This window comes from Pteronotus mesoamericanus, unplaced genomic scaffold, assembly GCF_021234165.1.
Source record: "Pteronotus mesoamericanus isolate MK-2021 breed Mesoamerican mustached bat unplaced genomic scaffold, CSHL_Meso_final contig_263, whole genome shotgun sequence".
In the NCBI taxonomy this organism is placed as follows: Eukaryota; Metazoa; Chordata; class Mammalia; order Chiroptera; family Mormoopidae; genus Pteronotus; species Pteronotus mesoamericanus.
In genome coordinates, this window is record NW_026555112.1 from 12,084,627 (window position 1) to 12,146,548 (window position 61,922).

The 61,922-nt window shown below is 42.3% G+C and overlaps 2 protein-coding genes, 1 long non-coding RNA gene and 2 other non-coding genes across 6 annotated transcripts; 3 read left to right on the top strand and 2 right to left on the bottom strand.

Moving 5' to 3' along the window:
• Positions 1–6,183: 6,183 nt before the first annotated feature.
• Positions 6,184–6,255, bottom strand: TRNAD-GUC (transfer RNA aspartic acid (anticodon GUC)). The gene has a single exon. It is a non-coding gene; the product is annotated as a tRNA-Asp (tRNA).
• A 387-nt stretch (positions 6,256–6,642) lies between these two features.
• LTA4H (leukotriene A4 hydrolase) lies at positions 6,643–32,222 on the top strand. 2 transcript variants are annotated; one of them, XM_054574678.1, is made up of 19 exons: positions 6,643–6,910; positions 11,505–11,635; positions 12,963–13,083; positions 15,393–15,461; positions 17,155–17,259; positions 18,450–18,502; positions 20,851–20,923; positions 21,195–21,335; positions 22,223–22,246; positions 22,660–22,730; positions 23,192–23,303; positions 23,836–23,980; positions 24,893–24,996; positions 25,447–25,517; positions 26,937–26,991; positions 27,881–27,976; positions 30,321–30,403; positions 31,062–31,166; positions 31,836–32,222. In XM_054574678.1, the coding sequence occupies exons 1-19, from the start codon at positions 6,752–6,754 to the stop codon at positions 31,951–31,953; spliced, it is 1,836 nt and encodes a 611-aa protein (XP_054430653.1). In that variant the 5' UTR covers positions 6,643–6,751; the 3' UTR covers positions 31,954–32,222. The 2 variants fall into 2 exon arrangements, with proteins under 2 accessions (XP_054430653.1, XP_054430654.1); XM_054574679.1 differs by lacking the exon at positions 30,321–30,403.
• On the bottom strand, positions 24,171–36,408 carry LOC129071405 (uncharacterized). The gene is made up of 3 exons (XR_008529239.1): positions 36,322–36,408; positions 27,329–27,594; positions 24,171–24,815 (listed from the first exon to the last, which is right to left on the bottom strand). It is a non-coding gene; the product is annotated as an uncharacterized LOC129071405 (long non-coding RNA).
• Positions 35,869–57,583, top strand: HAL (histidine ammonia-lyase). Its single transcript, XM_054574677.1, has 20 exons — positions 35,869–36,500; positions 37,414–37,474; positions 37,578–37,605; positions 37,928–38,002; positions 38,090–38,162; positions 38,267–38,333; positions 38,639–38,676; positions 39,503–39,628; positions 41,610–41,749; positions 43,558–43,605; positions 44,263–44,410; positions 45,156–45,251; positions 45,350–45,408; positions 46,409–46,489; positions 49,114–49,179; positions 49,257–49,422; positions 50,438–50,572; positions 54,122–54,230; positions 54,324–54,393; positions 56,557–57,583. Exons 1-20 carry the CDS (start codon positions 36,254–36,256, stop codon positions 56,695–56,697), a joined length of 1,974 nt encoding a protein of 657 aa, XP_054430652.1. The 5' UTR covers positions 35,869–36,253; the 3' UTR covers positions 56,698–57,583.
• LOC129071460 (small nucleolar RNA SNORA32) lies at positions 39,173–39,293 on the top strand. Its single transcript, XR_008529246.1, has one exon. It is a non-coding gene; the product is annotated as a small nucleolar RNA SNORA32 (small nucleolar RNA).
• Positions 57,584–61,922: the final 4,339 nt, after the last annotated feature.

The following is a 61,922-nucleotide window of genomic DNA, read 5'->3' on the forward strand; positions in this document are numbered from 1 at the left end:
ATACAAATAGCAAAACGGGTAGAAGTCCAATGAATGCTCTGTATCTAATCTCAGTGCTCATTGAGTTACTGGTCCAAAGTCTGTGTTCCTGAAGTGTCAAAAGGTCAAAATGCAAAGTGTCCAAGTTTGGAGTCAGGAAAGATTTATTGATTGAAAAGGTGCCAACCAAGAAGATGGGAGCCTTCATCGTTCCTCAAATCCGTCTTTCAAAAATACAGAGGTTAGGCTTCTTTTATGGCCTGGGAAGGGAAGCTGGGGAGGAGCTGTTTTTGGAAAACCCAAGCTCCAGCAGACTTCCTCTAAGGATTAGCCTGTCGGTGTGCAAGACAAGGCAGGAGTTAGTCTTCCCCGAAAGCCATGGAAGCAGCGCAGGCTTGAACAGGGTGGAGTCAGAGGCTGAGCGTTTCACTGTTAGAATTGCGCTGCATGTTCACCTTATGAAGTTCGGTGAGCTATACACATATGATATGTACATGTTTACGAATGGATAGCATGCATCAAATAAAAATGTTTTTGAAGTATTTACCATTAGCAACAAGGTAGTAGAGCATTCTCTGTCACAAGCAAACATATTGTCTGGTGACACTGGAGGACAAGGAAGGACTCACTCAGGAGGTGGCTTACTCTGTGCCCCAAAGTCAACACAGAGTAAAGCACTGAGTAAAAGGATGCCTGGAACCTCATACGAAATCTCATTCATTCATTTACACATTTGTTCATGCATACAACACGCTCAGAGAGGGAAAATATGCCATCTGGGAATTAAGAACGCTCCTACTGGTGGGGGAGACTGAACGGGAAACTGACAATTACGCAGTGTGGTAGGTGCTGTGTTGGGAAGGCACCAGGGTATGTATTAAGACAGAATTGATTTGGGGCTCTCAAGCTGTGGGCTCTGGGAGAAGTTGCCCTGACATGCTCGATTAACTCCTGCACTGAATTTCCTCCAACCCCCAAGGTACCCTTTGAGCACACAGATCACCTGGGGATATCGTTAAAATGCAGATTCCAAACCAGTTGCAGGGTGGGGCGTCAGATCTATCTGTGTTTCTGATGGGGCTTTTTGGAGACACTGAAACTGCTGGTCCTGTAGCCACTCTCTGTGGGTAAGACAGAAGGTCATGTGACCAGCAGTGATTTCTTGGGCTGAATCCAACCCTGCACAGCTTGACAATCTCTCTTGTTCAGGCTAGTCCCTCCCAAAGGTACAAGCAGAGAAACAAAAGACAGACCCATGTGGAAGGAGCCACAGAGCCTGGCAACGCTCTCCACCAGCCGCTGCCTGCTGTTAACCATGGTGGGGACGGAGAGAGAGAGAAAGGAAGTGGAAGGAGAGGGGCGGCGGGGTGGGGGTGTCCCATACACTGTTCTACAAAATTGGAAGAACTTTGATTTGTACTCCTTTCATTTCTGGCCTGCCCAACTGTCCAAACATTTTCTTGACTTGAATAATAGACTAAGATGTAAATACAAACATGGAAGTCTCACACAAGCAAAAACAGATTTAATGGAAAAATAAAGAAGTGGGTCAGGATTGCCTCCACCATTTTGTGAGCCAAATGGAAGAAAAAGGTGGCTGAAATCATTTCTGACTCATTGGAAGAAGACATGAAGGATGTCATATACACCTCGTTCTGTCAGGGACAGAACTTCTACTAGACTCCAGCCCAGACTGCAGGGAAGGAAGGCAGAGGCTTGAGAGGGAAGAGAAGAAACCTACCAAGGAGCACAGGGAGCTTGCAGCTGAAGGAGGAGCAGCAGGAAGCAGATAAGTTGAGGTCTGTTGGACAAGTTTCGCTTAGCAGGGCCAGGGGAGCCAGCAGGAGAGAACTTAATGTCAATGGGGAGTTTTTGTTTTGAAACTGAAGCTGTTTTTGTTTTCAGATTTTGGTTCTGGTAACCTTTATTTTTAAAACTATCAATCAATACTTTTTTTTTTTTTTGAATAGGTAATATATTCACATGCATCAAAATTCCAAAGGCTGTATGGGTCACTCAGTTGAAATACCACTTCTCACCTGTTTCTAGGCCACCCTGCTTATCTTCCCCATAGATAAACCATGCCATGAGTTTCTTGAGAATTTTTCCAGAGAGATTTTACATAGATATGAGCAACTTGTATGTATATTCTCCTCTGCCTTTTACACAAAAATAGTCACCCATAATCTTACTCTGTCAAACTCTGTGCCTACGTTGCTCCTTACCTTTTCAGACATGCACCCTGACTTCCAACATCCTTTGGCCCCGCTGGGGTTCCCATCCATTGACTCCAGCCCTTCACAGTTTCTAACGCCCTGGGTGTCTTCTCCTTATCCATCTTGTCCCTGTTCTTGGCTAAACCACCCCCAGGCAGCACATCTTCTCATAAAAGTAGAGAATATCCACTGCAGATAGACGTTGAAGGATTTAAACTGGATAGTGATGTGATTAAATGAGAAAGAGTGCTCTAGCTGAAAATACAAGATACAGGGAAGAAAGGCCTACCTAATAAATAACATTTTTAAAACTTATGTAATAGTCCATAGTAAAGTGGTGCCAAATTGAGAGACAAGGGTCAGCACCTGGGTCCACATTGATAAAACCATCAACTGAGACCGGGTGTCTAAGTGAAGACTGAGTTTCCTGTGAATGACAGGATGCCCAAAACAACACTGTCTTAAACAAAGCAGAAGTTTATTTCTCTCTCAAGAAAAAGAAATCCAGGAGTAGGACGTCTCTGGGGGAGTTCCGGGGTCACAAGAGATCCGGCTACTTCCAGCTCATAGCTCCTCACATGTTGCTGCTACACTACCCTCAGCACATGGTTCCAACCTCAAGATACAGCGTGGCAGTTAGAGTGCTAGCCATCAACTCTGCACTCCAGGTAGCAGAACAGAGAAAGGGTTAAAAAGAAGTTCCTGTTAAGGACACTTCTGGAAGTCATAACTGACAACTCTTCTTACCTTGGCCAGAACTTAGTTATACAGTCATGACTGCAAAAAGGCTGGGAAAGGCAGTTTTCAGGGAGGCCATGTGTCCAGCTAAACATCAGGAGTTTTACTACTAAGAATAAAAAGAAAGAGATTTTGGGGAGACAACTAATGGTCGCGGCCACAGCGGATGTATGACCTGCAGCACACAGAAGAAAGGCAGATTGCTATGGAGTATGTGAAGCACTGGATTAATTTGTGGGGTTCTATACCCCCAGAATTGCTCTTTCCCACACACATCTCTGCTTCTGGCCCCTTTCCTGCATTCCCGCTACTATGTCTACCTGGAAAGCTGCCCACCTCACATTCCCATGTTCAATTCTGCAGCCCCTATCATTTTTCCTATTAAAATCTGCTTATTCTTCAAGCCCTATCTCAAATGCTGTATCATTATTTCCAATGTCCTGTTGAGGGTTAGAACGTGTCTCCCTAAAACTTCACTTATGGTTCTCTTTGGGCCTTTGCCTTCATCTTAACATTTTGCTGTCTTAGGTCGTTGGTGCAGCTGTGTGCTGGAGTGTAAATTATCCAGCTGGTAGGACAGAGCCTGCGCCAACTCTACTCTAGGTAACAGCAGTGAGGTAGAACACACTTAGTAAGTATCTGCAAATTGCATTGACTTCTTAAAGAAAGGATAGGTCCATGTGAGCTAAGGGGAAAAAACAATTAGAGGTCTGTATACCTCTTTAAAGAAAGTGTTAATATACCAACTGCAGCTTCCTGAATTTCCTAAATGTAAATGTATTTCAAAAACAGGATCATTGCCAAAGTGTAAACTCTTTAGAGGCCCACTTCAGTGTGACCTGTATCTCATTTCCCACGTTTGGTTGCTGCTCACTTTCTAGGTCTTCCTGAAAACTCTTGCTAACAAACAAGAAAAAATAAGTATTAAAATTATTCCAAATAAACAAAAGAAAAGCCAATCAAAATAATAACACTAGCTAACACATGACAAATGCTGACTCTTTCCCAAGCTTATTGCTAAGCATTTTGCCTACATTATCCCATTTCATCCTTTCAACAACCTCATGAGGCAGAGGCATCTCATTTGTCTTGAGGAGACTGAAGTCTAGAGGGATTAAGTAACTTTTCCAGGTGAGCTGTAGAGCTGGAATACTTCCTGTTCACATAGTCCTGTAACTATATCTACTAGTGCCTTTCATAAAACTTAACATAAATCATTTTTTCATCCTTGATAAAGTCTCTTTTCACACATACACTCTGATATCATGCTCATTTTATAGGAGCAATGGGAGCTTCATTTTTTAAAAACTGTTCTCAAGCATCCATTGCATATGAATAACACTCCTATTGTTTGTGAATTGCTCATTTTGTACACTATATTTGGGAATCAGTGGTATCAATTCTATTGCATCATATCTGTTACTCTATATTTATTTGGTAGTGCCCAGAATACTTTTAGGCCTCAAAAAATGTTTACAAATATCAATCATGTTATGACTTAGGCTCTATGAAATAAAGATGTAAACAGATGTAAGGTATTGGGTTTCATAGTTGGAAATGTTTTTGTTTTATTTTCTTTTGTCTCAACATTTGGGTATAAGGATATCCTCCTTACACCCAAAAATTATATTCTCCTTATACCCAAATGTACAGCATCTTTCTCTGTTGCTGGAACCAAAGTTAATTGTTAGGCCGTTTTGAGACAGAATGGAGCAATGTGACACTCCAAAGCTCAATTTCTCAATTATCCCCTATGCTTTTAAAAAATCTTCTAGTTCCTCTTCTCTAGAAATCCTTTCACTTTTGCATCCCAATGTGTTAAAGTTTTCTTTCCTTAAAAACAAAACAAAACAACAGTCTCAGTGTCACATTCCCTTCTATCCCCCTTCTATCTTCCCTTCCCACATTGGCAGAGCACCCCGACAGAGTGGCCTGTGCTCTATTTTCCCTCTTCTCTTTCATTGCTCAACCCACTGCTTGCTGGCGCATACCTTCAACTAAGCCACAAAAGTCAACAAAACCACCATCCTCCCCACTTCCAATCCTTTGCCAAATCCAAATGAGATTTTCTACTCTTTATTTTAATGGCCCTCTAGGCTGCACTTGATGTTGCTGGTTGACTCTTTCTAGTTTATTTCATAAGTTCCTCTTACTCTAATCCCCTCCCCTCAACCTTAAAAAATTCCACTTTATTGAAGTATAATTGACAAATAAAATCGAAGGTGATTTTGATTGTGAAAGGACTCCGCCAACCCTCCCGCCCCTTTTTATTAAAGGTTGGTGTTCTCCCAATTTCCAATCTCTTTTCACTGCTCTTTACACACTCTCCTTACTCACTGTCATAGTTGCAGCCTCCAATTATGTGATGCTTTCATGTCAACTCCAAACCTCCCCAGAGCTATGGACTCATGGGCACACCAAGTGACTCATAGACATCTCCACTTTGATCCCCATGTATTATCAAACTCCATATGTCCAAAATTAAACTTAGATCTTTCCTACCTAAATTTGTCCTCTTCCTTTGCCCAGCCACTGACACCAAAAATCTGTGAATCCCTTGAGTTTCCTTCTCAAGCTGAGAGTCCATTTACTTAAATATACCTTCCAATCCTTCCTTTCTCTCTATCCTTACTACCAGTACAAATTTCCTTTGTCAGGCCCCCAGCATCTTCTTCCTGGACTATTTTAATAGTTTCTTAACTGTTCTGCCTTTGACTTTCACATCCATTCTCTGAATATTACCAGTGTTCTCCTGATAACATAAATCTGACCACGTCACTCCTCTGCTTGAATTTCTTCAATGGGCACCCCATTTAGGCTCTCAGGATTAAAGGCCCAGCTGCTTAAAGTCCTTAGAGACCTGTACTCTTCCAGTTTTTCCACTCTCAACTCTGAGGCTCCATGGTAAAGGCAACGCCATCCATCAATCCTTCCACACCTTTTCCTGGAGCTGAGCTAGATGTCCCGGCTCTGCACTCTCCCTGTGGCCAGTGCACACGCATATCACAGAAGTCTCTTATTACAGCATATTGAAATAATCTTTCCAAATTTCTAAGATGGCAATATTGATTTATTCTGCTTTAGATCTCCAGAGCCTGGAAATGTACATAATAAACACTTAAAAACAAAACAAAACAAATCTTACAGCTACCTTAATGTGGATTATGTCTTTTTATATTAGCTTTTGCAACGTATGTGAACATTTTCACTTGCAACTGTATTAAAAAATCTTTTTAAAAAGTACTCTTGTCTCCCCGTCGGGGAATCGAACCCCGGTCTCCCGCGTGACAGGCGGGGATACTCACCACTATACTAACGAGGAAATACACGAAAGCCGGCTTTTCTGACACACTACTTAATCTGTTTTATCCTCCGGCTCTTACTGTCTACGCCCACAAGTGGGTTTTATGCTTTTTTGTTGCCATTACGCCTTCTACTCAGGTCAAATAGAACTAAAATAAGGCGTTCGGCTTCATACTATTCCCGTTCCATTTATCATTTCCGTCAGCTCCCACTCCCCTCCTTTCCTGCCTCCCCCCATTCAGGAGCAACCTGGAGCGCTCCAGCACAGCCGATACACACACTCCCAAGGTGCAAAGAGAACGCCTCGCCGCGCTGCATCACGGAACTTGTAGTTCCATCCACGCCATCCCCTACTCTTCCCTGACTTCAGGAAACGTCCTTTCCCGGCAGGCGCAGCGAGTTCTTCCTCCTCCTCCTGTTCTTAACCTCCCCGCTTTTGCCTCTTGCCCTCAGTTGAGGTGTCTGGCGGCTAAGTGTTGGGGCGCCGATCGATTGCTGCCGAACACCCCAGAGCCATGCCAGAGGTAGTGGATTCGTGCTCCTTGGCCTCTCCGGCGTTCGTCTGCCGGACCAAGCATCTGCACCTGCGCTGCAGCGTTGACTTTACTCGACGGGCACTGATTGGGACCGCCGCGCTCACGGTCCAGTCTCAGAAAGACAATCTGCACAGCCTGGTACGGTGGGTCGCGCGCCCAGTGCCCGCCTCTCCTCGGCCACCCCGCCTCTCCTCACTCACCCGTCTGCGGCCTCTTCCCAGCCCCGCGCCCGCGCCCTCGCGCATTCCGCGCATCCCTGGTGCTCCTCCGCAGCCCTCACTCCTTATTCTGCACCTCCTCCCTAGCCCCCTCTCATTCCTCAGCGTCCTCTTCTTCAGCCCCCCTCCTCCATTGCGTCTCCTCCCACCCCTATGTCCGTGCCTGCATCCCTTCCGTCACCCCCTTCGTGTACTCTAGGGTCTTCTCCCTCCAGCCCCTGGGCACATCCTGGTGTCGCATCCCCGCCGCGCTCCTCACCCAGCGCTCGGGTTTCATTTTAGCACGAATCCCCTCACCCCCGTAATACTAGTTCCCAGCCCTGATTTCCCCTGTGGCCTCCCCATTTCCTCGGCCTGGAGCCCAGAACTCCCTCCTCAGGCCCCAGAGTTCTTCCAGTCCCCAGGGCACCTTTCTCAGTCCACACTCTCATCTGAGTGTCGGACTCACATCCTGCCTTTGCCTGATCCCACTCCTCCTTCCCAGGCACCTTTATTTCACCCCTTAGGTCTGCAGGATACTTCCCTAGGTCTCACTGCCAGGCGTTCCCAAACTCCTTAGGATTCCCAGCACCAGACAGACCCCACTCTCTGCCCTCCTTTGATACTTTCAGTCTCTGCTAACTCTAAAATTATCTCTTTTTCTCCAGGGTCATGGTCCTTACTACCTTTGATTCTTGCCACTGTTCTCTTCTAAGAATTTAAGAACGTCTGGGCCATTCAAGATTTTTAAGGATGTCTTAATTTAATATATTAGTTGTAGGTTCCAAAGAGCAAGTAATGACTGTACTTCTTAGAAAAGATGTGCTTCTACAAGCTCTCCAGCTACTTGAATGATGAAAAACTTGTTTAGATTTATGGAATTTTATTAAATTATTTTATCTGTACATAACCTGTTTTCAGTGTTCTCACTCAAATTGTCTAATAGTATTTGCATTGCACCTGTCACCTGGAGAATTTCATAGGTGAGAATTTTAGAAATACAAGGGACAAGAAAAACAGTGTATTTTGCATAAGGTAGCGTGGTGATATCTGGCAGGGGTGTCTAACCCACCGCCCAGTCACCTGTGGCCCTGGATGGCTGTGAATGTGGTCCAACACAAAATTATAAATTTACTTAAAACCTTTTTTTTTCTGCTCATCAGTTTTCATTAGTGTTGTGTATGTAATGTGTGGCCCAAGACAACTCTTCTTCTTTCAGTGTGGCTCAGACACTCCAAAAGTTTGGACATCCTTGTAAGTTTAGGTAAGAATGTGGTTTTCATGCCTCTTTCCTGCTTGTGTAATAGACCTGTATTTTGAGTTCATTAATATGAACTAATATAGCACATAACTTCTTTACCCTTTGTCTGTTAACATTTTGCTACACTAATTCTGATTTGAAAAATAGGTCAACCTCTCTATGTATAGATATGTAGTCACCAAAAGTACAATATGAAGAAAATAAAAGTATTCTAAGCAGGAAGGTGGCTACTGTCTTACAGGTTGTACTTTGGTCTTCTTGAAGTACCGTATTATCTTTTAATTGCAAGCAGCTTATCCCAGAAAGGATTGGCAGGACTAAAGTCCTGTTTCAATGCAATCTCTCCTTTTATTAAAAAAAGTGAATTTAGATATCTTATCACTGCTTACTATGACCTTGCATCTACCTGTTACGTAAAAAATAAAACTTTACCTCTCTTCCATGAATAAGCAATAGCCAGGAAGACTCAACTTTGAAAAGAATACCAATCTAAAAATCTTCCCATTGTTTTTACATACCTCAAATCCAGAAAAAAGATTTTTAAATTATGATTTCTGGTTGGCATGTCTGTTTAGTAAATCAGAGCCTGGAATTATAATTTAGATTTTATACAAGGAAGGCTAGTTGTAAGGTGACATCTGTTTATAATTGTTTGCTTATTTATAACAATAACCTAGACCAAGAGTTTGGTTTTACCAATTTGCAGTTAGGTTGTTTCTTCCACTGGATTATGGACTCTCTTAAAGGTGGGAATGGTGTTTCTTGTCTCTGTGTATATAAAGAACACTCAAAAGTGTGATGAATTGATGGATGAATTCAATTAGAAAATGGTACCTAAGCTTAATATGGCTGCACTGATCATAATGCTGACTGTATCTTGGAGGTGAGGTGGCCTCATGCCTCACCGTCAGTCACCATTGCCCTAGAGTGGACCGAGGGCCAGTGCTGGGTGAGGACCGCATGTGTTCTTTTCGTTCCCCCTTCTCGGGTCTGCGATGCGGAGGAGTGCTGGCGAAGCTCTAACAGGACCCATTCCCGGCTTTCCTAAAACTCTTTTTCAAATGTTTTGTTATTTGCACTGAAGTTTAGTGCTTATTTGTGATCATTGGAATTTCTGATTTTTAGGTATTCTTTCAGTTGGTGGCTCAAAAGAGGTTTTAACGTCTCAGCCAAGATCATATACTAGTTAAAAGGCAGAAGACAGGAAAGGAACACAGGTCTTTCTGACTGAAAACCCTCTAGTCTTCACTAAGTGAATGGCTGAGCTGGGAGTCAAATCAAGGTGGCTTTGGTTTTGCTTTGAACACATAACCCCTTGGGTTTTTTGTTTGTTTGTGTTTGTTTTTTAATTACAACACCCTGCAAACAACAAGTAGAAATGAAAATAAAGGCATAATAAGGCATAACACTTTTTTATTTAAGCCCTGCTTTGTTGCAGAAAGAATTTGAGACTGCTTAAGACAGCATATATAGTATAATAAGATTAGAGATAAAGGATTTAGGCCCTGGCTGGTTAGCTTTGTTGGTTGGTTAGAGCATCGTCCCTATATGCCAAGGTTGCAGGTTCGAAAGCATGAGGACACTATGAAAGAAAAACTTGTGAATTGGCTACGTGGGATTGGGAAGTGGGATCAACTATGGGTTATTTGAATGTTTCGTGTTAGGTACCTTGAGGAGTTCCATTAACAGAACAGAGAAGTCAGGGAAGAGAGCTGACTTAGGGGATATAATCATGGCTTCGTTTTTAGGAGCTTCTTGAATATGAGGCGGTATTTCCCATGGAGATGTTAAGCAAACAATTAGAGACATCCAGCTGAGGTCCTGGGGGAGGGTACAGCTGTGGAAACAGATTGGTGGTCATCAATCGGCACAGTGATATTAGTCGATGATATGTGCATAACTGAGGTGGGGAGTGAAGAATATGGTAAAAAAAATCTAAGGACTGAGACTGGAACGTTGGGACATTCATATTTAGGGGTTAGGAATGAGGGGGAGGAAAAAGCATTCGACAAGTAGGAGAACCGTTTATGGGTAAAATCAGTGAAGCCAAGGAAAGGACTTACAACAGCTTCTGTGGTCCATAAGGACCAAGTGGACAGAGGTCAAGGTTATTGAACAGAAAAGACCTACCAGTCAGGACTGCCCTTTCACCAGTGAGCAGAGGAGCCAGAAGCCAGGTGAGGAAGGGGAAGGGAGAAGAGACTGATGAGCAAGTGGACATGGCAGCCATAGATTGCCCTTGGAGTTTAAGAAAGGAATGAGAGAAATGAATAGGTACCAAAGTGAGCAGAAGGATCAAGGGAAGTTTTAAAAATAACATGGGTGGCTTGCTTGGGTTATTTGGAAACAGTCTTGTGACATAGAAAGATTAAAGATTCTAGGACAAGAAATGATTTGAGAGACAGTGAAAGAGTATGGAGTCCAGGGCTCCGAAAAGGGATTATTGGGATGGAAAATACTTAATATGTGCTGCCATTTCCTTCCTGCCCAAAGCAGTTGTCCTTAGTCAGCCATGGAAAGTAGCTGTGCTCTCCCAGTCGTCAAGGTCATTGGTCAGAGTTGCAGTACCCAGTTGGGCTTTTTCTAGATAGACAACAGCAGCAATTATAGTTTGTTTATTTGCATAACAAGTGCCAAGATTTGTTTTAATTTTTGGGTATATGAAAGTGCATAGGAGCTGGACTATATACTAGGAAGAAACGTAAGATATATTGAGTCATGATGAAAGAAACAAGTTATTCAGGGGTTTCCAACCTTTTGACGTCTCTGGGCCACACTGGAAGAAGAAGAGTTGCCTTGGACCACACATTAAATACGAAAATGCTAATGAAAACTGATGAGCAAAAAAAAAAGGTGTTAAGTAAACTTACAGTTTTGTGTTGGGCCTCATTCATAGCCATCCTGGGCTACATGTGGTCCGCGGGCTGTGGGTTAATTTTTTCATAGCAGAGAAGTTTTAGGACATAGGAGCAAAGGCATTTTAATTTAAGTTTAACTTCTACTAAAATCCCAAAAGTTGTGTGGCTATCCCAAACTTCCTTATCATTATATATGCAATTCATGGAACCCAGAAACTTTCAGGAAGTTTGGGTCCCGAACGATGAGGGCCTGTACTAACATTTTGACTCTTCATTCCTGAAATTTCACTCTGGGCCTTACTTTCCTTAAGTAGCTAGTTCTACTCTGTAATCACTGCATTGAACCTTTGGCTAACAGTTTTCTCTGATGTATAAAGCTATTTTCTTATCATTTAAAAATATTGATTTAATTCTAGATTTTGGATACAAAGGACCTCGCAATAGAAAAAGTGGTCATCAATGGACAGGAAGTGAAATACACTCTTGGAGAAAGACAGAGTTACAAAGGCTCACCGCTGGAAATCTCTCTTCCTATCGCTCTGAGCAAGTACGAGTGTTGTCCTCTTTAATAGCTAAATATTGGGGGGAATATATTTTTAGTTAGACATTTTTTGTTTTCTCTTTTTAGTTTGTGTGTATGTAGTAATTGGCACACTACGTCTACTGATCTGCTATTCAGATTGAAGCTTATAGTGAAAATTATGTCCTTAAGACACTAAAGAAATTCATTGTATGAAATAGTCAAGGCTAGGACTTTTCATATCTGTTACTTTTTTACTTACCATTGTACTAATATCTAGTGAAATGTGGTAGTGGGAGCATGCTATCTTAAGGAGGCATTTCAGGATCACCTGGGAAGCTTTTGCAAGCTGCACATTTTTTTAAGAATGCAACTGTCAGAATTGTCATGTTGAGAATATATTCCACTTCTTGGTATATCGGAGAAGGGAAAAAGGTAGGAAACCATTGGAGGAGGAGAAGGATGATCTACCTCACCTTTCAGTGGTCAATGTTTTCATGCCTTCTCCTTCCATTTAAGAAAAAGAAAGGAAATCCCCACACATAATGCTTGAGGGGGATATAATTAACCCCGTCCTACAGATGCAGAGACTATGGCCGAGGGAGGTCAAATAATTTGCCCAAGTTCACAGCACCAGTAGGTGGCAGAGTCAGGACGCAGACACGAGCTCAGCTGTGGTCGCCAGCAGAACCTTGCTGTTTCCGCATCGCTCGCGAACGATCGCGGGGCGGGGCGGGGCAGGGCAGGGCAGGGCAGGGCCTGCGGCCAGTGTTTGTTATTTCCAATCCATCACAGACTGATACGTTTGCAAAAGGCAGTAAAAATGAAATACAAGGAAGAAAAGATTAAATACAAGCACATATTTTTTATTAGTAGATTCAACAAACAAAAATCACTCTTAAAAGTTTCTAAAAGCGTATTCTCAGTGTCTTGACTTACCTTGTCCAGTGAGAGTTTGCACACCAGCACTGTTCCACGGCATACCCTGGCACCCACTGCTATATGGCAGTTGAAGTTCCAAAATTATTTCTTCCGCTTTCCCACTATCATAAAAGATGACATGGTATCACACACACGAAAAAGCATACGACACACGGTGGGGTATTTAACTAGTATTAGTTTCTGTTATATGTTTATGAGCAGTTAGCATGACAGAATGTAAAGGACCACCGTCGGGCGTCAGATAGGAATGTGAGAGGCAAACTTACCCATTTAGGGTGTGACATTTCTAGAGCTTGATCTCAATCAATACCAAGACCTTGTGAAATATTATGTCTTATTATTCAATGTTTGTCTTATGAATTCAAATTTTAGATTGTTATACTGTACTAATATACTTGTTTGCTTCATTTAGAGATCAAGAAGTTGTTGTAGAAATTTCTTTTGAGACATCTCCAAAATCCTCTGCTCTTCAGTGGCTCACTCCTGAACAAACTTCTGGGAAAACACACCCGTACCTCTTCAGTCAGTGTCAGGTAAAAGGGATTCAGAATTATTTGTTACTCCCAGCTCATGAAGTTGAAGGAAGCAAAGTGGACAGTGGTCTCATAGATAGATACATGGACCTTACCTAAGATAGCATTTTAATTTCTCTTATATTGTAAAAATAACATTTTTATTTATATCTCTCACTGTTAATACATTTACATATTACTTTTAAAAAGAAACTTCCTTTAACTTGAAAACATATTTACTTAGATTAGACTGTATAGGTCATATTTATAGTTATATCCCCAGCACCTAGCATAGAACTTGTCATAGAGTGTGCACCTAATAAATGGTCATAAAATGAAAGGAAAACAGTAATAAAACAAAATATGTATTGATTACAAACATTGCTGACAATAAAGAAGTACAAAGTGAAAGATCAGATTTCCTAATTCTGCCTAGACATCATTACCCAGATGTAGCCACCATGGAGTTTCATGTATAGCCTTCCCTGGGTTTTCTTACACATTTACAAATGTATGTATTAAATGTACCTTTAAAATAATATGGCTTAAACTACTTCTGATTAAAATCTAAGAATAAAGAACCATTCAATAGAGACAATCTATTACAAAGATAATAAGTATCAAACTCTCTTCTGAAAGAAAAGAAACTAATTCCATTAGTAGTTAAATAGTTGACAATTAAAGGAACTCAGTTAATTAACCATTTACTATATTTCTAAGCATTGTTAGATATTTTACATAATTAAATCCTCTCAATATACCTTTGTGACAGGTATAATGACAGGCTCAAATTTGAATGCAGGTCTATAAAAAAGGAAGCAATGTTGGCACATGAATTAGACATGTTTATTTTCTATTGACAACTGAAATATATTTTTAATCTAAGAAATCCTTAGTTCAATAATCTGGCAGAGACAGAATGCTCTAGGCAAGAATGTACAAGTTGTGTACTCTCTCTTAGTGATATCAGATTCTCCGTAATTCTTTCTCATAGAATGTCCATAAACTAAGGTTGGCAAGAAATGCAAGATTTGTGAGCCACAAGAATGTGAATTTTGAGTACCGGCAAGAGTTTTTGAAATAGAGGAAAGAAATTTTAGTTAAATTCAGAAATTATGGCGGTTGATAAACATGTAGACCTGATTTTGTCTGATAAATTTGCTTACAGTTGGTCTCTGTGCATATTTGCCTAGGTTTGGCCTAATCTAGTGAAATACAGATAAAAACCCCTTGGCATTGCCCAGTCACCTAGCCAGAGACCATGAAGGAGCTCTAAAGGCACAGTCTTGGAACCTCATTTTGGGAGAGAGAAAGGTGGCCATTCTAGTTCTAGTTAATCCACCCAGAGGTCAGTTGGGATCTCGTATCTCTGGAGGATCAACTGTATCTGAAGTGAACAGGGCTGAAGTGTAGGGGTTTTAAGGGAGTTTGAGGTACCATGCAGTCTGCCTAAGAATTATAATAACTTCAGAGACAGATGTTAGTATCAGTATTCCTTTAGGCTCAGTAGACACTAGATGAGGCTGGAGTTCCTTTGCTCACCAGCAGTAGATACAGACTTACTTGTAAACAGGCCAAGATATAAAATTGTAGCTGCTCTGGCCATCTCCTCAGTGGAACCAGTGTGCTTATGACAGATCGATGTGGAAGCCGAGAAACACTTTACGTGTTGCGTGAATGAATTTGTCTGCATGGTCTGGAGAGTATTCGTTCTCCCTCCTTTTCTTCCTAGGTTTTGCTTTCAAAGTCTGTTGCGAGATGGAAACATCAAGACGCTAGCAACATTTCCCAAGCCGTGTTTCTAAGAACACTGGCTTCCCATTAGATATTAATAACTAACCAGAGAAAAATGGGTTTCATGTTACAATAAGTATGAGAACCTGAACAGGTTTCTTTATTGTAGGTCTTTCCAGAGACTTCAGGAGGCTAATGTTTCTAGGGACTCTCCAAGGCAAGGACGTTGTATGCCAGCCACAGTTTCCAAATTTATTTCACCAAATAGCCCGTTTTCCCTTGGGTTTTTCCTTGGGGACCCTACCAGCTTCTCACTGGGCACCACTGTTACTCAGAGCTCAGTGTAAGAAACACGGGTTAACAAGGCTTCATCTTTCAGCTGAAAAGTGAGCACTGACCGTGCGTTAAAGTGGAAAGTCAGATATTTTAAATCTACAAATTGATTTTTGCTACTTTAAAAGATCCCAAGAAATGTGAAATGTATTCTTTTTTTTTTTAAAGTGTCTAAGAACAATGCTGCAATTTTCATGATTTTTTAGTGACTTGGTTTATAAGAAAGGGAAAAAGCTGTTTCTTTTTCTTCCTCCGCGTCCCAGGCCATCCACTGCCGAGCCGTTCTCCCCTGCCAGGACACCCCATCTGTGAAACTGACCTACAGTGCGGAGGCAAGTACCCCGAACACGTGCTGCACTCAGTGGTCCAGAGAAGGGAATGGGGATAAATGATAAGCAGCGATCATAATTGAATTTTTACAGCTGGAGATATTTCACTAATTAAATTCTACCTAAAATATGTAAAAAAGAAGCTGTGGACCTCATTTTGAATCTCTCCTTTGAAGGCAATTTTGAACACAAGTGTAAAGAAAAAAAAAAAAAGAAAGAAATGAGTGGCATTCTGAATTTAAAAGAAATTCAGAATCCTGGACCTAAAAATAAGATTTTGGGAACAATTTTTTTAACTTTAAGAAGTTGACATTTGCAGGATTAAAAGTTCTACAAGGACAAGGATATGGGGATTGACTTAGGGAGGGGAGAGAGTGCGGCTGCGTGGCGCGGGGAAGGGGAGAGAAGGCCAGAACAACTGTAATTGCACAAGCAATAAAAAAGATAAACAAAAAGTTCTGTAAATCTACTCTATACCCATGTAAGCATCTAACAGGCATATATTACAAATTTGTCTGTATACATTTCAAACATATTCTTGTCATAGGTACTGCTAATCCTTTTAGGAAAAGGTGGATTATAATTAATAAATACCATTTTTAGAGGCCAGACCTACTTAGACCAAGCAGATAGAATTGAGGACCAAGCTACCGTTACTGAGCCTTCTAGAACAGTGCTATAGAAAACTACACTTGGAAGCAAAGAATCTCACATTCTGGACTCTTCTCTACTACTTAACAACTGTATGACCTTGGACACATCTTACGACCTCACCACCTCAGTTGTCTCATCACTGTAACATGTCAGTGTGTAAATGAAGGGAAGAAGTAAACCAGATTATTTCCTGAATGCTTTTAGTTCTAGGATCCATGGTTGTAGCCGCATTTGGTTTTAGGACTCCAGACTCCGTGTCTGCCACAGGAAAAGCTTTACATGCTAGGCCAGGCAAGAACAACAGGAGAATCCGCTCTTACTAGAACGGGTGCTTGCTAGATCATTAATATTCAGAGGATAGTCCTGATTCTGGCATTCACTAGAAATAAAACTTTCAGAATCATGGAGCTGAGGTGCACATTTAAGTGACCACATGATTTGCACCAGAAGGATTTTTTCCATACAAATTTCCAGACAAAAATATTTCACAGTTCTTGGCAATAACTTTTAGTTTCTTATATCATGGCCCTTAAAGCGTTCTTCTGCTTGTAACTCCAAGTTTATCTTTTAAATATAAAATTGTTCAAAACTGTATTCTCTGTCCTAAAGGTGAACGTAGGATCCTTTTGAACCTGTTTTAAGGGTGTAGGGGGGTGGCTTTCGTTGCCAGGCATAGCGCTGGGCTCTTCATGTATATTTTTTATTCCTTGCAGCAATCCTATAAAGCATTATCCTCATTTGATGGAGAGACTGAGGCTCAGGGACGTTATATGCCCAGGTCCAGTCAGTGGAAGAGCTGGGATTTTAATTTAGTTTCTACCAAATGTTCTAAATATGGATAGATGAATGGTTAGATAGTTCTTATTTACTTTTAAAGATGCCAGTTTTACATTTTACTAATTCTATTTACAAAACTGATAACATATGAACTTACTGGATTCACAATCAGTTAGTCACGAAGGGGAAGAAAGGGTTATTTTATATAAGTAGTTCAAGAAACATAGAACCTTTTACTTATAACTTGAAATGACCTCTCCATTAGGTGTCTGTCCCTAAAGAACTGGTAGCACTTATGAGTGCCATTCGTGATGGGGAGGCACCTGACCCAGAAGACCCAAGCAGGAAAATATACAGATTCAGCCAAAAAGTAAGTTCTTAGGGTCCAGATTTTCATATTAGTTGGTAGTTTAACTACAAATAGCTTTTACCCATCCAGAGAGCAAATTTGCTTTTGAAATATTTTCACTTGTTTTTTTTCTTCTTTTTTCTTTGTGCTTTTAAAATATTTCATTCTATGTACAGTGTTATATTGAAGAAGGAGGTTGCTGGATAGGCACAGTAGAAAGCATGCTGCATCCTGTTTTCCCTCATCCTAGACAATAGGAGGTCTCCTGTTCCTTTTTTGTTCCTTTAATTTTAAAAAATATTTTATTTATTTATTTTTAGAAAGAGAGGGAGAGAAACATCAATGTGTGGTTGCCTCTTGGGTGCCCCCTCCTGGGGATCTGGCCCACAACCCAGGCCTGTGCCCTGACTGGGAATTGATCCAGCGACTCTTTGGTTCACAGGCCGGCACTCAATCCACTGAGCCCCACCAGCCAGGGCTGCTCCTTTAAGTTACACTTTCTTCTGCCCATGTGCTGCAGTGTGACATGTGGTTGTTTAGTGTTTCCAAGTAGAAGAGCTGTTGTAGGCCAAAAAGCACTCTGTTATAGTTATTTAAGTTAAAATTTTATGTAGCTGGTAATTTTACTTATATCTTTCATCTCTAATGAATTGTGTATGTGTGTGTGAATCCCCTTAACATAATATGTATTTGAGCCACAGTAGACAATTTGGTTCCCACGCCAGCTTCTGAGAGTCCGAGCTCCCAAACCTTCAGCATCCTCTAATTGCTGGACTATTTTGTATGTTTTTTAAATACACTAGGGGTAGTTGAGAAAAAGAAATTTAAAAAAAATTTTTTTCAGTCAAGATAAGAAATCCCAAAAGACTTATGAGAAAGGTATGGTTGCCTTCTTAGAGGTTGATTTTTGAGAAATGCTTAAAATGTACCTTGTAATACTATGTGCAGTCATGTTTTTCGCATTTCAGAAGCTTTCCTTCCTAATGGAAAAAGGGAAATAGATGTTTTGAAATGTTTCACATCACTGTTTTGAACTACTTTTTCCCTTAAAAATGAGAACTATTCGAGAAGTACAAAAGGATAGATAGTAACCCATATTACTATTTGGATCTTTGAAAGAGAATTCACCTACTTTTAAATATGAATTGCCTTACTCTAACATTTTCGAACACTAATTTGAGCATGTGGTATGTTTTGCTTGCCCCCTTTAGGTTCCGATCCCCTGCTACTTGATTGCTTTGGTTGTTGGAGCTTTAGAAAGCAGGTGAGCTTTTGGACACATCTGGAGGTTTATGGAAAGATCAGACCTTAGGCATGTTGAACATTTGGGATTAATGGGTAGATCATTTGTGTGTCTTTCAAGATATCAAGCTGACAGTTCTAGAAAAATTCAAATCTAATTATAACATATAACAAATTAATTTTAAATTAAAAAATCTTTACCAGTTACTGACTGCCTAAGTTTTCCACACAGTGTAGAATCAGCATGCTCTTACCTTTCATTAGAAATCTGGATTCTAATGCGGGCTTGAACCAGTCACTTCTCACAGCCTCCTTGTCATGACCGAGAAACTCTCTCTCTCCTTCCTGCCCCATAAGGTAGACATGTGAAACAAATGAGATAAAATATACGAAAGCACTTGGAAACCTATAAATATTAGAGAAATATAAGATATTTTACCAATATACAGAGTGCCCTTCTAAATTTTTTTTGTTCTTGTTTCTAAACAACTAAAATAAGCATATCTGTAGTAATCACATTCTCTAAATTGCCAGAAACATAGATGTGATAGAGAAGTCAGGCCAACACAGGCTCTGATCCCAGCTCTGCAGTTACTACCTACAGCCTTTGGTCACTCACCTCCTTGAATTTCGTTTTTTTTTCCACCTAAAAGTTAAAAATAATAATATGGATTTCAAAGGATGTTTGTGAGGATTAACAGACCTAACATATATAAAGCTCCTGGCCTATAGGAGGCACTGACTAAATGCTAATTATAATAATTGTCACAGCAGCTAGCAGTTAAAAAGATCTTACTATGTACCAACTCCAAAGCATTATCCCATTGAATTCTCACATCTCTATACAGTAGATATGATTATGTTTTTCCCCTTTTACTAATGAAGAAAGCAGTGGTTGGTGAGTTGTCGTAACTAGAGTCCTGTAGCCAGGAAATATCAGAGCCAAGACCCAAACAAACCCAGGTCCTGTGAGCTCACACAGCGCAGGCCTGCGCTCTCTAGTACAGCTGCCGTGTGGCAGCTGCTATCCACGTGAGGCTGGAGAGGTACTGTAAACGTGAAGTACACACGGACTTTCTAAAGGCCTAGGATGAAAGAAATGTAAAATACTTAATCATTTTTTTATGTTGACTACAGGTTGCAATAACATTTTGGATATTTTGGCTTAAAATATATTAAAATTAATTTTATGTTTTATTTTGCTTTTTGAAAAAAAATGTGGCCACTAGACAATTTGAAATTACACATGTAGCTCTCATTTGTGGCTTTCATTACATTTATGTTGGACAGCGCTGGTTAATGTTGCTACTCCGTATGGTCTGCAGACCAACAGCTTTGGCCTCACCTGAGTGTTGGTTAGAAAAGCAAATTCTTGGGCCCTATCCCAGACCTACAAAATCAAAATTTGTATTTTAATGAGCTCCCCAGGTTATTTGTTAGCACATTAAAGTTTGAGAAGCACTGCTATGGAGTTTACTGCCTCTCTGGGGCAGGACACCGAGGCAAGTCTTGTTGCTTGGGGTTTTGTGGTGTATATATATTTTAGTTTAAGATCTGTATAAGTGATATAGTTGTATTTGTTACTTCCTTTTTTATTGTGGTTTTAAAAAATGATATGTTCCATCTTAACCATTTTTAAGCGTATGGTTTGGTAGTATTAACTATATTCACATTGTTGTGAATCAAATCTCCAGATCATCTTCATCTTGCAAAACTGAAGCTCTCTACTCTTTAAATAATTCCCCACTTCTGGCTCCCCCCGGTCCCTAGTAATCACCATTCTACTTTGTGTTTCTATGAATTTGACAACTTAAAGTATCTCATAAGTGGAATCATAGAATGCCTGTCCTTTGGAACTGGCTTATTTCACTTAGCATAATGTCCTCAAAGTTCATCCATGTTGTAGCACATGACAGGGCTTTCTTCCTTTTCTATTTGTTTATTTTATATAAGAGCATTTAGCCTTTAAGCACATAACCAAGTTTATATCCACCCTGTTGTGGAGTAACCTCTGAGCTATGACTGGGCTTCTACAGCTGTGAGACTGAGGGAGGAAACTAGGTCCCACATGTCTGACCAGAGCCTGTAAACTAACCTTTGAGGGTGCTGTGTCTCAGCTTTCATTTGGCCCAGACTGTATCTCAGAAAGCTGCGTGTCAGTTGCAGCACACACTGTATCTTGTATCTTGTATCTTATAAAAGCAGGCTTGTATCTCAGAGAGGACATTGAACCTCAGCCCTGCTCCTAGGCGCGTGGTAAATCACACTCCTCCTGTAAGGATTTGTGTGCAGTACTTTAAATATCTTTCTTAGAACCAGGTGCGTAATTTGCCTGGAATTTCTGTTTTACTAGGCTGTTTAATTTTGCAGGCAAATTGGCCCAAGAACATTGGTATGGTCTGAGAAAGAGCAGGTGGAAAAGTCAGCTTCCGAATTTTCTGAGGTTGGTCACATAGTCGCCCTTCTTAATAATTGTGGTAGACAACCATTTTAAACATTTAAAATGTGATGGGGTTAAGTGATGTGGTAAAAGAATCAAATACGTCTTATTTTATGTGACTTTATGTGACTGTGCATCTACTGCATTTTTTGCATTGTTTTCACTTAAAATAAGCATCGTTAACTCATAACTTTCATAGGAAGCTGTGTGTACTTTTAAGAATCTGTTATGGTAATGATGACGACATACAAATGTGTATGCATTAATTTTCCAGACTGAGTCTATGCTTAAAATTGCAGAAGATCTGGGAGGCCCATATGTTTGGGGGCAGTATGACCTGCTGGTCCTGCCGCCATCCTTCCCTTACGGCGGCATGGAAAATCCTTGCCTCACTTTTGTAACTCCTACTCTGCTGGTAAGTATAAATATTTTTTCTTGTGAAATTGCGTTCTCAAATATAAACCTAGGTATGAAGAACCTTAGACTCCTAATAGTTTTTTTAAATCTTTTATTTATATAATCCTTGTTTCTAATTTTATTGTTTATTGTGGTTACTATCATCTCATTATTAATTTGGCCATTTGGAAGGAAAGAATATTTTGTGTAAGCTGTTTGGGGAAATTAGGGGTTGGGAGGCTGTGTAACAATGATCCATTGGTGAATTATATGTATCCAGACAAAGAAACGACACCGTTTACACTTGGCATCATATCGGCACTGGTTAAAAAAAAAAACAAAAACAAACCTTACTTTGCCATGGTTAGGAAAAGATTAGGCCACAGTATATGCCTATATTTTAAAAGGATTAGGCCACAGAATATGGGATATTTTATATGCCTGCAAGGTGCCTCAAATCCTTCCTAGAGCCAAGTGAGTAAGATCAGCAATTAAATAAGTAAAATAAAATATATCATAGGAGACACTATAAACTTAAAATATATATATTGTGGGTAATAGAGAGAATAAAGTTAAGTAAAAGTAAATAAGAGCAGATACAAAAAAGGGAAGCAGAAGTGTTTTCTAGGAGTTAGAGACAAGTATACCTGCCCTGCAGGGGTTGGGAAAATTCTCTATGATTATTAGGAGAGAAAGAATTACGCTGCTCTTTAGTTGTGCATTGTTTGTTTTATTTCTTAATACATGTTTCCTTTGAACTCTTTGGAGTGCCATGCAGAGGTACAGTGAACAATTAATATTGGAATACATCTTGATATAGGTGGTCTTTTAGATATACTTTGATTTGTCCATAATTTGTCCATAATTTGATTACTGAAATACTAAGGTAATTTTCTTCTTTTTCAGGCAGGTGACAAGTCACTCTCCAATGTAAGTTGAACATTTATTACTGTGGTCTTACCTCATGAAGTAGTAAGTCAACCAAATTTAAAATACCGATTGCATTGTTATATTGAAGATAGGGTTATAAAAGAAAACTTCAGATTTCTTGTTGTAAGACATTATTACATTAACCATTAGAGTTTAACAGATTTAAGAACATTTTATGGTTTTATTTCTTCAGATGTTTATTAAATATTTCTAATGAACTGATGTACCCATTTAATATTTTTTAAATGAGCTAAATTATTTTTTGCTGAACTGAGTAACCATGTGAACCTCTCAGCTAAATGTTAAAAAAAAATGAACAACTGGAATGGAAAGAACTAGAATGCTTATATAATGAGTTCCTTTAGAATAAGGTAATCAGTTTTACTACTGATTTCGTTCACTATTTCCTTTAGGTTATTGCACACGAAATATCTCACAGTTGGACAGGAAATCTAGTGACCAACAAAACTTGGGATCACTTTTGGTAAAATTTATTATTCTTATTTATTGGTTCTTGTTTTTATTTACTTATCTCCCTGCTTCCCACCACTCCTAACTGTTTTGTGTGTATATCTTGCTTTTCCTTGATATCGTCTCTGGTAGATTTTCTTTGTTTTAATTCTGTAACACTGTCAAAGTGTTAGGTTGAATGGAGGCATTCAGTTTATGCTTGTTATTTAGATTCTGGGATAGTCACATTTCAGTTCGTGGACACCTAAATCCAGAACCATCGCTTAATTTTCCCTGCTGCCCTCTGCTTGGCTGGGCTTCCCATTGTTCTGAATTGAATGCAGGGAAGCCACCGAGGCAGCCTGCCTGGGCCGGAGTGGTCATGCTTTGCGATTGCTTTACACTGAAGAAAAGCCAAAAAGAAAATGCCTCATTGATTAGGATTCCTTTTCCTCTCAGCTATGACACTGTTTTTATTTTAATTTTTTTTTTCAGGTTAAATGAAGGACATACTGTATACTTGGAACGCCACATTTGTGGACGGTTGTTTGGTGAAAAGTTCAGACATTTTCATGCCCTGGGAGGATGGGGAGAACTGCAGAATTCGGTAAATGAGTCATACTTTTAAAAGCAATCATCCAAAGTTGTGTAGGTGTTCAAAAATTGAGGTTGGAAAAGCATCTGTCCTAAGTAACAACAAGAGAATCCTTTTTATAGGTGTGGAAAATCAAGAAGGTGCTGGTGAAGTATTCTGTTGAACCCTACCATAAATGTATTCATGACTAGTACAACCTCATTGGTCTTCACAATTAAAAGAGTTAGTTACTCTGTTTCAGTTTCATTTGGTATATTTGTCATTTTTAAGTGTGATTTCTGAAAGCTGAATTTGTTGACCAGGCATTGAAACATTTTTCTGGTCTTTTACAAGAATAAAGCTTATTATTGGGCAAGAAATACCATTAATAGACTCCCAGAAATTTATGCTAACGTATCCTGCAGTGTCCAGTCTCTAAGCTGTGTATGTTCTAGACTTCCCTAAAGTTATGCCCCTGAGGGAAGCTAGCCCTCCCCCTTAGCGCGTTTGCATGGTGGTAACTAGTCTTCCTGTTTGAACATTCATCTCATTTTGTGTTGTGCAGATAAAGACTTTTGGGGATACACATCCTTTCACCAAACTTGTGGTTGATCTGACGAACGTAGACCCGGATGTAGCATATTCTTCAGTTCCCTATGAGAAGGGCTTTGCTTTGCTCTTCTACCTTGAGCAGCTTCTTGGAGGACCAGGTAAGTCATTGGCATTTTCAGATTTTTTTTTTTTTTTTTTAAGAATAATGTGAAGAATAAGGAAGAATGTTTAACTGTTGTTTTTGCTCCATTTTATTCTTCCAGTTCCTTCTGTATGTAGCTACTGAAGAAATCTATATCATTACCTCCCTACTTAAAACCTTGACTAACCACTGAGTTCAGAACTGTGCTGCTTGAATGAAAAAACACTCATCAGTTTTTTAAAAATTAGGAAAGTAGTATACATTCACTGAAAAAAATGTGCGTGGTATAGTCTATGAATAACAAGGAAGAGCCCCTCAGCCCCTTCCCACTCGGCAGAGGCAACCGCTGTTTGCAGTGTGGCGTGCGTGGCTCCAGATCTTTTTCGAAGGGTGCATGAACACAGAGACAAATACATGTGTGTGATTATTTTAATTACAAAAAAGGAAGCATACTATATAGTCTACATTTCTTCAATTCAATATTTCACATATATCCTTCCATGTCAGAACATGCAAACCTGTCTTATACTTTCTGATGCCACCATAGTATTCCATCGTATGGAGGTGCTGAGTCTGTGTAACCTTCCCCCTTGCTGGACGCTTAAGTGCTCTCTGTTCATCGTTTCTGGCCATACTAGGGTCATTGCTTTTAGAACTTGTGATGTGTATTCTTTTTTCTGTGTCTTCATTGTGTGATTCCTTACCTGTAATTTCTCTTCTCCCTTCCACCAAAGTACATATATTCTTCAAGTCCCAACGTAAGTCCCACCTCCTTTTTTGAACATTCTTTCACTCTAAACAGTCCTCATTGACTTCCCTCTTCTCTGAAAGTTATGGTTAACAGTACAATGCTAAACACCAGAAAAAAAAAAAAAAAAGTTAAATAATTACCTTTCCATTAATAGACTTTTTTTTTTTTACTTCTTAGAGGTTTTCCTAGGATTCTTAAAGGCCTATGTTGAGAAATTTTCCTACAAGAGCATAACCACTGATGACTGGAAGGATTTCCTGTATTTTCACTTTAAAGATAAGGTTGGCTTTTAAGAGTTCTTTTATTTTTCATGCCCAATATATCTTTAATAGCTATTTGTTAGGCTGATCTGAATTACTTAATACTAGTACTGGTCTAGAATTTAAGACTCAATCTTGCATTCTATTTTTTCCCTATTTAAAATATCTCAACAACATGAGCTAGTGTGTGGAGTTACACTGTTTCAGAGAGATCTGCAATAGTGTTTTACAAATTTATTTTTGTATGCACTTTACATATTTTAATTATTTAACAGAACACTATTAATATAAATTTATTTTAGAAATGAGACTTAGAGATTATCTGGAGATGCCACTATTGACAAAGACATTATCTGGACATGCCAGTATAGACAAGATTATAGATTTAAGGACCTAAAAGTCAGTTTTAGATTTTTTTTTCTAAGAGAAAAGATTGTTCTGTAGAAAACCGGATGTTCTCACTGCTGACAGGTTGACATCCTCAATCAAGTTGATTGGAATACCTGGCTCTACTCTCCGGGACCACCTCCTGTGAAACCCAAGTCAGTACCCCCGCCCACTCCCTGGCTAATGGCCTCCTTCTCATCCTCCCAAGCCCCGGCGCTCCTCAGAATGTCTGAAAGGGTGGCCTGCCTTCCTGAAGCTGTTACTACTAGTTAGTGATGAGAGTGGAGTTCTTAGGTGTTAGAACCTCATACCTGAGGTCCAAAGAACAGGGTATTTAAATACAAGTCAGCTTAATTCATTGCAAGTAATTATTTAGAGCCTCCTTTTTGTACAAGGATGGTGAGAGATAGAAGAGTAAGATACTGCCCTTTCCTTGAAAACATTTGCAGTAAGAAAAATAACCTGCGTACTCTGTTAATCAGCATAACAGTGTTAGAAGTTACCATTCTTGTTTCCAGAGGAGGCAGCTGAGGCTTATCTACAAAAAGCGTCTTGCCCAAGGTTACACAGCAAGTAAGAAATAGGAGTTGAGATTCAAACGTTTGCTGTCTTAACCCCTCCAATATAGAGCCTTTTAAACTAAGCACCTTCCTCAGTCAGGCACCCGAACCCCGGTTTTCTGCAAGTCACTTGAGGATGCAAACTCCTGCGTGTCCTGACCAGGAATGCCACCCCTTTCATGTGGAGTATTCTTTACCCAGGCCACTCCAATCTCAGCACAAGAAGTACTCCATCATGGAAGCATTGCTTGACCTCTCTGCCCAGGCCAAGTCTCCCATTTTGGGGTTTCTTGGTGCCCTATATTGCCTCTTCACAGCGGTTGCCACAGTAGCAATTTTATATTTATTGGTGTGATTATTAGCCTCTTTCTCCTTCACTACATTGAAGCACCGTGAGAGTATCTGGGTTTGCTCATTACCTTTCTTCGGACCTTGCCACAAAAAGGGTTGCTTCCCTCCTTGGGCTAAGCCCTACCTAGTTCTTTTCATCACAACAGAAGGAAATTTCAGGCCACCAAGAAACAGACCAGCCAAAGGCTTTTTACTCTCCTATCTAGCGTTCCTTTTGAAATAAGTAAAGTTTAGTTGAAGGGGATTTATTTGCTGCCTGAGTAATCCAGGATCTGTGGTCCTTTTCGGTCTGGAGGACCCTGTTGTCCCGAGTGCCCAGAGCTGCCCCTGCTGTACAGGGGACCCTTGCCGTGCTCAGTGGAGGCCCAGCTCCTTCGGCAGCTACTACTGAAGCCCGTGACCTCCTTGGCTGAGCTGTTTGGCATTCTCTCCAGAGACTATTCAGGAGTTTCATTCATTGGGTATACAGTTAGATTTCCAAGTTCTTGGATGATGCCGGTAATATTTAAGTCAGGCAGAAGATTTCCTATTCCGAGCACCCTGGAGTTCTTGACCTTTATTTAAAAATAACTTTGACGTTTAAGTATGTTCTGTAACTTCAAAATCGCATTTATACAAAAGCATTTTTATCAATTTAATCTAATATTTTTTTCATCTTTGCAGTTATGACATGACTCTGACAAATGCTTGCATTGCCTTAAGTCAAAGATGGATTACTGTGAGTAATAATTGGTGACTTTTGACTCCTATTTGAATTGTACAAATATGTCTCTGTGCGTGAAGGTGGTGGGGCCAGGGGTGATGGGTACTTTACTCATGGGCTCACGTATTTGGAAAGGCTCTTTGTAAGTCATTTGTCCAAAGAGATGGGATACTATATCAGCCCCCAATGTGTGAAGTTGAAGGGGGAAAACAAGTAGATGTTGACAACATTGGTTCTGACTTTTCTTGCTTTTTTTCAACTCTTAAAAAAAGTATGCAAAAATATTTGCATCTTCTCCTTTCCTCACAAATCATTTGTAAGCTACTATTTCAAATACAGCTGCTGCACATACCATATAAATCTCAAATGATCTTGAGTGGCTGCTAATGCTAACTGCTAGGGAAGGGCTGAGGCACTTTTGCTGTGTCGGGATTATTGTCCATCTCTTGGAGACTTCATAAAGAGCAGCATCTTCGTGCACACACTGAAACGTAACCCTTAGGGAAGCCAGAGTGAGTATAAACCTTGGATAATTCTTTAATGGAAAAATTTAGGACTAATTCTTGTAGAGGAGGAAAAATAGTTTTTCTGTACCCTCTGAGTTGTTAGCTGAGATCCCTGTAATAAAAAAACAGATGAGCGTGAATGATATAAAGGATGTCAAAAGTTTCCTCCACTCTTACGATTAACAGTTTAATTTTTTTTAAGTAATATAGATACTAGGAATTATAGATACAGTGACAATCTCAGAAATATTAAAGTAGCTAAAGCTTAAATTTATTTTTTATAATTTCATATATTCTTGTATTTCTGCCTTTTTTCTTAATTTTTACTTTTATGTCAAATAAACCAATAAATACTGAATTGTACATGAACAGAAATAACCAGGTAACATTTATTTTAGGCCAAAGAAGAGGATTTAAATTCATTCAGCTCAGCAGACCTGAAAGATCTCTCCTCTCACCAGTTGATTGAATTTTTAGCACAGTTGCTTCAGAAAGTAAGTACTAGCTCAAAACCCTGGAAGTTAGAATGGGCATAAGGCACAGCATTTATGTTGAACCCAGCTTGGTTCCACATTAAATGTGGAAACCAAATGTGGAACCCAAATGTGGGTTCCAATATTAATGTGGAAACTAATAGAAAAAAAGTTATAACATTCATTCATTTACTTAAAAACATTTGTTGAATGCCTGCCATGCTTAGTATTGTGCTGAATATAAAAATATACATAAGAAATATATAGTCTAGAAAGAAAGGTCACACATGCAAAATTTAGCAATAAAAGGAGGTATATTTTAGTTGTCACTTGAGAAAAACTTAATTCGGAAGAAGGACCCCCAACTGGCATAATCAAGGAGGGATTTCGGAGGAGCAGGGCTTGCCTTGAGCAGAGCGGTTTCAGCAGGGAGGGAGAAATGCAAGTCAGAGGGAGCAGCAAGGGACAGAGCGGGCCCAGTGTTGCAGGCTAAGTCGTATCTCTGGTGAAGAAGTTAATGAAGATGACACTGGTAGGGTCAGATGGGGTAAGTCTTAAATGCTAAGCATTTTAGATTTTATTCTAGTCTCTAGGAAAGGATTTAACATTTTTTTTTTCATTTTTTTTGAAAGAGCTTTATTTATTTTTTATTATTATTTTTAATTCTTACTGGAGGACCTGCTTTTTAGAGAGCAGGGAAGGGAGGGATAGAAACAGTGATGTGAGAAGGAAACATCGATTGGCTGCCTCTTGCACACACCCTGACTGGGGACCGAACCCACAACCCAGGCATGTATGTGCCTTGACCAGGAATTGAACCCATGACCTCTCAGTTTACAACACTCCAGCCAACTGAGCCACACTTGCCAGGGCAAGGATTTAACATTTTTCACAAGCGAGTCATTTGATGAAATGGCAGTTATGAAAACTGCTGTGCTGGTGACGTGAAGGCTGGATTGACACGGGGAACGCTGGTGGTGACGTCAGGTCGGAGGGGGGGCTTGTGGGAGGCTAGGACATGAGGGCGGAGCTGGTGGGAAGGGAAAGAACAGGACAGATGAGAGGGACATCGCGCAGGATGAAAGCACAGGGTTTTGTGACTGACTGGATTTGGAGGTTAACAGGAAAGAGCTCAAGCAGATTTTAAGGTTTCAGGCCCAGGTAATTAAAAGAAGATGTGACACCAAAAGGAGATGCTGCATTTTGAGAGGAAGATGGTGACTGGGTCTCTGCTGTTACCTGACAGGGAGCTCTCAGGTCTAAGGACCTTGAGAGGGGAGACTTTGAACAGAACTTCCGGGGGAATCGATGCAAAATGAGGAATAGGATTGTAAGGCAAGAGGGACCTTAGAGAATCAATTATAGCACCTCAAGTCACCACGGCCTCACAGATGTCTGTAGCACCACTGAGTGGCCTGGGACCAGAAAGAAGGAATGTGACCGGAGGACTTGGAAATGGGGATGGCAAACCTGGGAGGAGCAAGGGGGCCTAGAAGGGACCTAACCAGCTGACCTCGCAGGTTGGGCTTGCAGTTTAGTTAAAACAAAGTCATTTGGGAAGGGTGTAGCTATCAGTAAGAGCAGAGATGCTTCGTGAGTTTTCTCAGGTGAGGTGGAGGCTGGAGAACACAGTTACCATTGACCTGGTGGCACTTCAGCCTGCACTTCACGGGTGCCTCGGACTCTTGTCCAAAGTGAACTCGCCTTGCTTTTCTTCACCCAAAGGTGTTCTCCTTGTTAGCGTGGGTTAAGATGGGCACAGGAGGTTTATGAACCTCCTGAAATTGTATTTATACAATTCAAGTTTGTGTTTATATGGTAAATGTTTTTTTTTCCCCTTAAAAAAGGGTCCATATTATTCAGATTCTGACAGGGGTCTGTAATGTAAAAGTTTAAACACTACTGTCTTGTAGAACTATAGTTAATAGTAAAGGGATTTCAGAGGAAGTATGCAGAGATAATGCTGGGAGGGAATTAGTGAGGACAAAATTAAGAAACTATGATTTAATCTGGAAAATGGAATAAATTTAAAATATATAAGGTATAAAGAGGAACTTGAAAGACTGTGGAAAGAATCTCAACGTTGATATTCATACATACTAAAAAGCCCAAAGAGCATAATTCTCTTTAAATTCTCTATGTACCTCACAAATTAAATTATCCTTCTGCTCCCAGTAGAACATCTTTATCCAGAATAAGTTTGCACAAAACTTATTTTAGGGTGCATTTGTTTCTTTTATTTTTATCTAACTTTTATATTATAAAATATTTAGGATTTTAATCTGGCTAAGAATTTCTCTCTAGCTCCTTTCTTCCAAGGAATCCTGTTGAAATGATACGTTACACTTTTTTATTTTGCTCTTAGGCACCTCTTCCATTGGGGCACATAAAGCGAATGCAAGAGGTGTACAACTTCAATGCCATTAACAATTCTGAAATACGATTCAGGTACATCATTTTAACTTGTCTCTGTGGAAGAAAGTAGAAAACTAGTTTCAAGGGTGGATTAAGGGAAAGCAGAGTATAAGTCTTGAGAAATCCTCGTCAAATTTATTGCTTCTATATAAATAATTAGTGTTTTTTAAGGAATAGTTGCAATACCTATAAGATGATAGTATTAATCTTTTTATTAGCATCTGTTTTAAGCTCTCACCTTTAAAAAAGTTTAGGCTTAAGGATTCAATGGTAAATAGGCATTCTTCCACAACTAGCCAAATTGACTCTGAAATAGGAATAGTTAAAAAAAAATCTCTGATTCTGTTATGTGGTTAATCTTTCTTAATTCAAATTGGTAGTGTGAGACTTAAACCAAACTCTTAATTCCTTCAGATTGCATATATAAGGTACATGAGCACCTCCTTACTCCAACCTTTTAAAATGTATGATCTTTTTAAGGAACAAATTCCTCTTCCTTCTCTTCTCTAATTATTAAATTGTATGTGTCAGTATTTGAGATTCTCAGAATAAAGACATAACATAGAGTGGTGTGCAGTGTCCCCATAAGGGGGTGACTCCTCATTACAGGAATTGTGTTCATGTGTACCTGTCACATCCTGCTCTTCCTTCTCCTTTCCTACCTCATATCCGCTAAAAATCCTCCTTTCAGATGGTTGCGGCTCTGCATTCAATCGAAATGGGAGGAAGCAATTCCTTTGGCTCTAAAAATGGTGACTGAACAAGGAAGAATGAAGTTTACACGACCCTTATACAAGTAAGAACCAAATCAAACTATGTTTTGAATTTATGTAAGGATGGGGAAGAAAAAAATTCTTAAGCAAATGTTTTTGTTGTTGCTAAAATGCTTTGTAAAATGCAATCTAAAAATAATACATATTTTTTAAGTTTTTTAAAGATTATAGATGGGATTTTTGCATAGGAATTAAGACTTACAAATATTTAAAATTTGAGATAATTTCATTTGCTTTTTTATGGTGTACCTCTTTGGGACCAAATAGGGTTGGACACTAATGAAAAGTAAATAAATCAAAGGCAACCTTATAGACACAGGAAGATCTTTAAAAGCAGTACAGGACAATTGGTGAGTAGGCAAGGACAAGAAAAATGTCTGAAGAAGAACTGAGCAGGTAAAACCAATGTTTTTTCTGATTCAGGTGTTGCAGTGAGGTGAAAGAGTAGGTTGCTGAACATAAAGGAATGCTTGGTAAAGGAAAAAAGTTGCATTTTGCCTTCAGGAGACATTAAAAACTCATCTCAGTGAAGTTATTTTGACTATGGATTTGGCAGGAATTCTGAAAAAAAAAATAGTCATGACATACATATCCATGATTAATCTGTTTGCTTTTCGTTTACTTTGCAAGTATAATAAAATTTTCCAAAGCAACGAAACAAATCGATATCCCTCCTTCTTCTTTTTCTGCAGGGACCTGGCTGCCTTTGGCAAGTCCCGTGACCGAGCCCTCCGCACCTACCAGGAGCACAAAGCCAGGATGCACCCGGTGACTGCCATGCTGGTGGGGAAAGATTTAAAGGTGGAATAAGGACCTGCTCGCTGCTCCTTTCAGACATTTCTCTTTTTTAAATTGAATTCATAAAGACATATAAAACTGCAGCTCCTGTTACAACTAGAAATGTCTTTTTACTTTTGGCTTTGTATTGTTTTGTCGGGGATTTTCATAAATAAAGCTGAGCTGCCTTACCCCCCACCAACCACCCGCTCCTCGGGCATGTTCTTTATAAAGTCAATTTTATAAAAGTTTAGTCTTTTGATTTATAAATGTAAAATTTTCGGTTTCATATTTTATTTTGTCCCAGTATGGTCACAGAATATGTCAGCATATTTACCTGTTATTTTAAGTTCTGTAATTTGAATCTGCTGCACACCAAGAATTCAGCACAATTAGGGTTTTGCCTTTTAGGTAGCAATAAACAGGAACACTCAGTTGGAGTTGCTCATCAGACCAGCTGGTGGATATAGGATGAACTTCCTTTATCAAAACATGGAAACTCTGGTGGGGACACTGTCCCTCATGCCTGGATCCACCTGCCAATCCACTGGGCGTGTCCTCTCCTGGCCATTAGGGCCTGGTGACGCCCCTAAACACCAGTGCTTCCCATCAGCCTGCTGAGGGTCTGTTCCACCCGCTTCATCTCTTTAGTGGTCGGCAAACATTCTTCCCCCACACAGCCTACAGCACGTAGGAAGGTTGGAAACAATACAACCACCTGATTCAAGTAAGAGAGCAGCAAAGTACGCCTGCGAATGCCAGGCGGTGCCTCGGCACACAGTTTGGGAACCACTGTTCAATTAGGCTTTGTCACTGACAGCGACCCAAATGACTAGAAGTCAGAAAGGGAATAGGGTTATTTTAAGGATACAGGGCAGAGGGAGGTTATTAGAACCTGTGACAGACGGAAGGGGATTGCCTGCAGAGCCATCGACACCCTGGTCCATTTCTGTTTCTCTGGCTGCCCAGCCTTGACTGTTGCAAATAATTCTTTCCATGTGGAGAAACTCTTAATTCCAAATTTGCAGAGGTGAGACTGACCCAGGTTGAGTCCACGCCTGGCCAAATAAACTCTAGCAAAGAGGAATGGTGTTTTGAGTATAAATGTGTGTGGGGGTGGGGAGGGGGTTATATCATTATTAAATACCCCCCAAAAGTGCCGATGCAGTGACAGAAGCCTCAAAACAGGAGCAAACACCCAAAAGGGGAGGCAGATGTCAAAGAGGCAGCTCCCTGTCCATCCCTCTTAATCCTGAGACCGCTGCTCTCGCTCTCCCGTGGGCGCGTGTCCACTGCACTGTGACTCTCTTCCTCAAGGTTCTGTTCTCACCTATCTTCCGTGCCAGAAACACCAGAGGCGAGAGTTCAGTTCAAATCCCTGGCCTATAATCACATTCTAAGTGGTCGGGTGTCAGCACATCCCTGAGCGCATGTGATACTTCTGAAGGTGACTCTGGCGCTCTAGGCTTACCCCACATTCTAAGCTAAAGCCATTTTTCAGTATCACCGATCAGTGCTACTGAAGGTGAATTGAAGGAAGGGACTCTGGAAGGGTGGTGTGGAAGGTGCTATGAGGGAGGTAGAGGGCGCTAAAGACAAACACCCAAGCAGGTTTACCTGGGGCTGGCTTACCGGAGTCTCCATTTATTCCCTTCAGCTAATAATCTGTTGAGCATCTTCGTGCCAGACTGGATGTACACATAATTTATAGGTGAACAAAGATAAGTAATTTCTATAAAATGCTAAAGAAGAGGTATGCTGAAACAGCCCCGAGAAAGGGGTTTAGGGAATGCTTTCTGAAGAGAAGGCATAAACTTGAGTCTTAAGGAATAAAAAAGATCTAACCAAGCAAAGAAAGCTGGAAGTGTGTTCCAGGTGGGAAAAGAATAACACAAGTAAAGGAATAGATTTATGGGGTTTTGGGTCGTGAATTTGGGCAGAGCCAATGGAAATAGTTTATCTCTGTTCTGCCTTATCTAGAGCCTGTGCCTGAGATCCTCAAGTGTCGGGGCATGTTTCAAATTGCTGGCGCTGGTATTGCCCCTCAGATATCCTGTGTCTGGCCTGGGATTCCTCAAAAGCGGGGCTCAGTTTGGGTTTTCTCACAGTGCAGGGGATAGTTGGACTGATAGTCGTCCTTATATGTCTGCATCCATCACCAGAGAGAAAGCACCATGAAGGCAGAGAATGTGTGTGATTTATTTCATCCCCAGCACCTAACATAATGCTGGTGACCCTGCGACAGAACAGGCGTTCAAAAAATATTCCTGGAATGAGTGAATGGAAGAGAGCAGAGAGTTAAGGTGCTCTGTGTCAAAAGGCCTCCGTTTTCTCCGAGATGTAGGAGGTAAGGTCTTCCTCTGAGAAGTGGGGGAGGTGGATATTGACCAGTCCTTGAGGAGTGGGTGAATGTTTTGGAAAATGGCGGGGCGGGGGGCGAGACTCAGAGAGGCAAGAAGAAGGCCAATACCACGGTCCACACTGTCACGGGGCTTTCGGGAGCAGAGCCTTGCACCTGGGTGAACACAGATGGCAGTTCGTGTGGTGACCCAGGAGCCGGGTTTTACTCCGAGCGGAGGCATAGGTTTAGTGTTATATAAAGGAATCGCAAAGTGCTCAAGAAAGTGGTCCGGGCGGCAGGGTGGGGGGCGGGGGAGGCAGCTACAGGACCAGTCTCCTAGGAAAGCAGTGAGGAAGCAGGTGGAGGTGGAGGGAAGAGAGAACTAACCAGCGGTGAGGTCCTAAGGGCAGAGATGACTGAAGCAATGGGGCGAGCTGAAGGCTATAAGGTCACGGTTAGAAGGTGCATACTGGAATTTAAGATTTACGCGTATCAAATTCAGGTGATGACAAATTCCAGGGTGTGGTCAGGATTCAGGGGGGCTCAAGTGCAAGTTTCCATAAGGCTCAAAGTGTGGTAGCTCTTTATTTGTACCCATCCTGGGACCCTATCAGAGAAAGCAAGGCTGGAAATGGGTGTTTTCTGTGAACCACTGTGTCTCTAGTCCCAGCAGAAATCTGTTTTAATAGGAACAGACCTTTTAGGATCTTTCTGTTGTGTTAATCAAATCTCTGGATACTCGCTTTCTACTAAAATGCTGCTAAACCATGTGCCTGCTACTAGACTAGTGCCCACATCCCAATGTTCTTCACACTCTTCAGACTTTCTTAATACTAGTGGTAATGAATTTGATGTAGGGAGCAGTTATCTGTGTTGAAGAAGCTTAACTGGATTAGGGATATTCACGCACAAAGATGAAAGAACATATATAAAGCAATACAGGTATATAGAGTATTAAAGTCCAAATAATAATCACAAACATTTCTGTAGCATTTCCAGTGTACCAGCTGCTGCTTCACAGGCTTTACATCTCTGAACTCAATCTTTTCAACAGCCCTTTGCAATAGGTACTATCATTATCTCCATTTTATAGGTGAAGAAACTGAGGCCCAGAGAGGTCAAATAACTCGCCAGAGGTCACTCAGCTAGAAAAGGCAGAGCCAGGGTTTGACCCCGGGCAGATACGGAAAGTACTGCAGCGAGGCATTTGTTACTTTTCCCTTCTGAGGAGGAAACAGGAGCTATTTAAGAATTTACTGGCTGGAGGCTAGTAAGCAGTAGAATCCCACCCACAGCTGTCTGAGCTGTTAACCTTTAAGCCCGTGTGGCTCTTCTGTCCAGACAATGACCTTTGGTCGTGAAAATGATCTCTGGCCTTTGCAGCCTCCTTCCGTGGAGGGGCAGCCTCAGAAAACCTTGGCAGTGGCAGAGTAGTTGCTCAACACACGTTTGTGGAATAAACAGGTAAGTGAGGATTGCCACACTCCCTGGTGTCACAGTTGGCCAGAAGGGTATATTTCAGTTGAGTAATTCCAGATAAAGACAGGAACATGGTGTTTGTAAGGTGCCTGTAATAGCAGACACTGCAGACAGGAGTGGGGAAGGGAAAAACCAGGAGCCCTGAGAAAAAGGGCCAGCAGCTGGTACCCGCGGCCGCCAGGACCCCCAGGCCGTTCTGCCAACAGGGCTGCATGGCAGGTGCACCAATGGCTGGCCTGCCTGCGGCCCCCTCTCCGGCCTCTAGCTCAGCTGCAAAAACCCAAAGGGACACCATGGGCCCTTAATAAATATTTGTCCAACGCCTGAATGAGTGAAGGCAAGGGCGGTGGCATATTTTGAAAGCCCATCCTCGCCTTCCCCACCCACCACACCTCGGTAGTCACTGCTAGATAAAACTCTCCACCCCTGCTGTCACCTGTAACTGTCGCCTGCAGAGGAGCAGGTGCAGACTGGTTGCGGCGGCCTCGCTGGGCCGCAGGAGCGACCAGAGCCATGCCCAGGTACACGGTGCATGTGCGCGGGGAATGGCTGGCTGTGCCCTGCCGGGACGCGCAACTCACCGTGGGCTGGCTGGGACGCGAGGCCGTGCGACGGTACATGAAGAACAAGCCGGACAACGGTGGCTTCACCTCGGTGGACGATGTGCGCTTTCTCGTGCGCCGCTGCAAGGGCCTGGGCCTGCTGGACAATGAGGACCCACTGGAGGTGGCCCTGGAGGACAATGAGTTCGTGGAAGTGGGTGAGTGGCTGGAGGGGAGAGACGCAAACTGATGCCGCATGACGTGGCTTAGTGCTCGTGTCCCTGGGAGGGAGGTCCCATTGTCATCCCCAGTGCTGGGGAAAGGCACGCTGCGGGGTGGGGGTGGGGGGATGGGCGAGGTGCTGCAGCTAGGCCTCCTTGTGCCTCAGATTCTCACACACCACTGCGAGAAAGGTGGCATTCGAATCCCCCTTTTAAAACAGGGCAACAGATTCCCGAAGGAGATCAGTCAGGCCGTTGGTTAGAAGTAAAGATCAGATTTGAACTCAGGACTGCGGGTTTTTGCAGTTATTGAATTACTTTGTCTTATATAATTTTTTTTTTTTAAAGATTTAGTTATTTATTTCTTTTTAGAGAGGGAAAGGGAAGGACTAAGAGAGGAAGAGAAACATCAATGTGTGGTTGACTCTTGCTCGCCCCCTACTGGGAACCTGGCCCTCAACCCAGACATTTGCCCTGACTGGGAATGGAATCAGCAACCCTTTAGTTCGCAAGCAAGAGCTCAGTCCACTGAGTCACACCAGCCAGGGCTTATGCAAGTATTTTTATACACTTAAAGAAGATTCTTTTGCCCTTCAAAACACCCTCACCAGGTGAAGAGGCCAGTGGCAGAGAGGAGTTCAGATTTGTAAAACAAAATAGAGCTGGGATGGGGATAGAGGTGGGGGTTAGATCTTGACCTTTCATTTAAACCTGGGTCCACCTACATCCCTGCTGTTTGTCCTTCCTTGTAAAGATGCTAAGAGGACTTAAGTGTCTGAAGTCATTTTTAAAGCAGCCATTTCGATAGACTTTGAAGGCAATTGAAGAGACATTCCTTGGTTTACCAGCAAGACCCAAAGTGGCTCTCCATTGTGATCACTAAGGGGTCGTTCTCACATTCTTGTTTCAGTCATTGAAGGAGATGCCATGTCTCCTGACTTCATTCCATCACAGCCAGAAGGAGTTTACCTGTATCCTTTTGTGCAGGCTCCCTGGCCTGCTTGGCAGGCTCCCGCCAGTGGTGGGGCTGGGCCTCTTCCACACTCCCCAGTATTTTCCTTTACCTGGCTTCAGATACAGCAAATACCGGGAGCCTGAAAAGGTAAGCTGCAAGCCACTTGCTCTTTGTTAAAGAAATTAAGTCCCCGTCGTTTCCGGAGCGTTAACAAAACTTATGAGTAAACACTATCCAATGGGACAGAACTTTGTCTGGCCCTGGGTAGTAGGGAAAGGCGTTATGTCTTTCCATTTCCAACATTCCTTGCTCAGCCTCCTCTTCAGGAGGCTGTCTTTTAAATTAGCCCATTAATTAGTAGAAACAAAATCTCTGAAGTGTCAGAGCTTGGTTCTGCTTGAGGCTTCCCTACTTTCTTGTTCAAGCAAATAAGCTGTTCAGATTCATGAAGACCCCTTCCTTTGTGCAGTACCTCGCCCTAGATGGGGAGAGCCTGACCACAGAGGACCTGGTCAACCTGGGCAAGGGGCACTACAAAATAAAGGTATGGAGGAGGGAAGGTTGTCCTCTGACCCTTTTTGCTACATGTGGAAATATTCAATGTGCTCAACTCCAACCAATGTTTTCCTAGCTCACCCCAACTGCTGAAAAGAAGGTGCAAAGATCCAGGGAAGTCATAGATAGCATCATAAAAGAACAAACTGGTATCTTTTCCCCTTTGTGTCATACAATTATTTTTATAGACTTAAAAAATATGGCCTGCACTAAGTGGATAACATCTGTTTGGTTTTTCTTTTTTTAATTGCAGTTGTTTATGGCATTACTACAGGTTTTGGGAAATTTGCCAGAACTGTAATTCCTATCAAAAAACTGGAGTAAGTTTGATTCCTGCTCTCCTGCCAAATGCATGCACATTCAAATGCCACCAACCCCCATTTTTCAGATTTCTTTCAACAAAGGAAATAATATCTGCCCCAATTTACATAGGAGGGGCGTAGTCTTGGGTTAACTTGCGCATGAGTTAGTATTGAAAACACAGGCTTGCTGGTTTCTTCCATTGCTGCATGCTGCCTCACTCTGTCCTTGCAATGACGGAACTGCCCGTCCCCTCACTTCACCAGATGAGGGCACATTTTCACCAGGAGGTGTCTAAGAGAGGTTTGTTCTTTTTCTCTTTCAGGGAGCTCCAGTTCAACCTAGTACGTTCACATTCTTCAGGTAAATCATTGCAAACGTTGGGTGCCTCCTAGGTTTTGTTTGATTGGCCCAATGAAGTGCGATGCTTCCTGTTAGAGCCATGAAGAGCTTGTGTATTCCAAGGATGGGTGTTTCAGGAGAGGAAGAAAGCAGAAAACATCAGACAAGACCACCTTCTGGCTGAATCTCAGAAAAAGGAATGGGCTCCGCAGGGAGAGAGGATTGGGAACAAAGATAAAGCTGAAAGTCAGGACGTGAGTTGTGCAGGACAAGTTAAAATCGGCCAGTCTGTCGAGAATCAGCTCCCGTCAGAATGTGAGGCAACATGTGCTGAGGAGCCTGGACGCTGTGCTAAGGGTGTTGGGTGGAGACTGGGGACTCACTGGAGTGTTCCAAGAAGGGAAACTGAGAAGGCAAAACTGGAGTTTCACGTTTGTCTGGAAGATAAGATTTTAAGAAGCAAGGCAGTCAGTAGGGAGAGCAGTCCAACTACCTGAGTCAAGGAGCGAAGAAAAAATGGTCATTACCAAGGCTTTTAGGATGCAGTTTCTCATTTGCCGTGGACATGACCACAAAACATTTGCCCACCAGGTTTTCTTTCTGCTCCATTGCTAGCGTTCAGCCTATTGGGAACATTTTCTTAACCCTTACTTATTTTCATTGCCTAGATCAGCACTGTCCAATATAAACATAACACAAACTTTATGTGGTCTTGTAATACCCATTAGTGATCAGTCAGATTTTCCAATAGCTGTCTCAGGGGGAAAAAAAAAAGAAGTGAAGAAAGATTTGAGAGATGAAGGCAGCCAGGAGGTGGAAAAGATTTTGTTTTTCAATTGTCTTGCAGGTGTTGGGAAACCACTAGTTCCTGAGAGATGTCGGATGCTCTTGGCTTTAAGGATCAATGTCTTAGCCAAAGGATACAGTGGCATTTCCCTGGAGACCCTCAAACAAGTTATCGAAGTATTTAATGGTAACGCAATGGATCCCCGACTGGCCCTCCATTGAGGCTGGGCATATCCCATAAGGTAGACTTGATTGATGGGCTGGTGGGAAATTGGATGAGACAAGAACACAAAGGATAATGGAGGTGAGTGGAAAATGGGCTTTGCAAGAAGGAGGATAGCTGGACGGGGGAGGTGTGGCAGAGACACTTACTCCTGTGTACTTTAACCCGTTCTCCATCATTCATCACTTTCTATTTGGCATTTTTAGGACTGGAACCAGCTCCCTGAGTCTGGTCTTAAGTTCAGGGTGGGGAGAACTTTGATTCGGTGGTGCCCAAAGGTGGTTATAGATGTAGCATCAAATCACTGGGAAACGTAATGATTCCCGGATGTCCATCCCAAAGATTGACTTAGTTCTGGTTGGTGCCTGGGAATCTTCAATCTTAATGCTCCTCAAGTGCATTAGTTAGTGCATGCCATCATCAGACTTCAATAACTGAAATCCAAAAAAATAGAACTGAAAAGAAATAAAAGAGATTAAAGACTTGCTTGCAGCTCAACTCTTTGGAGCTTACTTTCTGGGATAGGAAAATTCAAATACGGAGACAAGATTTGAAATGCTTGAGAGGCCATGGTCCGTTTTCACAGATAAGGATAAACATTCTAGGTCAGCAGATTCCTGGGGACTCTTTGGGGTGAAGGAATGGGAGGAAAAGCAGGGCTGGGCAGTCACACAGACAGGAACAACACTAGGGCTCCCACGCTATGGACAGAACTGGTCCTATACATGATATGCCGACCAGTGAAAGCAGTTTGAATGAACAATCCATAGTATATAAGGCTGTGATATCAATATCTACTTCTACCCCCTTTCTGGCCTGCCCTACCATCCCAGCTGTTACAAATTTGGCCACGAACCCACCTATGCACGCTTTATGGACCAGTCTAAGTATTTCTGGGGCCCTAGAGCTCTGAGAATTCCCCAGGGTGCACTCTGACCTGGAAGCTAGCCAGTGGGTGGTACTGCTTTATCCTATTGATATTATTTAACAGTTCACAGAAGCACTGCTATTAGGAGTCTGAATTTACTTAGAAAAATGAAGCCTCTTTTTTGGGTAACTTACTAGGAATTTCCTACAGAACAGTACATGTTCGTTCATAAGCGGTGGTGAGGTGGCAGACCAGGGATCCAGCAAAAGAAGAGACTGAGTTGCATGTGACTTCACGTCCCCAGAAAACCCTCTCAGCACTTAGGTGAAACTTATCCTTCTGGAACATTTTATATTACTTTTCTAATGCCAATATTTACGTGTTTCCAAACATTCTCCTATAGGTTTTAATGGCCACATACAACTTCCGGGCATAGGAAAATCCCTTAATTCCTTATTTAGATCATTTCTAATTTTTTGTTCTTAGAAACAAAGCTATAATGAACCTTGTTTCTGATTACGTCTTTCAGATACATTGCTAGAACCCTAGAAATTTCTAGGTCAGATTAGAACAGGCACAATAACAATAAGTGAAGGAGCAGAGGACTAAGGAGGAGGAAGAAGTTAACGGGTAATCTTTATGGGGATGCGGGCTCCACACCACCTTTCTCCCCTGCAGCCTACCTTGACTGTTTCTCTGTGTGGAGTTTTCCCCTAGCCACCTTCCCACCGCAAATCTGAGCATGGCCTGGCCAAAACCTGCAATGCTTCCTACCGTCCCTGGGAGAAAGTCTGAACATAAAGCAGCCTGCAAGAGAAGGCTTTGTTCCTAGGAGGAGCCTCTTTCCTTCCTGCTCTCCCTTGTTCCCTTCCCTCCCTTTTTTCCTTCCTTCCTCTTGCCTCTTTCTGTAGCACCTCAGCCAGGTCCCTGTAGCTGTACTTGAGCAATGGTCTTTTCCCAGGTATTTGTACCAGGAGGGGATACTAGATCCTATAGGGGGAGCCGGATCTCGCTGAGGAAGCGAGGTTTGCCAGAATGAGGTTCATCTGGAGTAACTGGTGTCTGCTTCCCTTCCAGCCTCCTGCCTGCCCTACGTTCCAGAGAAAGGAACCGTTGGTGCCAGTGGCGACCTGGCTCCACTCTCTCATCTTGCTCTTGGGCTAATTGGAGAAGGGAAGATGTGGTCTCCAAAGAGCGGCTGGGCTGACGCTAAATACGTAAGACTTGAACAACAACGTCCACCTGTAGGATTTTCCCTGGGCTGGACACCGGGTGCATGGCACGCTCTGTATCACTTAACCCTTCCGACAGCCCAGGGAGGGGGCCACAGCGATCCCTAATCTATAAATGAGAAAACCGGAGCTTAGAAGCCAAACTAGGCAGGCTTCCTAGCTTCCATATCCGACTGCCAGCCTCTGGACTTGGTGAAGGTCCTTGGGGAAGGTCCAGGTGCTGGTGTTGATCCCAGGAATTTCTGTGCGTAAAACACTTCCAGTGCCTCTCTGAGAGGTCACTCATTGCCACAATTTTACTGAGTTTCTGGTCTCACAGGTACTGAGCTGTGAGCATAGCACTTACCGTGTGACCTCTGGAAATGAGGTTCTGTTTTCCTCCAAGCTCCTACCCCGGTGGCCAATTAAAAAGGCTTGTTTTTGATAAAGCTTTGATGATTTCTTCTTCATTCATCCCCAAATCCCATCAGAGCAGCCTGAAGAATGATTTGAAGTGCCTTCTCTGATCTATTGTTGGGTGGTCCCCTAACATTAAGCAAAGGACCAAGGGGGAGGGAGAAGTTCAGGAAACAAATAATCCTTATGGGGATACGGGCTCCAGACCACCTTCCTTCCACGCAGAATCACCTTGATTATTTCTCTGCGTGCAGCGTTCCCCAAAACACCTTCACACACCAAATCCGAGCATGTCCTGGCTGAAACCTACAATGCTTCCCATTTCCTTAGGAGAAATTCTAAACTTATCTTGGCTACAAGAGTCTTGTCTGTCAGGTTACCCATCATCCCCTCCCCTCCAGGGTTCTCCATCACAGAAGCCGGAGGGTCCTCGCGGCTGGAGCGTGCTGCGTCCCGGGCAGAGAGGGCAGCAGGGGTCCCGCTTCTCTTCCCCACTCACTCCTGTTCCTCCTTCTGACAAGTCCTCTGGGAAACTCCCCTCTCTGCACCTCTGGTTCTTTTCCCTACCCCCAAGTCACCTTGGCTCCTCCTGTGTGTCCTCCTAGCATCTTGTACCCACTTCCCGCCTCCTGGAACACTTCACATTCTGCCACTGTCGTTACCCTTGAGTTTGTCTCCGGTTTTCCCACCCTAGCCCCGGCCCAACACTCCGAGCAGAGCTAGGTGTGGAATAAGTTCCTAATAAACCTGGGACATTGACACAGTAAATGGTGCTGGTTCTGTCTTCCTTCCTCCCTAGAGGGACCTTCACTTATTGACAGTTGTTACTTCTTTTATTTCAGAGACAGACTATTCAGCCCATTTCCCCTCAGGATTCTCTTTCCATCTGTTAGGCCAACAATCTTCCTTTCATGGGGACTCACACATATGCCACACAAGTGAGAAGCTCTGCTCTGAGGTACTGCCAGTGTTTAGATATGTAGGAGGACTCTTGAGGTCAAGCTCCAGAGGCAGGGAGCATGGACAGACAGTCAAAAGCCCAGCCCTCCCACAGTACAGGTGTGCGCATGTGCCCAGGAGGCCGCAGGAGAAAGCTGAACCACTGAAGTAAACACTTAACACAAAGGGCTTAGAAACCAAAATTCAGGGTTGATTCTGTAGACACTAGAGCCCTTAATTTAAGTATAAAAATCATTTGAAAGCTACGTCTGCTTTCAGACTAAAGAACAGAACTAGAGAATAGATCAGAGATGATAAGTAGAGCTAATCCATATAGGTCTAATCTTTTATAAGACAGACTTTGGGCTTAAAGATCTTTTATTGGGTTCCTCATGAAATTATTAATAGGTTGGTATTTCCTTTGTTACCCATTCTAATTTTTTTAAACCATTCTTTAGGTCCTGGAAGCCCATGGATTGAAACCAATTGTTTTGAAACCAAAGGAGGTAAGGAGATTCAAGAATAATTTGTTCATGTCAGCAAGTCTCTATGCACTATTTTCAGTCTTAGTATCAGTCTCACTGATTTCTTAAAATAAACATGGCTTATGCATTTGTTGAAAGTTGTTCGCTGAAGAAACAACTCTGTAAGTATGTAAAGGATTCTTCATGCCATAAATGCCTAGGGGTTCTGTTTAAGTTAAGAACTTAAATTTAAATCAGAATTTCTAGGGATCCCTAAGAGATGCTCTAAGCCAGCATCCATTAGGAAGCTCTAAGTCTTGGACCAGAAACGTTTTAGGGTATCTTGTCTATAATGACAAGTTAAAGAAGAAATGTGGCATAATTAAGAGCTAAAGATTTTATATGCCTTCTACATTGGAGCTACTCTGCTGCCTTGAGAATGGGGATACTTAAAAGCTGTTCTATATAGAGTAATTTTATAGATTTATAGTAATGATTTCACATAGGATGGCACTTATTCCTCAAGTGCTTGAATAAGCATTACTATTCTACACCTCGGAAAACATGAAAAAACATCGTTTAGCTGACTGACTGGCCAACGCCCCTCCTACAAAAGGAAAAGGTACTAAATCAAACTGTACATAGGCTTGTTACAAAAAAAAAGACCCCAGCAGGAACCTTCTCTCCCCTGCCCCAAAGGGTCTGGCGCTCATCAACGGGACACAGATGATCACCTCCCTGGGCTGTGAAGCTGTGGAGAGAGCCAGTGCTATAGCGCGGCAGGCTGACATCGTGGCGGCCTTGACCCTTGAGGTGCTGAAGGGCACCACCAAAGCCTTCGATACTGGTCAGCATGGTTCTTCTGTTTGCTTGCTGTTCATTCAGCCAGAGCAGGTGGGGTGGGCTGGTCAAGGTCTTTAGACACGGGGGAGGTGGGGCGGGTGCTAGGGAAGAAGGAGGAAACCCAAGAGCCTGTGGACTACGCAGTACCGCTACAGCTTTATCTAAATTCTGCCACACTAGACCCCTGAAATGACCACGTTTTACAGACAGATTCTGACCCTGAGAGCTAAGTGACCTGCCCCCGATCACCTAGGTCTGACTCTCTCTAAACCATGTGCTGTTTTAGGAACCTATTTGCAGGGTTTTAGAACTCTAGTATAATCCGAGTCAGTTGCCATTAGACAATTAGGGGAGCGGGGAGCTTTAGAAGGGATACCTTACCTAGAAAGTAGTGAGTTTGGAAGACTCTCTACTACTGCATAGGACAGAAAAACTGTCTAAAAATGATTTAGTAAATCAGACCACTATAGAGCTCCCTTCTGTTATGAGCCTAAACCTTTTTAGGGTAGCCCGGTGTCTTGAGTTGAATTCCCAGTAGCTGAATTCTCAACACAGAATTGGCGCTTGGATATTTAAAGTAGAAAGAATAAAGACAATCAGGAATATCTTGTTTCTGGAATTAAGTTTCTAATCCTGAGTGGTCCTGGGACTTTTGAGGGCTGTGTCAGTACCGTCAATGGTTCTGAGCCATCCCTGGTAGTTTGTTCTAATGTGAGTTACGCAGACTTTTTCTTCTTCATCAATTCTAGACATTCATGCTCTTCGCCCTCATCCTGGGCAAATTGAAGTTGCTTTTCGGTTTCGGTCACTCTTGGACTCGGATCACCACCCATCAGAAATAGCAGGTCTGCGCATTTTTACGTGAGTGACCTTATTTGGGTTTGTGTTTTGTGGAAAAGGATTGGTAACGTGTTTCCTGCCATCCCCTCCGCCTCTTCCACAGAAAGTCACAGGTTCTGCGACCGTGTACAGGATGCATACACCCTGCGCTGCTGTCCACAGGTACATCAACAAACAAAAGGTTTTCTTTCTCCCAATGTGGGAGTGGGGGAGGGGAGGAATAAAAAAAGAGGAAGGTGTTAGAAAATCGTGTAATGTCGATTAGAATCCAAATTTCTTTACTGCCTCTATTAAAAAGTATGTAGATCACACTTCTACTTGTCCAATTATTGTCAAGTTTCTATTCCACGTGAAAAGCAGGCTGTTTCCTTTTGAATTGCTTTGCTCAACCTTGTAGAGAATTCCAACAGACAACTTGCTGTGTTGGCTTAATGTCCTCACTTTTTAAAATTCTGAGTAATAATATCATCTTAATCAGTTAGTGGAGTTTTATTCACTCTTACTCTTAGGTGGAACTAGGACCAGCCAGGACTGTTCACAGGAAGGCCTAATCAAAATTCAAGCACCCACCCATAGTATACCTTATTTGCATTTAATAGGGAGATATAAATCATTATAAATGAATCTGTGAGGCTTAACTTTAAAAAACAAATGCAGATGACTCAGGTTAGCATGAAGCACCTTGCATTGCAGATGTTACAACTTGTTTGCACATGGTCATTAGTTGATGGAAAGATTAACATGCTCTTCAAGAACAAAACAATTCAGGGAGGGGGCAAAATGGGCTTACAGTTGTTCTTATGGGAAAGAATACAATAATTAATAAATAATACTACAAGAATAGACTCTGTGTTTTGCCTACTCACAATTGTAAACCTTCTGTTACCCACCCACTTTTTCAGCTTGTACCAAATTCCAGTCTACAGTGTAATAAATGGTCCTCCCTAGAGTAAATACCCTCGCGTCCTTGTACTCAGCAAGTCCCATTCTAGCTAGCTAGATTAAAAGTGTCTACGGGGAGGAACTGCCAAATCAGCTCGGGTGGAAGAATAAATCCCACTTTCAAACATTCTTTCTATTCTAATAAGAATCTCCGACTTTATGTGACAGGCACCGTTGTCAGTGTCTCCCACATACTAACTCATTTCATCTTCTATTTTAGGTGCACGGTGTGGTGAATGACACCATAACATTTGTGAAGAACGTGATTACCACAGAGCTAAACAGTGCGACAGATAATCCTGTATCTTTTGACTGTTTACTAAACTGCAATTATAGAACTTCTGCGGCTGATTCTAAGATCTGAAGTGATCGTTTTGTGTAGCTCCTCTGTTCTGTCTCTCCATTTCATAAACTGAGTGTCTGAGGCTCAGAAGGCAGGTGACTCTCTAGATCAGAGCTGGGGACTGACAGGGGCAGGTCGGCGAACCTGCTCTCAGGCTCGGGGTCTAACATGCTGTGCTTTCAAAATAAACCCATTAAAGATTAAAGGAGGGATTTTGGCATTGGCTGAGACATTTCATGAAGATGTTTGCCCTAAAACCAACTGTTGAGTTTGTTGGTAGAAGGATGAAGGCCTACATCACAGGTATGATTGCAGAGACCTGGGGTAGGTGGCATTTATAGAAGGCTTCCTGGTTCTAGTAATGCCATAATTCATTAAATAGAAAGCCACTTTTTAGCACTTACCAAAGCGTTGATCAAAGAGTTATAGCTTTCCACATCTTGAGTTTTTAATTCTGACGTGGACTTTATGCAAAACAGTGTTTCTTCATGTTTGTACAACAAAGAGTAAGAAGACTTCCATTTCTCAAGGATGGGGCTCAACTTTCTTTCCTGGTGTGGGCACCTCAGAGCCCTCTTCTCTCTGCTAGGGGATGTTCTGTGATGGTTTCGCTCCCCCAGAAGCTGATGTGATCAGTCATGGGTCACACTGGTAGTCTTCACACAGACAATACTGACTATGAAGACCACCAAGCCCCTTAGGAGTCTATTTTTCCTATCCCATCTTCTTAACACTGGAGACAGTGCTGAGCGAGCAGCAGACGGGGCCCCAGCAGTGGCGTGAGGTTTCTCACAAGACCTTTCCTGTGTGGTTTCTCTGATGAGCTTCCTTCAGGATGTGGGCTCTATCTCCTCACAGATTGTTTCATAGTTCAGTCAAACCCTCACTAAATAATCCTCAACTCACTAACCCACCTCTACACCATCCCACCTTCCAAATATAGTAGTTTTCCTGAACTCTGTGTAGTTGTATCACATCTATCTGCCCTGTAAAGCAGAAGTATCCATTCTATACTTACTTAATTTAGGCTTGAAAGGGTATCTTAGAAAGTTAAAAAAAAATTAAATGATTGGAAATCGGGGGCGGGGGGGAGAGTAATTCCCTACTAAATTCTTCCCCCCACCACTTGTCTCAGCAAAAATTTCAGCCAAAAGTCCTTTTCTTTATCAATTAAAGATTTTTAATTGTTGGTGAATTTCCAATAGATCAATTTGGGAGTCCTCCTACAATACTGGTATTATCTGAAAGAATATTTGTCTAACTTTTCTATTGCAAATAATTAGCCCCTATTACCTAGTTGCTGGATATAATCTAATAGCCAACAAACAAATTTGGAGCTAGGGAACAATAGAACATGCTGAAGTTCTAAACTGATGCAGAGATCACTTGCTATATATAAGGATTCGGAGAACAGAGAGAAGACCAAGGCCTGTGGCTGGGGTGGGTCCACGAAGAAGAGCGAGAGTGAGGCCCACTGTGCTTGCGGTTACAACGTACAGAAAAGGGTAACTGCAAACTTGACTAAGATAATGTAACAAATGCATCTCCAGCTCTTTGGAAGTCAGAACCTTTCTCACACAGAGTGGGTTCCTAGTTAATAGGTAGTGAACATTCTTTAAAACTTTTTTATTCATTTACTTTTTTATTTTTATTTTTTCGAGAGGAGAAGGGAGGGAGAAAGAGAGGGAGAGGAACATCGATGTGAGAGAGAGACTTCGATCGATTGCCTCTTGTATGTGCCCTGAGTAGGGACCTCACCCACAACCCAGGCATGTGCCCTGACTGGGAATCGAACTGTTGACCTTTTGCTTTGCAGGATGATGCCCAACCAACTGAGCTACACTGGTCAGAGTGGTAGTGAAAATTCTTTAGTTCAATAGGTAAAAACTAGCTCTTTGGAACCTAGAAGAAGGGTCTGTCGCTGCCCGTGTCTGCTGGTTTAAGTAAAGTGTATGACGGGATGAAATGAGCCCTGAGAATACTAATATTCAGTGAGTCCAAAGCTGCCTCTGACGTAAACGGGTTTACGACAACCTACTGGCTGCCATTTGCTGTGAACGCTGGCACAGGATCACTGAGTAGACAGCTTATCTGAAAGTTTTCCCCGAATTGATTATTCCAGACAGTTTGGTGGCTGACCATGAGCAAAGTCTTCCATTCAGCAGCTTCTCCTGCGGAGCACAAGCTCACAGTGCCCATTGAAGAAATATAATTTGCTTTCAAACTGGTGTCCTGGTCTCTGCTCTTAGTTTCCACTTATAAACATTTTGAGGGCAAGTAGTAACCACCTGATTGGTACAGTTACAGTGTCTGAGAATCTCAAATATCAGGAGAAAACAGCATTTCATGTCTTGTGTTTCTTTGGCACCAAACTGGGTATATATGATTCTTAAGGTTAGGTTTGTTTGTTTTGTGTGTTTGTCCCTTTATGCCAATAGCTGCTTGTGGAGAAACTCTTCTTCTCTCCACCTCACATTTTAAAAGGGCTGCCACCTCAATGTTAAAAATAGGCAGATTGGGGAAAGCATCATACTTGGAGTAATCGGCAAGTGTTTTATTCAAGCCTTAACCTATTTTGAAAGATGGTCTTTGCCAGCAGGGGAGAGACTATCTCTGGAGGAAACTTCCATGGTGAATACCCAGCCAAAGTAAGCTTTTTAGAATTGCTGCTGCCTCTGAAAGCATATTCCTAATACAGGCCAACTAAACCGAGACACTCTTTCAGGCCCTGGACTATTTGGCCATTGGCATCCACGAACTTGCTGCGATTAGCGAAAGAAGAATTGAAAGGCTCTGTAACCCTTCCCTCAGTGAGCTGCCTGCCTTCCTGGTGGCTGAAGGTGGTCTGAACTCTGGATTCATGATCGCCCACTGCACAGCAGCAGCCCTCGGTAAGGACACTGCCCTCTTCCCGGAACGCAAGCCTGCCCAGCAATGGGCCTCTCCGTTTTACCTGAAAATAGCAAATTTGTCTTTGAATGAGATCTAACTTCTTCAACACCTCCATTTGCACCCTGCCTCTTTAAATGCAAATGCAACAGGTTGTCGCCAACATTTTATAGAGAAAAATTTAAAACAGAACCTAAACAATATTATACTGAAACATAACAGTACACTAGTGTGATTGTAAACCATGAGACTGCCATAATTTCTCTGTAGGAAACAATTCGACATCCCATAGGAACTTGATCTGTGTCGCTTTTCCCCAGTCTCAGTTTGAAGATGATCAGACGGGCCATTTGGAACTTGAGCTGACCCGAATGATTAAACTCTGGATACGTTTCATTAGCTATGCCAACCACTAAAAACGTGGTCACAACATGCAACAATACTTACAACAAGGAGGAGGCCCTCTATGAACACTGAGCTCCAATATACTGATTTCTGACCCAGCACTGTAAGGGACAGATCAGTAACTTGTCAGAATGGGGTCTGGCACAAAGGAAGTGCTAAGGGCTTCACCTATATTCATTCACTCACTCAGTCATCCCAACAATATCACGAGGCACGTACTATTATTACCTTCATTTTACAGGTGAATACCTGAAGATCCAAGAGGTTAAGTGTCATACCCAATATTGCACAGCTAGTACAAAGCACAGAATTCAAGCCCAGGCTTTTTGGCACCCAAATCTGTGTTTTCATTTCAATTAATGAGGATCTCATTTTAATGAATACTTAATCCTAAAATACGGTAGCCAAATTTAACAAGTAGAAATGTAGGATATCGGGAAAAAAAAACCAAACCTGTTTTTTTTCCTCCCACCAACTTTGGACCATCTCGTATTGGATAACCACCAGGAGCTCCCAGAGGGGGTACTCCATGCCATGGGGCACTTTGGGACATGTGTCCCTTTGGCAGTTTATCGTGTTGAAACGTACGTAACGTGCACTGACCTCTTGCAGTTTCTGAGAACAAGGCTCTGTGCCACCCCTCGTCTGTGGACTCCCTCTCCACCAGCGCTGCCACGGAGGACCACGTCTCCATGGGCGGCTGGGCCGCGAGGAAGGCCCTCAGGGTCGTCGAGCACGTGGAGCAAGGTAACCCCAGCCAGCGCGGGATGGCGGGCCTCACGGGTCAAAGACGTGACCGGTGGTCCTCACGGGGGGATCCTCACAGGCAGCATCAGCATCAACTGGGCTCTTGTTCAAGAGGCCGATTCTCAAGCCCCTCCCCAGAGCCGCGAATGAGAAACTCTAGGGAGAGGGCAGAGAAGATGGGCTTAACAAGCCCCCCAGCTGCTTCTCTAGCTGGAGATTAAGAACCACCCTCGCTGGCTACGCTGGTGCATCTGCCGCCAATTTTTTGTTTGTTTGTTTGTTTGTTTGTTTGTTTGTTTTTTAAACAAGACTTTCAAAATTTCCAAAAATAGGGAGATTGGTACCATGAATCTCATTTACATTGTGACTCAACAGTTAGCATGTGCTTCATTTTTTCTTATATTTTTCTCAAATTATTTCCAAACAAATCGCTGGTGTATTATTTTCTGCCTGCATGCGTTCGCTCTTAAATGTCAATGCTTCCTCACCCACCAGAAAGCCGTCACCATGTCCAGCAACAAGTCTTGGTATCACCGTTGAGTATATATTTAAATTCTCCCGATTAACTCAGTGTCTTTCCAGTAGGTTTGTTCAAATCAGGTTTTAAGGCGCACAGTTTAAATTTGGCAGTCAAGGTTTTAAGCTTCTCTTCCTCTAGAACAGTCCCATCTCCCTCCTTTTTCCCCCCTTCATTCCACTGACTAGTTAAAACCTAGGTCAGTTTTCTGATAGAGACCGGCATTCTGGACTGACGTGCTCGCTTCCTTGCGGTGCTCCTTTTAACTTGTTCTCTGTCCCATGCATTTGCGGTATGCTGCAGTTGGCTCTTCAGGTTCAACAAGCTTTAGATCCAGCCTTTTTGGCAAAGATACTTCCTACTGGAGCCTGGGTTAGGGCCACGTCTCCCTACCTTCTTAATTACTGCCTGTTTTGTTTTTTAAAAAGCAATTGCCTTCCTTTAGGACTTATTTTCTAACTTCCTAAGTTTTTGCAGCTGTATAAAAGGCAGTTGGCTGACAAAAGACTATCACTATTTTAAGAAAAATGTGAGTTAAGTATTCTCTTTTTTTTTGGTAACAGTTGTATTGAGATATAATTAACACACCATGCAATTTGCCCACTTAAAAAGTATATTCAGGGGCTTTTAGTGTATTCACAGAGTTGTAAATCCACTACAGTCAATTTTAGGACATTTTCATCATCCCAAAAGGAACCTTGTACCCTTTAGCTGTCACTTTCCCATTTTCCCTATCCCACCCTCTTCCTCCCAGGCTTAGACAAATTAATATACTTTCTCTCTCTATTAATTTGCCCATTCTGGGCTTTTCATGTAAGTGGAGTCATATAGTATGTGTGGGGCGTTTTTTGTGATTGGCTTCGCTTAGCATAATGTTCAAGCTTCATACATGTTGTAGTATGTGTCAGAACTTCATTCATTTTTCTGGCCAAATAGTACTCCATTGTATAGATATATCACATTTTGTTTATCCATTTGCAGTGGAGGGGTGTTTGGGTTCTGTCCACCTTTTGTTGATATGAATAACCCTGCTAGGGACATTTAGGTAAAAGTTTTTGTGCAGACATATGTTTTTGTTTGCTTAGAGGGGAATTGCTGGGTCATATGGTAACTTTATGTCTATCTTTTTGAGGACCGCCTCAAAAGTGGCTGTACCACGTTGTATTCCTACCAGTAATGTTTGAGAGTTCTGATTTCTCCACATCCTCACCAACACTTGTTGTTATCTGTCAACCATAGCGTCTTCTTAATGTTCATTCTTAAGATGATATCCCCACTGCACATGTTGCTCTCGTCCAAAATCACTCTTATCAATTCTCAGGTCTTCTATCCAGTTCTTCAGCAAATCGACCTTACCTTCAACAGACACCAATTCAAGCCTGTCATCTCCTTTTGCTTGGTCTCCTTGTTCTCACTCCTGTTCTTCTACAGTCACCATATACAATAACCAGGGTGAGCTCCTCACAGCATAATTTGACCACACCATGCCCCTGCTGAACACTTGCCAATTTCTGCTCAAAACAAGATCTAACCCCTTCCTGTCGCCTGCAAGGATCATGCAGGGCACGATCCAGCTTCCGGCTCTCACTGCCACCTCTCTCCATCCCGTTCTCTACCCTGGAACCACGGCGTTATTCTGGTACCTGCCAAGGACCCATCCCTTCCTCAGCACTTGCGTCCCCTCTAGTCCCTGTGCCTGCAGCACTATTCCCCAGGGGCCTCCTGCGGTTCACTTCCTCACTCCGGATTTCACCGCAGATGCCTCCCTGTTCACCCCAGCTAACACAGCCCCGCCCTTCTGTACCCCTCTTGGTTTCCTAATAGCACTTAGTACTCCTTACATACTTAGGCTAGTTTGTCTTTCCAGTAGACTGTAAACTCCGCGAGGGCAGGGATCTTGGCAGCCTCAATCACATCCCTAGATGAACCTCAACTACGTAGAACAGTGTCTGGCACAGACTTGGTGTTCAAATGTTCACAAGACATTAAAGTTGGTACTACAGGTCCAAATTATAGGTCCAAAGTATACACCTAGCTCATCTGATGTATTTCTATATGTTGATATCACATGCAATTGAAAAAAACAAGACTGGCAGTTTGTATTTCAAGCTTGGTCATTGTTACTGAAGTTTGCTTTGGTTCAGATACTATGCACATATCTACAAATCTTGGAATCCAGTGGTGTTGGTAACAAGATGAGTACCTGCTTAGTACAGCTCCTGGTGATTCTTCATGGCATAAGGGGCACAGAAAGAGAATAATTCCGCCTGGATTAAACAGTGAATGAGACAGTCTTTCTCTCTACCTGCTTGGAAATTAGAGCCTAGCCACAGCTTAGTGACTCTTAGTAGCACTTACGAAAATTCTGACTGAAAAATAGAGTTCCAGGAGGACTTGACTGAGTCTGAAGGATTAGGGTCTGAACAACAAGTGTGGCAAGTTAATTGGGAGGTGAGGTGCAAGATTAGTTTTGTAAAGGAAGGGATGTGTGCACAAAATAAATTGTTCTGAGATGCATCGAGATGAAGATACAAGACATTCAAGTGCCACTTTCTAGAATTTCAGTTTTAGTGCACGTGGGAGCCTTTGAGTTTGAAGGCTCGAAAGGGACATTATACAAGGTGGGGTAAACATAGGTTTACAGTTGTGAGTATGCGAAATGTAGAGCTTATTCTTCATTATTAATTATTAATTATTGCATTATTTCCCATGCGAACAGCTGTGAACCAACGTTTGCCCCACCCTGTGGATTCAGCCCCAGGGTAACCAAAGACTCATCTGCTCATTCCCCTGCATCTTCGATCCTTTGATGAAATTCTGTGTGCAGGTACTTCAGTCTAAAGGGAACAGCAAGAATAAAAACAAATGGAAATCTACAGATTCTTCCATCTCAGTTGGATGAGGTGAGAAGAGGAAAAGCAAGACATTCACCTGGATTGTGCCCTGCTCCTCACCATCAGCTTCCGTGTGGTTCGTAGCCCTCCGGCCGATGCCAGACCGTAACCAGGCGCCCCTCCCCCGTCTTGTTTCAGTGCTGGCCATCGAGCTCCTGGCAGCCTGCCAGGGCATCGAGTTCCTGCGGCCCCTGAAGACCACCACTCCCCTGGAGAAGGTCTACGACCTGGTCCGCTCTGTCGTAAGGTAAGATCAGGTCCCCGGAAGCGACGCCAGTCAGAGCGGTGAACCCTGGCAGTGTTAATGCTTGGCTGACGGTTTGATTTGCTTTCTCTGCAGGCCCTGGATAAAAGATCGTTTCATGGCTCCGGACATCGAGGCAGTGCACAGGCTGCTTGTAGAGCAAAAGGCAAGGGGCCTATTTGACTTATTTCTTAGTTTCGGGGCATATGGGAAAGCAAAGAAGGGTGGGTCATGGAGAAAGAGCGCCTTATTCTTTTGTTTTCTGGTTATTTCTTGGAAATGAACAAAAAGGTACTTAGGTAATTTGCAAGGCCACCGCCAAGAAGCTATGTGATAAACTCTTAGGCATCCAATGTTGCACCCAAACATTAAATACCTAAGGATTGGAAGCTGAAATAAATTTTAAATGGAATTTTGGAACAAGTATTCATAGGGAGAAAATGAAAGTTTTGTGGATCCCCTTCACCAACACTGTTCTTTTTCATTCAAAAGTACTTTTTCTATAATGCCGTCACCCCCACCCCTACCACCTGGTCCGCATAGATCTGAAGAGAAAACAAAGTCCCAGGTTTTTGCATAAAGGGCTGCGAAGCTGTCTGGTGCCCTGGTGTGTCCTGCCCATCACCCTGGGTGACATATGGTTCCCTTTACAACTGATTTCCTCTGGCTACGTTGACTATAGACTTGTCTGATAGAGACAATTGCCTAGCCTGCTGACTCATTTTTTAAATCTGTATTTTAAAGTTATTTACATCTTTTGTAGTGGTTTATGGGTATCATGCTCCCCAGAATTGCTTGATTTCCCCTGAAATCATTGCTCTGCTCTTGGGGAACAGTTTTTCCCTTTGATCTTCATACCTGTCATTATCAAACGTGCCCTGTACCCTTTGAGTTGAACCCCTTGCTTGCTGCCAACTTTGGTGCTAATAAAGAAGTGTGTGAGAGGTTAGCCTTTTTTTCCCATTGAAATACAATTGGCACAAAACACTATATTCGTTTCAGGTGGACAACATGATTATTCAGTATTTGTATATATTCCAAAATGATCATGGTAAATCTAGTTAACATTCATCACCACACATTGTTACAAATTAGTTTTTCTTATGATGAGAACTTTTAAGATCTACTCTTTTAGCAACTTTCAAATATACCGTGCAGCATTAATAACTATGGTCACCACGCCATACATCGCATCCCATGACTCACTTATCTTTTAACTGGAAGTTTGTACCTCTTCACCACGTTACCCCCTACTTCCCACCTTTAGCAACCATCAATCTGTTGTTCTCTGTGTCTGTGGGTTTGGTGTTATTTTATTTTATTTTAGATTCACATGTAAGTGAGATAAGGCAGTATTTTTCTTTGACTTAGCATAATGCTTTCAATGTCCATCTATGTGTTCACAAATGACAAGATTTCCTTTTTTTTAAGAGCCGAATAATATTTATATATATATATGTGTATATCACATTTGCTTGTTTTCTCTCCATTCATTCATCAATGGACACTTAGCTTGCTTCATTGTTGTGGCTATTGTAAATAATTGCAGGGGACTTGGGGGTGCAGATATCTTTTCGAGGAGGCTAGCCTTTGAAAGGATACATCATCTAAGGTGATTCAAAAGAATAGGAAAAGAAGGCTCCTTGGCTGCCAGTGGCCATCAGATAGAAAGCAGCTGTGAATGAAGAACAGGGTCTTAATATGAGATGTTATGCTTGAACGAGGATAGATTGGCAGGTGGAGGTAAAAACTCAACAAGGGTCTGAGGCAGTGTTTCTCAAACTGAACCGCGCCTGTGGGTCTCCCGCAGGTTTTGTTAAAATGATGCCTGGATTCAGTAGGTCTGGAGTGGGGCTGACATGCCGACTTGCCCCAGGTGGTGTTGGCCTGAGGGCCACTTTGAGTAACAAGGCTCTGAGGGGCAGAGCCCATGTGGCAGGGAAATGAGGACCTCCCCCACTTTGTATCATTCAAGCCTCGCTTTCGAAAACACACGGTCAGGCCCTTGGGCAACTTTCCATAATTCTGTCCCTGCTGAATTCTCTGGGTTTTGTTTGTTTATTGGCTTGTTTGGCTTTAGAAGAATAAGCAGCCGAAAACCTTCATGGTGACTTTAGAAAAGTTTTCAACTGTGTATTTTAAAAGCTTTGAATGCAACCAAAGACTAATTGGCACTGATTACGTGTTAGATGCCTTACAATAAAGGCAAGCAAACAGATGCTATGTGTCTAGTTGGGTATAGATAATGTTTTGACTTCAGGTGAAGTTGATGTTTAACGGCACGTGAAAACAACATTGTCAACATTTCGGTTTTGTCCTTGTTTCTCAGGTTTGGGAAGTAGCTTCACCATACATCGAAAAATACAGAATGGAGCATATTCCTGAATCAAGACCTGTTTCTCCCACGGCCTTTTCACTGGAATCCTTCCGCAGGAAATCCAGCACCATCCCAGAGTCTGGGGATCTCTAAAGGGCTCTGTCCTCCAATTGTAGATCAGTTGGGACTTAGTTTAACAGCAAGCAGTGTTATGCTGAAGAAGAGACCTGAGAACTTTTTTTAGGTAGATCAATTCATTATATAATTTAGTTCTTCTACAAGCTACGCGGGTTAGACTGGTGGCAGCATTACAGTTGCTGAGTCTAGCGCTGTGTCCTTATTGAGCTGGTCCGAGACGCAGCAGGTGTTTTTAGATTATAGGAGTTTTCTTTCTTTAATGCTGTCAAAAGGCCACTCACTCTTAATGGTGAGAAGAGTGACCACACTGCGTGGGTCTTTTACTCTTAACATTAGATTCACTCAAATCTGGAAACAGACTGATGACATTCTTTTTCCCCCAAAGTTAGACTTCGGTAAATCTTTTTTTTTTTTTCTTTCTTTCTTTCTTTCTTTTTTTTCTTTCTTTTTCTTTTTTTTTTTTTTGCTTTTACAAGCTCTTCAGCAGTTAAGTTTGGCTGATTGTACTAGGATAATGTACTATGACAAATGTTCCTTAAATGTCTTCACAAATAACCCTTTTAAAAATCATTATTTGTCCTTAAGTTGCTCCTTCTTCTATTAATTGAATCATAGTAAAGAGTCAATAGGTCAACAAGAGGTTTGTGTAAAGGAATTAAGGAAGGAATATAAAGATTGCTATCAGAGTGGCTCTTATTGAACTGTGCATTTCATATTTATCAATTATCACTACACATATCAAAACAAGGACTCGGCTGCTTAAACTAGAGTTGGAGGTTAGTATTATCACTTCCTTACTGTGTGTCAGTACATGATTCACATTTTTTATTTTTTATTGAATTTATTGGGGTGACATTGGTTAATAAAATTATACTGGTTTCAGGTGTATAATTCTGTAATATATCATCTGTATATTGCACTGTGTGCTCGCCATCGCGCGTCAAATCTCCTTCTCGATTCACATTCTTGTAATAAATTCTGCGTTAAGCCTCCTCGTTTCACAGACAAGGAATCTGATGATCAGATCCAACCCCTTGTGGACTTGGTAACCATTAAAAGAAGGTCCATTGACAAAGATCAGATGGGGTCCTAGGGTCTATTACCCGATCTGTTTTCCCCCCCCAAAATGGAAGTTTTACAGGGCCCTCTGGGAAGGCTTCAGTGTAATTTTCCAGATGAAAGCTGGGTCAGATGACCTCTGGGCTTCCATAACCTGTGACTTCTCACCCATCTGCGCGAATGGGTGCAAGGCTTGCCTAGTGCAGGAGTCTGAAACCCTATGACTAAACCCTGCAGGTGGTTAAGGAAAGGACAGGCACACTTGCCAGATTGCCTCCCTGATTACAGCCAAACTGGGTCAAACAGCACACTGCGCAAGAGAGTCCTCACTCTAGACCGCAATCTGTCTTCTGGAAAGGTCGGGGCAGGAGTCGAAACTACAGATATTCAGTGAACAAAAAAGGTGCTGAGCAAATTGTTTGCCAAAAGGTTGTTCTCGATGCTGTCCTTTGCTGACAGGCAAACCCACACCCACACACAAATGAAGTTGATTCATTCTTACCTGCGGGCTGCAGCTGAGCCAGTAAGCCCAGCTGTCGGATGGCTGTTTTCCACTCCAGTTTGGGGAGTGCTGGATCCCACAGGCCCCTGTGCTCCTCAGAGGCTCTTTGTTTTGAGGTTTGTTTTAAAAATACAACTCTCTTGGTAACATCACATGCCTTCAAGAGAGTGTCAATGTAAATATGGACTAAACTCAACTGTCTTATGTTGTCTCTGTATTCTCAGATTTTTAAAACAAAGTTTAACACCTTTTTAGGGAAAGGCTATTCTAGCTACGGTTAATCAGGTTTCTCAGAGATGTAGTCAATGAATGTTCACCTGCAAAAAAGAAAATGTGATTGACTCAGTCTCTCTCTCTCCCTTTCCCATTGAGAAGCAGCAAAAGAGTTGGAGGCACCATGACCACCTCCCTAGCAGGCTCACCTGGCTTCTCCTGCTGTCTCGTGGCAGCCAGAGGGGAAGCCCCAAAGTGCCAGGGTTTTCCGAGCTTCTGCTGTTTCTGTTGGCCAAAGCAGGTCAAGGTGAATTGGGGAGAGCAATACTCAAGGGCATGGGCATATGATTTGGGGACCGTTACTCTAATGATCTGCCACACACATAAAATCTCATACATACCCTGAACATTTTGAAAAAAGATACTTTTCATACTATAAACTTGTGTCTCATTTCTGGATCTGGTTGCTGGATTATTATATTTTTGTTAAACCTAATTATTTCATGAAGAGCATGATCACTTTGCATGTGGGGGGTTGCTTCTGCTGAAGGTATTTACTAAATTTAAACATTGACAATATACCAAAACACAAAACCAAGAAAAAAAAAGAAGAGAGAGATAGAGAGTTGATGGAGCCTGGCTGGGTGGATGAATTGGTTGCAGTGCCGTCCCATACACCACCAGGTTGCAGGTTCAGTTCCCAGTCAGGATACATGCCTATGTTGTGGGTTCAATCCTTGGTTGGGGTGTTCGCAGCAGGCAAGCGATTGATGTTTCTCTCTCACATTGGTGTCTCTCTCTCTCTCTCTCTCTCTCTCTGCCCCACCCCACTAAAATCAATAAATAGATCTTTTGGTGAGGATTTAAAAAAAGAAAAAAAGTTGGTGGACATTCATTTCAGCTCAGGGAGAAGGCCTGGTTAGTCTCAAGGTATTCCTATTCTCCTTGCTTAGTGATTAGTTAAGGAAGGGCTGAGGTTGCAATGCGGGCCAATGAGAGAGAAGAGTTTTACTGTAGACTTTGAGAACCTGTTCTCTCTGCAGAACCGTGGCAGCCAGCCTTTCTCACCCTCCTGCTTGATGTGAATGAGGCCATGGAGCAACCAAGCTTACAGATAGCCAGCCCAGCCCAAGGCTGGAAAGCGGGCTCGGGGCAGCACCAGCACCCGCCGGCAGAGCAGAGGGAAGGGAGGAATCTGTGTCTTCAGCGTTATTGAACTTCTAAATAAACCAGTCCTGGCACCTCCTCTTCCTGTGAAATTTCCATGGGAGAGCCAATAAACTCCCTCATTGCTTAAGCCAGGTTAGGTCAGGTTCTGATACTTGTAGCTGTGAGCATTCTGCCTAACACGTTCACTGTCTGTGAGGTACTGTCCCAGGGTTGTGGTGCATCAGTACAGCATGTGGTCCTGTCATCGAAGACTTTCCATCTAGTTGGGGGCATGAAACGACAATTACTTACCGAGCATGTGTCCTGAGGAAGGCACAGTAACTGCAGTGCCTTCAGGTCATCAGGGAGGCATCCCAGAAGAGGGGACTAAGCTGGGCTTTAAGTGATGGGAGTCGGAGAGAGGAGAGAAGAAATGTAAGCTAAACTTGAGTCTCAGCAGACATCGACGCCAAGAAACCAATTCTATGTCCTGTCCATTTCTATCACTAAACAAATGGTGACCAACATAATGCTGGTCCCTGCCCTGAAGCCTAGGCAGTGGGCTGGAGGATGAACCAGTGGTAGCAACATGTAGCAGTAAGATGAGAAGTCTGGGAAGTAAGCAGAGGCCAGGTCATCGAGAGCATGAGAATCCATGCAAATGGGACAGTAGGGGAAGCGAAGCTCCACCAGGACAGACTCCCTCTGAGAGCTCACCGGTGTGTTGAGCAAGGACAGCTTGCTCTGGCTCGTTGGTGGGCTCTACCGTCTGGGTGCCAGGTTCCCCATACCTGAAGTAGCTTCAGTAGAACCTACTGGAAATCACGTGCCTTCCGATATTGGAATAACTTCCCATCAGAAAAATATCTTTCCAAGAGGCTGGCATTGCCTCTATCCCTCTACTTACCAAGATGCTCATGCATGGGGGCCAAGGGGAATCTGGAAAAACTAATTTAAATTTAAAAATCACTGTGTTTAACCTTTTAAGATAACCAGCTCTTAGTACTGTCTGCCTTTGTTCTACTCTTTAATGTCCGTCTTACTGCCGTAATTGGATCGTAATTCCCTGAAGGCAAGTCCAACCTTCAAAGCAGAATTTCAGAGTTGGAGGGAATCCAACCTCTACAGATAAAGAGTTAGAAAGAAAAGCAAAGCCCAGATATCAAGTCCCAGGTTTGTGTTCCTTTCGGTGTACCATGTCGCCTCACCTGTCTGCTCATGTCTGGCGCATGCATCCTCAACGGGGCTGATGTTGCCACCAAGGGGGCAACATTGGTTTGGGGGAGGCAAAAAAACCCTTACACGTCACAATGGTTTGTGGTCTTCCAAAACTCAACCCTGCCTGACAAAATCTTACTTCTTAGAAAGAAATTTAATTTTTCTCCTGGGAGGGTGGCCCAATAATTTTAAGAGGTTGAGAGAATAAATATTAATCTAGCCCAACGTGGAGCACAGATTAGAGTGTTCACATCTCACTGTCTGCCTGGACATCTAGCCCCTGAGGTTTCCCACTGTCTCCGCTGAAGGACTTGTTCAAAGTACCTTGCCAGAGTCCACTCACACAGCAAATATTTGAGCGCCTGCTATGTACACTGAAACCAGATTAATATTTCTACAACAACACTCTCATCCTGGGTCTAACCTATTCAGAAACATCTAGTGGCTTTCCCTGACTTTATTTTTTTTTTTTTTTGAAGATTTTATTTATTTATTTTTAGAGAGAAGGAAAGGGGGAGAAAGAGGGAGAGAAATATCACCGTGTGAGAGGAACACTGATCGGTTGCCTCTCACACATGCCCCAAACAGAGACCAGACCGCAACTGGGGACCAGGCTGCAACCTGGGCATATGCCCACACCAGGAATCGAACCGGCAACATTTTGTTTTGTGGGACAATGCCCAACTAACTAAGTCCTGACCAGTGAGCCTGACATTCAAAGCCCTGTGAAAACTGACCTCACCTTGTAGCCTTAGCTCCCACTGAACACTCTGCTCTAGAAAGACTCATCATCCGTCTTCATTTCGTGATGTTCCATCTTGGAGCCTTTCTGTCTCGGCACTGTCCTCCCACCCAGCCTTGAAACTGTTTCTTTGGTTTTATTTTAACACTTGGCTCCCCCATGAGCATCATCCTTGCACATTGTATTAAGGAACTCATATGCTCTTTCCAGTCCACAGAATAACCGCATCTCCACGTCGGCCTGCTTAGTGTATTTTGATAATTAATTTTTACTGTGACAATCTGTGTGTCTGTGCAGCCATTCATTAATTCATTTATTGATCACCTGCTATGAACCAGTCCCCCATACTAGATCCTG

Excerpts from the sequence above, each read along its gene's own strand:
- LTA4H (XM_054574678.1), top strand. The coding sequence starts at position 6,752 with ATGCCAGAGGTAGTGGATTCGTGCTCCTTGGCCTCTCCGGCGTTCGTC. Across the intron at positions 13,084-15,392 it reads ACCTCTTCAGTCAGTGTCAG|GCCATCCACTGCCGAGCCGT; the intron begins GTAAAAGGGATT and ends TCCGCGTCCCAG. Across the intron at positions 31,167-31,835 it reads TTTACACGACCCTTATACAA|GGACCTGGCTGCCTTTGGCA; the intron begins GTAAGAACCAAA and ends CTTTTTCTGCAG.
- HAL (XM_054574677.1), top strand. The coding sequence starts at position 36,254 with ATGCCCAGGTACACGGTGCATGTGCGCGGGGAATGGCTGGCTGTGCCC. Across the intron at positions 44,411-45,155 it reads CACCAAAGCCTTCGATACTG|ACATTCATGCTCTTCGCCCT; the intron begins GTCAGCATGGTT and ends CATCAATTCTAG. Across the intron at positions 54,394-56,556 it reads GGCTGCTTGTAGAGCAAAAG|GTTTGGGAAGTAGCTTCACC; the intron begins GCAAGGGGCCTA and ends CTTGTTTCTCAG.